Source organism: Panthera onca, chromosome A3, assembly GCF_046562875.1.
Source record: "Panthera onca isolate mPanOnc1 chromosome A3, mPanOnc1 haplotype 2, whole genome shotgun sequence".
NCBI lineage: Eukaryota > Metazoa > Chordata > Mammalia > Carnivora > Felidae > Panthera > Panthera onca.
Genome location: NC_138341.1, coordinates 112,198,439 through 112,268,936, shown reverse-complemented (window position 1 = coordinate 112,268,936; position 70,498 = coordinate 112,198,439). Strand labels below are relative to the sequence as shown.

At 52.8% G+C, this 70,498-nt stretch overlaps 1 protein-coding gene across 1 annotated transcript; it reads right to left on the bottom strand.

Moving 5' to 3' along the window:
• Positions 1–15,034: 15,034 nt before the first annotated feature.
• RSPO4 (R-spondin 4) lies at positions 15,035–50,242 on the bottom strand. The gene is made up of 5 exons (XM_060614311.3): positions 49,709–50,242; positions 21,500–21,688; positions 20,874–21,014; positions 18,951–19,136; positions 15,035–16,545 (listed from the first exon to the last, which is right to left on the bottom strand). The coding sequence occupies exons 1-5, from the start codon at positions 50,184–50,186 to the stop codon at positions 16,442–16,444; spliced, it is 1,098 nt and encodes a 365-aa protein (XP_060470294.3). The 5' UTR covers positions 50,187–50,242; the 3' UTR covers positions 15,035–16,441.
• Positions 50,243–70,498: the final 20,256 nt, after the last annotated feature.

Below are 70,498 nucleotides of genomic sequence, written 5' to 3'. Positions count from 1 at the left end.
AAAATTATAGACACTTTATATATAAGATACTCCATAAAGTATTTAATACAATATATAGTTGTATTTAACGTTTTATATTTATAGAAAATGTAAAATATAAATGGAACAGTCTATTATTATTATTATTATTATTATTATTTGCTCATTATGAGCTATAGCCAAGAAGATCAGCCTTCAGGCACTGCTGGATCTAGGATCTCAAGCAACATCGTAGAATTGGCTCCATGACCAGAGGACCTCTCAAGTCATGGTGGCAAGAGGTTGCCTTTAATGCCTACCCTCCCCTCCTCTCCCCTCCCTATTAGCCTCAAAAAACCGAGTCTTGTGGGCAAAAAGAATGTCCTAGTGCAGGCCTTGGGGTTGCCTAATCCAGCACCGATTTGCATCAGCCTCCTCCCGCAACTGAGTCTGTATGCCAAATACTGACCGAAATTTCCAGGCTCTTCTACAGCCGGGGAAGGGGGACTCCTGACCCAGCGCTAGCTGAGGAGACAAGCTAAAGTCGTCCGGCAGGAGAGCTTCGTTCCGGCTGTGGCTGGAGCTGCCCCCCCTCCTCACTTCATCTCGTCTCGAACACAGCATGGTGGTGGAGAGTCTTGCAAACCACGAGGGAGCGGGGGGGGGGGGGTGCGGTGGGGTGGGGGTCATCATCCCTGACCCCGGGGAAGCTGCTGAACCCCCATCTTTGGACTCCTTCCTAAGAGAGAAAAATAAGCCTCTGCCGTTTAAGCCCAGGCGTTCACTCTCGCGTTACTTGTAGCCGAAAGCATTCCTGCTTCTACACATCTCTGTCAAGTCCCCACGAAAACCCTGCGGAGGCACCACGTTGTCATTTGCCTTGTTCATCTTTTGGGCCTTTCACGGGGGAGGCGGAGGGGAGGCTCGGGGAACTGGCCAGCCAGGGGACCTTCCTGGGCATCAGGGACAAGCCGCAAAGACTGCTTTAATTGCCTAAGCCCATCCTGTCACCTCTCAGTCCTCGCCGCCCTGAACAGGAAGGCAGACCTCTCCTCCCCCTTCTCCGTCCTCTCCTCTCCTATAAGACTTTGGCTCCGCACAGGTTCGAGTTCGAACCCACCTCCGTCCCGTCAAGCAGGTGGGCGGCTTCAGACTGTTATCTTGGTTCCGTAGGCCTGCGTCTCTAACAGAGGGGACACAAGGACCCTCCACGGGGGAGGACGGTGCAAGAAAGAGCGGGCCAAGCGTCTGGCCCACACCTTCTCTGCAAACCCTTCCCGGACGATCCGAGGATCCCAGGTAGAAAGTCCGCTCCCACCTGAGGCGTGAACCACCCGGTGGTGAGCAAACCCAGACCTGTGGCTGGGCCATAGTCCTCAGCCTCCCTGGCGGGTAGGAGTGGTCATGTGACTGAGTTCCACTCCACGGCGCACCTCCCTCTTCCCTGGGCTTGGCGCACACAGGCGTGGAGGTCTCGGAGCCACAGGGCAAGATGGCGGGGCTGTGGGATGGAAGGAGCTTGGGTCTTGGGATCATTGCTTGAGAAGCGAGCTTCTCGCTTCCTGAGCGCCCCTGTGTCGGACTTTGGGTGAGTGAGGAGCGAACTTCCATGGTGTTGGGTGCGTTCACCTTCTGGGCTTGCTAACGTTGCCCCAACTTAACCACTGCCCGGGGGTGGCTCACGGGATGGGTAAGGGATGTCCGGTCAGGGAAGGCACTCCATATGGGCGTCAGCAAAGGCAGACGGTGGGGGGTGAGGATACCGTCCTTGAACCCTCCTCATTGGACCACCGGACGGCGGCCGTGACATCAATCCTGGAGTCAGGGTAAGAGACTAATAACAACAATAATCCTAACGGGGGCGCCTGGGTGGCTCCGTCGGTTAAGCGTCTGACTCTTGATTCTGGCTCAGGTCGTGATCTCACAGTCGGTCGTGAGATCGAGCCCCACGCGTCGGGCTCCAGGCTGAGCCTGGAGCCTGCTTCAGATTCCCTCTCTCCGTCTCTCTCCGCCCCTCCCCGCACTTGCACGTGCGTTCTCTCTCTCTCTCTCTCTCTCTCTGTCAAAATAAATAAACATTAAAAAAGGTTTAACAAGCGATCATAATAATGCAAGTTGCTGCTAATATTCAAGAGCACTTACCACTTGGCAGGCACTGGGCTGATCCCTGCAGAGGCCTGGTCTCTCTCACCGAATCCTCATGATGACCCAGCAAGGAAGGCACTGCTGGTTTCGGCCCCATTTTACGGATGAAAAAACTGAGGGTGCTTCCCAAAGGGTGGAATCTTTTTTTTTTTTTTAATGTTTATTTATGAGAGAGAGAGAGAGAGAGAGAGAGTGCATGAGCAGGGGAGGGGCAGAGAGAGAGGGAGACACAGCATCCGAAGCAGGCTACAGACTCCGAGCTGTCAGCACAGAGCCCGACGCGGGGCTCGAACCCACAGACCGTGAGATCATGACCTGAGCCAAAGTCGCGCGGCCTAACGGACTGGGCCACCCAGGCGCCCCGAGGGCAGAATCTTTGGGGGAACAGCATTTCCCTGAGAACAGCCTCTGCCGTTTCTTGGGCTGTGCCTTCATATGTCACTATGCGGCCGGCATCACGGTGGGGGCTGCAGGGACAGCAGCCAACAGAGAAGGAAATCCCCAGCCTCGTGGAGCTGATGTTCTAGCGGGGAACGTGGGCACCGGACCCTTGGGCACATAAACACGAGGGGTTCAGATGAGGACCAGTAACGTGAAGACAGTAAGTCAGGAAGCTGCGGGTGGGCCAGGGGACCGGGTGGTGCCTTGAATTGGGGTGTCGGAGGAACCCCCCTGACGCTGAGCTGAGAGGGGAAGGAAGTGAGCCACACGAGGGTCTGACAAAGGCTGCTCCTGGCAGAGGGAATAGCACGTGCCAAGTGTGAGAACAAAGGTGCCGAGGCTGGAATGAGCTTGTCATCCGGGAACGGAGCAGGGCAGGGCAGGGGGGAGGGGCGGGGCGGGGCGTGACAGCTGCAGACCGGGATGGGACAAAGGACAGGTTTGGGTGGGCAACGGCAGGAGGGGTGGAGGACTTCCTTACCAGGATTCATCCGGGCGCCAGTTCTGAGGGCACCAGGACAGAGTGTCCAAAGGAGGAAAGAAGACAGGGTCTCAGCCCAAATTTAACTCCCGTGCTTCTCTTCGCTCGTCTCGTCGCTCTCTTTTCTTTGGCACAAGGGGAGGCTGTATCCCTTGGGAGAATGAGGCCCAGGCTTGAGTCCACAGGCCCTTGGAAGGACGGAGGCACACCCCTGCCCTCCTGGAGAGCCTGACGTGGAGCAGAATCAAGGGACAGACAACGCTGAGAGAAAGGGCCCCGTGCAGCCCCTGCCCTGCCTCGAATTTGCTGTGTGACCCGGGGCTGGTCCCGGCCCGTCTCTGGGCCTCCCTTTTCTCTTCTGTTTGAGGAAGGGGCTGGTCTGGCTCCCCTGCTTTCCAGCTCGCTGTCCTTGGACAAGCTACTTAACCTCCTGTGCCTCAGTTTCCTCATCTGCACAGTGAAGATGGCCCAGTCCCGGGGTTATGGTGTGGACCAGAGGTACCGCACGCAGCTGGTGCTCATAACTGCTAGCGGTCACTGCCATTACCATCATTTTACCATTCGATTGCTTTTGTTACTGTTGCTGTTAGCATTGACCCGGTATCTGTCTCGAGGCCCCTTCCGGCTTTCAGCTTGGCCTGGTTGTTGCCTAAACCTCTACCCCTCGGCCAGCGCGAAGGACAGTATTCACCGACCTCACTGATGCCCTGCCTGGAGCGGGGCTGGGGACTGGGCTGGATGTCCCCTCCCGTGGATGGACCCAATCCCCCTCTGCCTTGCGGCTCTCCTGGTCCGACCCCCTTCAGCAGGGACCCGAGCTTTCCTCCCTTGAAAAGGATGGCTTCCCACGGGAGGAGAAGACAGGAGCAGAAATCATCACGGAGGCCTGAATGACTACTTGGGCGGAATTTTTGGAGAGCCTGGGGAGAGCGGGAAGGGGGCGGGGTGGGGGGCATGGAGATGATCTCCAAGGCCAGCTGCTACCCCTGGCCTTCACCAGGGTCCAGGAGGGGACCAGCCTCCCCCACATTCTTTGTGCTTCCCCGCCTCATCCTGGCTCCCATCCCATCCTTATCCCTTCCCACTGCTCTCCCGAGAGGATGCTCCTTCTCCCCCTCCCATCTTGCCCCGGCCACGGGAGAACAGCACCCTGGGCAGGTCTCCTGATGCCCCACTTGACGAAAATGCAGAAGGCGCCCTTGTCTGAAACACGTGGCTGGGCCTTAATCGCTCCCAGCCTTCTTGGCTGAACAGCCACTGGCTGCTGGCTGTCCTCACCCAAGATCGAACCGGACTTACAGACAAGGGAGCTGAGGCCAGAGTGGATCACCAGCCAGGCTTCAGGCTCCTGGTCCGGTGCTCAGGCTGGGTGTGAGGGGCGGTGGGGGGTGGGTGGGCAGCCCATTGGTCCCTCCTCAGGCTCCCATTCCTCCATCTGCAAAATGGGGGTGGTAATGGGAGATGTCACGCTTAGACTAGTGCCTGGCTCACCTTGACAGACCCTCCCTAAGACTTTGGCCTTCAGACTCCCACCACCCCCTCACGTGGCTCTCCTGCTGCTCGTCCTGCCACATCCACAGAAACCACGGAGGGCACTTGAGGCCACGGCCATCGTCACAGGCACCCCCAGGAATCAGAAGTCAGGCTGAAGAGGTTCGGGTCCACAGAGGCAGGGTAGGGAGAGCTTTGGAGTGGGGGTGCTGGAGACAGGTAGCCTGGGTTCGAATCCTGGCTGTGCCCTTCCCTGGCTGTGTGACTGCGGGCAAGTTAGTCGACTTCTCTGAGTCTCAGCCGGGCTATCAGAAAAGCCGAACCAATAGGAACATCTAGCTCAGAAAGTTGTGACGTTTGGATGAGCTAATCTATACTCAGTGCTTCAGACAGTGCTGGGCACATGAGCTGTTGACGGTATTTGGGCACCTATCCGTGCGGCCTGGAGGGACACCAGAAGATCACAGCAGTTCGTGTCTGTCGAGTGCTAACTGTGCCAAGCCATCTGCATGAACTGGCCTGTTAAATCCTTACAACCGGGGAAACCTGAAACTCTGAGAGGTAAAGGGACTTCGAGCCGGAAACTGGAAACCCACCGCCTGCCGTTCTGGGGACCTTGCTCAGGTCCCAGTGGGGAGGGTGGCCGGTGGGGGTGGTGGCCGGCCCGGCTGGGAAATGAGATTTCCAGGGCTGGAGCCGGGTCCGGAGCACCAGTCTTGATGAGGAACAGCTGCACCCAGAGTCAGGGGCCCTGCCCACCCCTCCTCTGCAGCCCAGGACGAGGGGCCGCGATAGCTTCCAGATGGGCTTGGCTGTGAGTAACACCTTGAGTGGTTCCGTCTGCGGATCCCTGCGGGGGCGGCTCTGCGGGGCTCCTCCCTGGTTCTCAGTCCTTCTCGTGTACCGGCAGATACCCGACAGGGTACCTTGGTTTCAGCCAGGTGACCTGGGCAACGTCGACCTCGCTCTGAGCCTCAGTGTCCCCATCTAAGAAACAAGCATTTCTCTACCCGGCTGGCCCCGCAGAGCTGTTGCATACTGGGAAAGCTGAGGAGGAACATGGGAAGATTTCCCAAACCGTGGAGGGCTGTGCGCATGGGGCGCAATCTCCCAGACCAGGCACCCCTGGAAATGGAGGGCTTTTTTAAGCTGGTTTTACTTTTCTATTTGTCTTTATTTTCGGACTCTGTAATACCAATCCACAGTACCAAACCTCAAAGGTACAAAAGGGGACATAATGCAAAGCGAGTCTCTCCCCCCCGCCTTGTCCTCCCGACACGCAGAGCTCCCCCCATCCCTGAGACGATTCCTCGCGAATCTGTGTAGAGCTATTTTATGTACGTGCTGGAAATACGCACAGGAGTTTGTTACTCGATGATGGCAAACTGCATACACCATTCCGCATTTTTTGTTGTTGTTGTTGTTACTTAATAACACACTTTAAAGATCTTTCTACTTCACTCCGGAAAGAGTGCCCGATTCTTTCTGAGGCCCGATCACGTCCCTTGAGGTCAGCCCGACTCCCGTTCCCACCGGCTACCTCCCAGCCGGAGTGGAAATTGGTTCTGGACAACAAAACGCAGGCAGACCTTTGCTGGGGGAGGTGGGGGAGGTGGTGGTGGTGAAAGAGAGAGAGGAGGGAGCAGGAAGTTTCCTGGGAGAGCTTTCCTGGCACAGACACAGCTTCTTTCTGTTCTTGCCCCTTTCTTCCTGCCTTGGGTGTGTGGGCAGAGGCAGCCATCTTGCAACCAGGAGGGCAAGTTCAAGAGAACTGCGGTCCTGACATAACTGGCTCGCTGAACCAACACCAACCTACCACCTACCCCCAGACTTTCATATTATGTGTGAAAAACAAACCATTATTTTGCAAGGGGTTGATTCGAAAACATCAAGCACTTGGCATGACCGTACCTGTGTGGGCCGGGTGCATATCCGTCCTGCTGATTTGCTGACACCTCTGTGAGTTCAGGTTTTCCAATACTTACAGTCAGATCGTTCCCAGAAAACCCATAACCAGGGTCTTGAGCAATTAGGGCCTTATTTTCCCCAGGTAACGGAGGCCTGGAGGTTAGTGGCAACTGTTAAAGTTTCAGGAGTTCAACAAAGTCAGGGCTGGCGGCTTCATACCCTCTTAAGTCTTTCCCTCAAACTTGTCACCTCATGGACACAAGATGGCTGCTGCAGCTCCAGACGTTATATCTACATTTAAGGCAGGAGTAAAGTGAAGCGGGAGAGTGTAGCGGTATCTGTCACACGCTGGCGTCGGGAGCAGGTGGAAGGAGATTGTTGAAGATATTCTAGAATTCACTGATTTTTAAATAGAAGTGTAATTCACATACAGAGAAATACGCGGAACTTCGTTGTACAGTTAGATGAGTCTAGACAAGTGCATCTTCCAAGGGCGCCACCAGCTGAAACAAGTTATAGGACATTTTACCACCTTCTCCCCACCCCCCCCCCCAAATTCCCTTATGTCCTTTGGGAAGGAGAGATGGGGAGGCATTCAAGATGAAGAGGGGCCTTTGCAAGTCTCATGATGAGACGGCTCCTCTATTTGAAGAGAGAAAACCCCGCTGGCAGAGGGAAGGGACACAGGGTGATAGGTGGATAGGGGGCTAGTTGGGACAAGAGGCCTTCCTGCTGCGGAACAGAGAGTACAAGAAAGTGGTAAAACGTGCAGGTTACAACTTGAGCTCCCACCCCTGAGCTGTGTGACCTCAAGCATGGGGTGGGATCTCTCTGTGCCTCAGTTTTCTCTTCTGTAAAATGAGCACACTAATGACACTTTCTCTACAAGGCGGAGTGAACTGTGCCTGGCACAGGGGAAGCACTCAGAAAGTGAGTGATCTGCTACCCCTTCAACGCCTGCCTTCCTTCCCTCTTCCATTCGTTCCACAAACACTGATTGGGTGCCTAGCCTGTACCGGCTGCTCTTCTGAATGTTTGGGATTTGTGGTGCTCGGGGCAGATGTGGCCCCTGGGCCTAGTCTGGTGGGGAAGACAAACACAAGTGACGGGGGCAGACATAAAGAGGTCGAGAATTAGATCAACGCTGGCTCCATCCGTTGAGCGTCTCACTTCCGCTCAGGTCACGATCTCCCGGTTCATGAGTTCAAGCCCTGCCCCGGGCTCTGTGCTGTCAGCACGGAGCCAGCTTCAGATCCCCTGTCTCCCCCCCATCCCCCCCACTCCGTCCCTCCCCCGCTCCCACTCTCTCTCTCTCAAAAATAAATAAAACATAAAAAAAAAAAGAATTAGATAAACCAGATCGTTTTATTTTATTCTATTTTTTCGCTTTAGAAATGAGGCAGCACGGGGGCGCCTAGGGGGGCTCAGTCGGTTAAGTGTCCGACTTCGGCTCAGGTCACGATCTCTCAGTCCGTGGGTTCGAGTCCCATGTCGGGCTCTGTGCTGACAGCTCGAAGCCTGGAGCCTGCTTCGGATTCTGTGTCTCTGTTCCTCTCTCTCTGCCCCTTCCCTGCTCTCATTCTGTCTCTCTCTCTCTCTCTCTCTCCCTTAAAAAAGTAAAATAAACATTTAAAAAATTAAGAAAAAAAAAGAAATGAGGCACCACCTCCTTTGGATGCGTCTGGAGTCTTGGGAACCTGACCACCCTACGTCCTCCTGCAAATGGCACCTTGAGGGCTTGTTTGGAGGTTCTACGGGGGGAGCACAGCTCCTCGCCTACCCTTGACGGAAGAACGGTCCTCCTCCATCAGGGAAGGTCGTCCTCTTGGACCCAGCTTGCAGCTTCAAGAGGGACACACACGGAACAGTGAGGGAGGAAGGGGACCCTGGCCTAGCCAGTCCCATCTGCCCAATCCACCCTGGAGACTGATGGGGTGACAGACGTCACAGCTGGATCACCCTCATCTCCAAACAAGATCATCTCAAATCACCATAAGGGCTATGAAGAAACGTTTGAACGGGTACTAAGCAGCGAGTGCCTTGGGGCGGCCTGTACTGTTTAGATAAGATTGTCAGGGAAGGCCTCTGTGAAAAGGTGACTTTGGAACTAAGAGAAAGAGAAGGAAGCAGCTAGTGGCGATCTAGATCAACAGGGAGAGCACTCTGAGCAGAGGGTTAGGGATAGCAAGTGCCAAGGCCCTGGGGCCAGAATGAGATTTCAGGAGCAGATGAGGCCAGCGTGGCTGGAGGGGGCAAGGAGGACAGGACAGAAGACAGAGCAGGGGCCGACTTGGTAGGGTCTTGTGGCCACGAGGGGTAGAGATTTCACCTTGTTCCTGATGTCTCCTGGCCTCCTGCTTCCTCTTCTCTGGTCACCAATGTCACTGGGCCGGTTGGACGTCCTGAGGCTCCTCCATTGCCTCCAGCAATGAGGCTCACCCTTCCTGAATCCCCTTTACGAAGGCTCCCAGGTCCTCACACCTCCCCCCCCCCCCCCCCCCTGCATGTTGTTGGGTTAACAAAGCCACTGCCCTGAGAACACGAAAGAGCCAGCCGGCAAAGTCATTAACTCCGAGGAAAACGAACCCATCATTGTCATCAGAGGGGCAGGTCAAGGGGAGGGCTGTACCTCCTACCACCTGGACCTCGGCCTCAGCCTCGGTTGTGTCACAGTAAAATGGGGGAGAACATCGCAGACAAAAGGGTGAGTCGAGGCTCCTACGCTCTCAGTGGTCATCGGAGAAAATGAGAGTTCAATAGTGAAAGCACTCCTCCTTTACCTGCCCCCACGGAGCTGGCAAAAAAACGAGAAAGCCAGGGGCTTCCCGGGGTTAGCAAAAGGGTGTGGGAGGTGGGAATTCTGTGTTCTGCTGGACCTAAAGCAGGGGCATGCCAGTGACCCCGCCACCCACCCTCTCCCTGCGTAAGTAGCCCAGAGAAATTCTACCGCAGGCCCAGGAAGGCGGCCCTAAGAGGCAGTGATTACTGTGACACAGTCAGAGGAAGGGAGCAGTGGACAGTCGCGTCTAAGGTCAGGGTAAGTGAGCCTCGGCGGGGGCAGGGGAGCTAGATCTAAGAAACACCGCGTGGGTGAAGGGGAAGGGGACGGAGGAAATCGGTAGCACACACACACAGTTTTTTTTAATTAAAAACAATTTTTTTTTTAAATGTTTAAACAGTATAAGTTTATTTATTTTGAGAGAGGCAGAGACAGTGCAAGTGGGGGACGGGGCAGAGAGAGAGGAGAGAGAGAGAGAATCCCAAGTCTGCCCCCCCACTGCTAGCGAAGAGCCTGATGTGGGGCTCGAACCCACAAAGCAGTGACGTCATGACCTGAGCCGAAACCAAGAGTTGGACGCTTAACTGACTGAGCCACCCCTGCCCCCCGAATCATTTCTGGACATAAAAACATGCAAACCTTAAAGAACATTAAAGAGCACAGAGTTCGTGAGGGTGGGTGTGCGGGGGTGGGGTGGGGGTGGGGGGCAGAGACGAGTAGGGGCATCAAGAGAGAAATTAAATAGGGGCGCCTGGGTGGCTCAGTTGGCTAAGCATCTGACTTCCGCTCAGGTCACGATCTCACCACTCGTGAGTTTGAGTTTGAGCCCCGCATCGGGGCCCTCCGCGGCCAGCATGGAGCCTGCTTCGGTTCCTGTCTCCCTCTCTCTCTCTGTGCCCGTCCCCCCAGCTTGTCTCAAAAATAAACAAAAACATTCAACAAAAAAAGAGCGAAATTCAATAAAGCAAAAGAGGGGCTTGCCCGGATGGAGAATGACGAACTCAACTCTCTTGACACCCACAGTCTAAAAAAAAGGGGGGGAAAGAAGACAAAATGGGGATGATAGAAGGCAGCCACGGTAGTGCCTTCCTCCAACGAGCTAAAGTAAGCAGAGTGCGCAGAGTGGGATCTGGCACCCAGTAGGGCTTTGCGGTGAGCCCTGGGCCAGCGTGGTGGTCTCCAGCCTGGTGCTGCGGGCTCCCTGGGCAATGCTGCCCTCTCATGGCCACAAGAGTTATAGCACCCAGGCCCCGCCCCAAGGTATGGAACAAAGGGCGTGGAAGGAGGGAGGAGGACTGAGTCACACGAGGAAGGGAGCTCGACTGGGAAAACACAGTGGATCAGGTAAGGCTTCCTGGAGGAGGAGCATCTATGCTGCAGAACAGACACGATTTGGAGTCAAGGAGACTACTGGACAGCGTCTCAGCAAAACTTCGCACTAGGTTTGCGTAGGGAGTAGACGTAGCGCCTGCGTGAACAAGAGGAAGTAAGCTGTGGGACCCCGCGCAGTGGCTCACCCTGGAAGCCGCACCCCTGCTCTTTGGCAGGCAGCGAGGACACCCCACTGGGCCTCCCTCCTTGAGCTCAAGGCCATGTCTCCAAGACCCTGTTGGAAAAAAAGAAAAAAAAAAAAGCTTCATTTTGGAGTTGATGCAAAGCCATGTGAATGTGTATTCAGGGGATTTAAATTTTTTTTTTTTAACGTTTATTTATTTTTGAGACAGAGAGAAACAGAGCATGAACAGGGGAGGGGCAGAGAGAGAGGGAGACACAGAATCCGAAACAGGCTCCAGGCTCTGAGCTGTCAGCACAGAGCCCGACGCGGGGCTTGAACCCACGGACCGTGAGATCATGACCTGAGCTGAAGTCGGACGCTCAACCGACCAAGCCACCCAGGCGCCCCAGTATTCAGGGGATTTAAAGACCCATTTGCCTAGTGTGACTGTCTCCAAAGCATTTTAGTTTCATTTTTACTTTGGGGACTCGGTAGTATATTCCCGTGTCTTGCAAGTCCAAAGGAGCAAAAGAGACAAGCCAGTCTCCTTCCACCTGCTCCAATCCCGGCCCCCACTCAAGTTCTGCAACTTGCTTTTCTCCGTTAATAATGCATGTGGGCAATTGCCCTGTGTCAGTACATCAGACACTTCCTCGGCATCCTTAGCGGCCTGGTGTTCCACTGAGTGCTGGCCAATTATACCTTAAGAGGGTCTCCTACAGAGGTTTGGGATGTGCCCGGTTTTTTGTGATCACACGCAGGCTGCAGGGAACAGCTGTGAGGCACGTATGTTTGTGTTTTTACACATCCTTGGAAGTGGGTCACGGGGTCAGGGGATGAGTGCATTGTCATTCTGATAGATGTCATCAACTCATCTTCAATAGTGGCTGGGCCATGTCCCTCCCCCTAGGAAGGCAGGAGAGAGCGAGGGCTCACCCACAGCCTGGCCAAGCCCTGTGGTTTCCCATTCCGGCCCTTTGCCAATCAGATAGGTCCCAAATGAGAGCTCTGGGTGATTTTATTGTCATTTCATTTGAACGAAGCTGGCCATCTCTTCTGGCGCGTGTGTAAGAGCCATTTGGAGTCCCTTTTCCAGATGAGGCTTTTTTGCTGTTACAGGAGCAATACTGCCCAGAAGAGCAGTGGAGATCTGGACGCATCTCTTTCGTGACACTCGTCTTCCTGGGCTGAGTGGGGCGCACCCCGTTGGCGCCCCGCAGGAAGTGGCCACCTGGTGGAAGGCGAGGTTTTGAGTTCCCACTCCATTACTTCCTTTCTGAGCCTTGGATTTCTCGTGTATAAAAAGTAGGAATAATAGTAAGATCTACTTGGGGCGCCTGGGTGGCTCAGTAGGTTAAGCGCCAACTTCGGCTCAGGTCACCATCTCACGGTTCGTGAGTTCGAGCCCCGTGTCGGGGCTCTGTGCCGACAGCTCGGAGCCTGGAGCCTGCTTCCGATTCTGTGCCTCCCTCTCTCTCTGCCCCTCCCCGACTCCTGCTCCGTCCCTCTCTCTCAAAATTAAATAAACATGAAAAAAAAATTAAAAATAAATAATAAAAGCTACTTCCGAGGGTGAGCTGGAGGATGAATTTAAGTTTTTAATGGTAAATGCCTGACACAGCTCCTGGCCCTGACTTAGTGCTTGGGAGATGGTTGTTGAATGAATAAATGAAATAGGCATTGGAATAAAAACCTTTATTGAGGACTTACTGCGTGTGTAAACTCCCATGTATTATGGGAGCTTATTTAAACCTTGTAGTGACACCATGAGAGATACTCTTCTTGTCCCCTTTTACAGAGGAGGAAACTGAGGCACGGAGAGATGGACAGGATCTTGCCTAAGGGCTCAGAGCTGGTCAGTGGCCCGCAGGTGAAATTTCTGGCCTTCCTGCGAGGCTCTTCCCTGCCTCACCCCTCTTCACCCACATTCCAGTTGTCTGTTGCTGCAAAACAAAGCTTCCAAACCTCAGGCACAGAAAGCAGCAACCATTTTATTATGCTTGTGAGTCCTGAGGATCAGGAGTTCAGAGAGGGCAGATTCTCTCCGCTGGGGCCTTAGCTAGGCAGACTGTGCAGCTAAGGGCTGCAGGAGTCACTTCCGAGCTGGCTTCTTCAGTCCCGGGTCTGGCTGGCTGATCTATTTAGCCTTGTGGGTGGTGAGTGTCCAGTTGAATGGAAGACTATGGGGAAGGCTGGCCGTTGGAGGGCAAGGTGGAGAAGCAAGAGACCCCAGGGCTGAGTCCTTGGATCCCAGGGTCGGGGGCCTAGGAAGCTTGCACATTCTGGGGTGGGCACCTCCACGAACAGCTTCTACTCCGGGCATTTGCACAGCCTGTTTCCCGGAGCTGGGCCCCCTCCAGAACCGTGTCCGGCTTCCGTTCCCAGCCTGTCCATCTGGCCCTGGAGGAGGTGCTCCCTGAGCCCCCTTGGGCCGTGTAGACGCATTTGCTGTCCCTCCTCCCAGATCCTGTCGCGGGGGGGGGGGGGGGGGCGGCGCGGTGCGCAGCCCTGTCACGCCATTGTAACTGACTTGAGTACAGACTGGAAAGCTCCAGGGACAAGGTCTTGGGTCTTTATCACCAGCACCCAGCACAGTCCCAGGCACACAGCAGCGCCTTGGTGCATATTTACTGAACCGATGGCGAGGTGAGACTGGTAAATTTTGAGCGACTTTAACTCGAGCCTCAGTTTCCTCTTCTGTAAGTTAGCTTGCAGCGCTGCTGTGAAGCGGCAGGAGATGACGCGGAAAGGCACGCACACAGGGGGAATTTGGAAAGGTGATCTACATCGAAGAGAGAAAAGCAAAGGAAAGAAGATACTGCCCCCAAAGCCCTGGGTCGTGTTAATTACGTTTAAGACATTCCGATCATTAATCGTCAGTATCACTACTGCTGCTTTTGTTCTCAGAAGCATGCACGTTTCCTGAGTCTGATGGGCCGCACAGGATGGTCTGAAATCCTCCCATACGTGAACATGGGAGAGATAGAACTCCCCGAGTCACTGGGGACTGGAGGCCGGGAGGTCAGGAACTGCTACAGTCTCCATTACCACTGTAGGATGAATCCCTGTCCCCTCTGTGCGAGGGAGGGTCTGAGCCCTGGGCCTTCACTGTTGTGAATGGTTTCACCATTGCAACTGTTGTCTGTTGTCGTCCAGCCTGCGGTGGGAGGCGGCCTCCCCCCGTCATCCACCCCCCACTCCTGCCCACCGGCCCCATAGAAGAGAAAAGCCTTGCGTCCCCCTGTTTCTAAAAAGTGCCTGGCTGCAAGCGCGCCTGCAGCGCTGTTCCTGGTTGGGCGGCGCCCTCTAAGGACAGGAGGTGGGAATGACAGGCAGGGCCGTGGTGCGGGTCCGGGGGAACCGGGACACCGTGAGCTCCCAGGTAAGGAATCCGCCTGCGGAGCGAGCTCTGGGGGTGGCCGGTGCAGCGTGGTGGAGCTGGGCGGGAGGGCTGAACAGCAACTCCTCCGCTCGGGCCAAGCCTTGTTTTCTCTGTGGAATAGCATCTGGCATCCTAGAATTCAAATCTCACCAGAAAACTGTATAGAGGAGAGATACACACGTGAGACTCCGAAGAACCACGTTGCTGAGCCCCGCTTTCAGAATCAAAATGGCAGCTGGGATTCTAAGTCCCCCGAGAGCCACCCTTTCCGCTGAGCTTGTCCTGGAATGGGTCGTTGGCTCCCACTGTCTGCCCCCGAACTTGTTGGAGACTGGTAGGCCTGGGGTACGGCCCTGGAATCTGAATGTTTACAAAAAGCGCTCCAGAAGATGCTGTTGGGCCACTCCTATTCGGGCAACGGCTTCTATCTGGTCAGGCCCCCTCTGCATCCATCAGATTGGGTGGGGGTGGGGGGGAGCTGAGGCCCAGAAAGAAAAAATGACTTGGCCTAAAGCCCACAGACGGCTGGTGGCAGGCTGGGACTTGAACCTGGGCCCCCAGTGCTAAAGCCACTCTCACCAGCAGCCCAGGGGATTGAGATGGCTCCTTAGGATGGTCGTGCCTCCTGGGCCTCCCCAGCCCCTCCTGTGATTCATGGGGCCGAGAGGTGCTGGGGGTGGGGGCCGACAGTGCTACTGTCTTCTGTCTGTGGCTAAGCCTCCTTCTTGAGAGGAGCCTGGGGGACTGTGGGCCCCTTCTCTTCTTTCAGCACCCCCTTCGTCCCCCACACACCCAGGCCCTCTGCGCATTCCAGGGAAGACCGCCCCACATGGTTTAGATTCGGCTACTCCAAACTCATCAGCATCATGGTTTTGTAACACCCGCCTGATGCCCAAGAAGCACTTGCAAATTTCTTTTTTCTTTTCTCTTTATTAAAAAAAAAAAAAAGTCGGGATCTTGAAACAACGACAATAGAGCATTTCAGAGGCACAAACTTTGCAGAAGAGAAGCTGGTAGTCTGGCCAGGCAAGGAAGGGCTGTGGCTGTCCTCAGGGAGGAGGAGGGGAGCTAGGAGTGAGGGCGGGCCTTTGGGGGGGGTTCAGAGGGTGTGCCAGGCAGAGGGAAGCCTGCGGGTGGACACTCTTGTGGGGTGGGGGAGTGCTACTTTGTCCCTGTCAGCCTCTCTTCCAGCCTGTACACACCCCGTCCCCAGGCCACCCCAGACCCTCAAAGCTCCTAGCTGCTGGACCTTCTCAGTTCAGGCCACCAGGTAATGCCAGGGCAAGCTGGGAGCCCCCCTTCTGGAGAATCCGGGAGGCCAAGGAGGAGGAGGTTGGTACCATGATGGTGGAATGACAGGCAGTGAGAACAAACCCACTTCTCAGCTAGGTCTAACTGGAGACCCCCCCCCCCCCCCAATGTTCTTCCTGCCGGGTGTGTGAGGTTGTCACAGTGAAATACGAGTGCACAGGGTTCAGTGGTGGCATGGGGGAGTGGGAGAATCTTCCCTCGCTCCTGCCCCTTCCCTTGCTCCTTCCTTCATCTCCTCTCCAAAGGCCCCCAGAGTTGTGCCCTGCAGGGCAGCCAATAAGTAAAAAGTCTAGCACCTGGGTTCCCTGGGTGACCTTGGGCAAGTCCCTTCTTGGGCCTCAGTTTCCCCATGAGTACAACAGGGGGCTCCAGGGTGGGGAACAGAGCAGCCTGGATAATCTCAAAATTCCTTCCAGCTTTGATGGCCTCTTCTGGGGCTTCCTATGCGAGCTGGTGACCAAGGGCCGTGGAAATGGCCTCCAGGGATTGGCCTGAGCAGGGGGCACTCACAGCCCTGGGTTCTGGGGTCTCCTCTGGAGCAGAAGCGGGGCTGTCCGGACGCAAGCAGCCTGCCTGTACTGCGACCTGGGCCCTGCCCTTGGAAACCCCTTCTCTGCGAAGCTGGGGTCAGGACAAGGTCAGGGTAAGGCCTAGAAAAAGTGGTTTGCTTTCTTTAAGAAGTAGATAGAGCATCTGGGGAGCAAGGCACAGACGGTCGGTCTCTCAAAGTGTGTGCGTGTGCGTGTGTGTGAGAGAGAGAGAGGGAGAGAGAGAAGAGACACAGAGGACACGGTGAAGAACAGGAAGGAAAGCAGGGGAAAAGGAAAAGAAAGGCAGGTAGATAAAAGGGAAATGAGTAAGAAGGGAGAGGATTAGAGGGAGGGAGGAGAGGAAGAGAGATGAAGGAGTATCAGAAAGAGAAACAGGAAAGGTGGAAGGGCACAGGGACAGAGGGTGGAGAGAGGCAAGGACAAAGCAGCAGCAGCAACCGCGGTGGAAAGGGCTGGAGCGGGAGGCGCGGGGCCCTGGGGGCTGCAGCTCTGGGGCTCCTCAGGCGGCCGGCTGGCGGGGCCTCACGTCCAGCGTGCGGTCCAGCCTCCTGTCCTTGCGCGGGCGCCCGTCTCTCCGGCCCTTCTTCTGGCTGGGGCTCTTCTCTGCACCGAGAGCACAGGGTGTTGTTTCTGAGGCCATTCGGGGCCCCGGGAGGCCCCTCCATCCTTCCAGATGAGGGTGGGCCCCCACTCTCCCTGAGCGGGGCTCAGAACCACCTTTGGGTGCTGACCTTACAATCACTCCACTTTGGAGCGTGGACTGCAGGGGAACTTACCTGACATGGACCACTGCTCCCACTTCCCTAGCGGGTGAGGAGGGGCACTGACTGGCTGAGGGCACCCCCGCCCCCACCATGCTGGGCATATGGCCTGGCCAGGCCCAGAGGTTTGCATGGGGCGAGGGGGCCAGTCAGGACTTAGGGCGGCCTCGCGGGGGGGTGCCCATGACCCTCCTGGGGGCACTCACTTTGCAGTTTACAAGGCTTCAAGCTGGAGACTCCATACCTTTTGCCCGGGTCCCGGCACCAGCTCCCCCACTCACCTTTGGGCCCCAGCTCTGGCCTCAGACGACGAGGACAGTAGCATTCAGCCAGCACCCCTGCATGCAGCCACGTCCCGCAGGTGTGGGAGCAGGCACGGCCCCACCGCCCCCATATGACAGTCTGTGCTGTGGGGAGGGGTGGCCTGGCCTGCAAACCCCAGACCTACCTGGGAACCTTGACCCTACTGTACCCCCAGTCCCCCAACCCTGCGGCGGGGATGAGTTTCTAGCACAAACATCTGATTCGTCCCATTTCTCAGATAAAGTGACTGAGGCCCAACAGGGACCTTGCTTGGCTGGTGACATAGTCTGGGTTGGACTTCCTGGTGTCACTTTCAAGTGGCTCCCGGCTCACGTGGAGGAAAAGACCACACCTTCTCCCCCCAGCCTTCCTGCCTCCACTTACCCCTCAGGGCAGATTCTGGGTCATCCTCTTAGATGAGGCTGCCCACCTCTGGGCCTCCCTTCACCCACTCCTGAACCCTTAGGGGTTGCTTAGGCCAGGCTCCCACTCTAAACTCCGGGGCTGGCTGTGTCAGCTGAAATGACATAAGCATCTGGGGGATGAAGGGTGGCCACTGCCTGAGTGGCTGTGCCAGCTTTGAAGTTAGGAGGGTGGGGTGAGTGGTGTGGGGTCCCCAGCCCTTCCCTCTGCCTGCCTGATATTGGCCCACCTTTCTCCCATCCACCCACCCATCCACTCCTCAACAAATGTTAACTGAGCACCTGCTGTGTGCCAGGCCCTGTTCTAGGCCCTGGAGAGGCAACCGTGAACAAGGCAGACAAAGACTCGGCTTTCACCGGGGATCGCATTCTAGTAAGGAAGACAGACACTAAACAAGGCAGCACAAGAGTGTGTGCCATCATTTTGGGAGGAAGTAAGCGCTGTGACACCACGGGATGGCGGTCCCAGACACGGGTGGTGTCTCTCGGCAGGGGCAGTCGTGGAGGGCCTCTCTGCAGAGGGGACTTTGAGCTGAGCCCCGGAGGATACAAGTAGCTCACAGTAGGGTTGTCGTGAGGACGAAAGGCATCGGTTTACAGAGCACTGACCACAGGGCCCAGCGCATGAATGTTTGCTGCTGTCATTCATTCTTCATTCATCATCATCATCATCATCACCTATGGGAAGACATTTCCTCTCTCTCTGTCTCTTCATTGTCAATCACCACCAGCAATCATGTGCCGTGACAGGTGTGGCCAAAGTATCAAGTGTTGTGGAGAACTTTCCGTCTGTCCGTCTGTCCGTGTGGGTGTTTTCGCGGGCCTGGGGTCTTAGTTTCCCCAGTCCCCTCTCAACCTCACTCTCCGTCCCCGGCCGCCCAGCTCTGCTGTCTGCACTCCCAACCCAGACTACAAGTGTACCTGAAACCAGGCGTGTCCCTGGGCTCGAGTCCTGGCCCCACCACATGCCAGCTGTGTGGCCCCCCGTGACCTGGCTCTGGGTTCCTAACACTGAAGTGTGACTCTAGATTCCTCTTTGCCCACAGACCTACGTTTGGATCCCAGGTCCACACTTTCCTAGCTGCATGACCCTGAGGCAAGTGACAACCTCTCTGGGCCCCGATCTGCTCATCTGTTGAAGGGGGATGGTAACGATTCCACACCATCGAGTCATGGTGCAGATTAAATGACCCGAAGGTGGAGAATTAGCACACTGCCCACGGCAATAGCAGATGCACAGTTAATGCTGGCCCCCTGCACATTATTGCTACTCACTGTTCACGACGTACCTACCACCCTCCGCGGCCTCTCTTCTCTTTAAGTCAGTGGCTTTAATAGCTGGGACTGACCCCAGCCAGGAAGGACACCGGGGCGGGCGATGCTTAGCCCATGGGAAAGAATGGCTACTCTTGGACTTTCGGGCAGCTTTACAGGCACTATTTGGGCAGGTGATGTCCCCAGCTGCTCAAAGTCCCCCGTGGGCCCTGCCCACTGCAGCCCCGAATGCCTGCCTGGTACTCACCTGCTGGGCAGGGCCTCTGGATGGGACATTTCCGTGACTCGGACAGCACCTGGCAGGTATCTGCCTCGTCCTTCCCGGCCCGGCCGGCCTCCCGCACCCGGGTCTCCAGGCCCCAGGCCGAGCCACAGGTCTTCCCGTTGTGCATGCAAGGGCTCCAGCTGCCCCAGGGGCCCAGCTCACATTCTTCTGTTGGGTGGAGACAGACAGACAGACAGATAGACAGTTCTGGTCAGCTGGCAGTGAGTGTCCTTCAGATCCAAGGGCAGGGTCTGAGGGGTCCTGTTCCCCGAACGCCGTCTCCACATGCAAGGGGTTTGTAAGCTCTCACAAGGAGCAGAGGGGAGACACTTAAATATCTATTTATGAAAGCCCGGGATGGGTGTTAGACTAAAGCATGCCCAGGCCAGATGCGGGGGGGAAGGGGGTGGGGGGTGACCACTGGCTTTAGAGGGGAAGACTTCCCCTAGGAGATGACAGAGGGGCTAAAGGGAGAGGAGGTGATCCAGTGGAACCGGAAGGAAGCACCATGAGGGTAGGTGTGCACAGCCCTGGGGGCCTGGCAGACCATGTCTGAGGGATGGCAGCTAGAGCAGGGGCAGGGTGAAGGCTGGGAGGAGGAGGGCCAGGTGAAGAGGCCAGAAGGTCTGCTGGGAGGCCCTCAGGGCCGAGACACTGCTTCAACCTTGATCATGTGCCTTTGATGGGCTGTGGAAGGTGGAAGCCGTGCAGTGCTGTTGTGAGGAAAAATGAGGTCATGGGACATGAACGTTCTCAGTAGGAAACAACTTAAAAAAAAAACCATATATATATATATATATATATATATATATGTACATATATATCAAATCATATCATATATATATGAATCAAATGTGAACAAATATATATATTTTATATTTATATATTTATAATATATATTTATATGTTTATATAATAAATATAAATATATAAAATATAAAAACATATAATAGAAATATATTATAAATGTACATAAATATATATATTAATTAATATATTTATAAGTATATATTTATATATTTATATTTACTTATAAATATAAATATATACATTATAAATATGTATAAATATATATACATCATAAATATATATAAATATATATTATATATATTTGTTCACATTTGATTCTTTTAAGAGCCCCTGAGAAGTAGGCAAAGAACAGGGCAGCTATGGGATACCCCCATTTTGCAGATGAGGCCACTGAGGCCTTGAGTAGGTAAGGGGCCCGCTAAGGGAACAGAGAAGGGGGTTCAACATCACAACACTGTAAGCATTTCAGACCCGATCGGGCCCAGAAGCCAGGTCTCCAGACCTGAGAACAACGGTCCTTTTGCTAGATGTGTTGATTTGACCAGCAGGGACTGAGCACCTACTGTGTGCCTCATGCTGTGCTAGGTGCTGAGTGGCAGCGGTGACCAGACCGACTGGCTCTGCCTCCCAGAGTTCACCGCCTAGAAAAGTCAGGCGGGAAGGGCAGGGTGCTCCCGCGGTAACGGGAGGAAGCACAGGCAGGTGCCGGAGCCCAGAGGAGGCATGGGCCCCAGGGGCCTGGGGGGAGCTGGAAGACTTCCTGGAGGAGGTGACTCCTGACCTGAAGCTTGAAGTAGGGGTGGGGAGGTTAGCCAGGCTCAGGGAGAGGCGAAGGGGAGAAGTGAAAAGGATGTGAACCCGGGTCTGTCTTATTCCTCGGCAGTACTCTTCTTGTGAACTCTGCTGCCTCCCGCTGGCAAGGACAGCGAAGCCGCAAATCACAGTGACGGTACTGGAGGCTCCCTCTGTGTGCCTGACGTCACCTGTTGGGCCTCCACTCACCACGCGACATTCTCTTAAGGTTCTTCCGGCTCTCCTGACCCCCCGCACCGGGGCCTGCAGGGAAGCAGGCGGGGCGAGGAGGCCCCCACTCACCCTGGCACTCCCGCGTGCTGGGCTGGGCTGCGGTGCCCAGCGGGCAGGTGGGCAGACACTTCCCCTTGTACAGGTAAAACCGCCTCTTGCACCGGATGCAGAAGTCCTGGCTGAAGCAGCTCTCACACGTGGCCCCACATTCTGGAACAGAGCCAAGGTCGCCCGCGGTGAGGGCGGCTGCCCTCGGAGAGGGCAAGCGGCTCGTCTGATGTCGTCCCATAGCAAATCTAGGCTGGGAGTGCGGACTTTCTGCCCCATTTCCATCAAAGCTCAACGATGGCCATGGTTTGTCCCGGGTCGCCATGCAAAGCAGAGTCAGGACTTAGGACCCCTTTTCTCGTTTGAGCTAGGTCCAGAGGGCGCGAGTTAACACGCCCAAGGCCACACAGCGCATAGGGTGGAGGCGAAGGTTCCTTGCCCCCTTAGCGCTGAGGCCAGACAGGACACTGACTTGCTTGCGGCTTCAGAGTCAGCCCGAAACCCCGCCTGAAATCCCAGAGTCTAGGCTCAGGCACAAACCACTTGCCCTGTGGCCGTGTCGGGGTGGTGGGGGGGGGCGGGAGGGGATATGGGCCGGAGGCCTCAGGGGCCCAGCACGAGCACAGGACAAGGGAGGAACCACGTACTTTTGCACCTGTTGAACTCCTGGCCGCGGACGCCGAAGTAGCCAGAGGGACAGTCATGCACACACTTGCCGTACTGGCGGATACCTTCCCGGCGGATGAACAGGAACAACCTCTGCTGGCACGTGGAACAGCCGTTCTCCTCGGAGCAGATGACGCAGCCCGTGCAGTTGCCCCCCAGACCAGTGCCCGCTGCCAGCCAGGCCGGGGTGGGAGGTGAGGGGGAGGGGGAGGGAGAGAGAGTCAAACCACGTAGGTGAGCAGCTCAGACTGCTTCGCGGAGCGTATTAACTGAACACACGGCCACCCAGATGAACGACATTTCCCCCACGGCCAGGTATGATCACGTGACCCCAATCTGGCCACTGGGGTATAAGGGAGAGCAACGTGTGCAACCTCTCAAAAGCTGCCTTAACAAGCACGAGCGGGCCCCATGTCACCCCCTCATCCTTCCTGTTGTTGGAACGTGAACATGATGGCCGGAACTCAAGCAGCCATTCTGGACCATGAAGTAGGAACCACGTGTTGAGGATGGCAGAGAAAGAAAAGCAAAAGAGCCTGGGTCCCCGAGGAAGGTAGAACTACTGTGCCAGCCCTAGACTGCCTGTGCCGACTTACAAGAGAGAGAAATCAATGTCTCTTTTGGTTAAACCATTGTCATCTGGAGTTGTCTATAACTCACAGACAAACTTAACCTTCAGGGAGATGGTGTGTATTTTTGAGCGTGTGGGGGGTGGGGTGCACGTGCATGTGGGGGTGGGGGAGACCCTCGGCCCCCTGCGGCGGGTCCGAACAATACTCCGTTCCTGCCTGTCACCACCATCAAGGGCTCCCAACATCATCAAGCGTAGCAAGTTGAGGAAAGAAAATTTTTGTTGCCCCAGAATCAGCAACCAGACCCAAAGCTGGGAAGAAGGAGATGGAGAATCCTCTAGAAAGAGATTTTCTCCCAGGCTCATGGTGGGGGGGGTGGTCCTTGCTATCCTGGCCATCACCTGATTAAGCTGACCACTTAGAGAGAGGGGCTCATGGGAGACTGGAATTGTCAGCCTGGGGGGGGGGGGTGGTAGGGCGGATTGCTGTGGCTTTCCTTCTGTTCCCAACCCCCAAAACCAATTGAGGAGAGAGGCAGGGTGCTCCTCACAGAGACAGAGTGTCTGCAAAAAGAGGTGACCAGCTTCTCATGCCCCGGGGGGACACTCACTTGTGTTGCAGCCCTGCAGATCTGCCCCTTTCCAGGCCTCTCTGAGCAGAGAAAAGAGGCCAAGGGAGAGAAGGGCAGGGCTGAGTGGGTGGGCAGCAGTGAAAGAGACTGCACATCCCTCATGGCAAGCACGAGGGGCTTCTCGGTGGCAAGGGCCCCTTAGAAGTACCCAGGCTTCGGTGCTCTTGCCATTGCCTTGCCCAGGCAGGCTGGTTGATGGCAAGTGTCCCGGTGAGAGGCAGCAAGGGAAACCATGGAAGGCAGGAGCCGAGGAGAGTCAGAAAGTGACCTGGTGTCACGAAGGATCAAGCAGCTTCTTCGAGGTGATTGGGGACACATTAAAAATATATTTTTTTTAATGTTTATTCATTTTGGAGAGAGAGACAGAGTGTGAGCTGGGGAGGGGCAGCGAGAGAGGGAGACACAGAATCTGAAGCAGGCTCCAGGCTCCGAGCTGTCAGCACAGAGCCCGACGTGGGGCTCGAACTCACAAACTGCGAGATCGTGACCTGAGCCGAAATTGGATGTTTTTCTGCCTGAGCCACCCAGGTGCCCTGGGGACACATTCAACTGTTCCACGTTTATACCCCATTTAAGGTCAGACTGCTTAATACACCAGTTACACATCTCGGCTCACTGAGCCCATGGCCACTCAGCACAGGATGTTCTTGACTTTCCAGCTCTGCCCTCCCTTTCTGTTGGGGCCCGACCTGTCTTTTAGAGGAATTCCCTATTGTGTGAAAGAACCTGGAGAAGGGCAAATCCCGGTGTCCCCCTGGAACAAAAACCAAGGAGGCCAAGCCCTTCTTCAAGTTGGCAGTGACTGGGCATTGACCAATCAGATAATTATTCCCATGACCCCGAGTCCTGGGAGTTGAACAAAGAGAGTAAGGAGGATATGTGGGGATAAGGGTCCAGGTAGAAGCCAGCTGACTGCCCAGACCAGCCTGGGGCCTTTCTGCCTCCCCTCCTTCCCGCTGTGGTGTGGATCCTGCATTTCTCCCAGCCTGATCTCCAGCTGCCTGGATTCTGGGAGCCCCCCACATCCTGCTGCTAACTCCCCTTGCTGTTGCTTACAACTGAGAACCCTCACTAATGTCCTTGGGAAGAGCAGAGTCAAGGTTTGCGTGTTTCCAAAGCTGTAGACCCGCAGGAACCTGAGGGCGGAGAGAAGGTGTGATGTCGTAAGAGGGAACCCCCGGGGCCAGAGAGAGAACTTCGGCTGAAAAAACAAACAGAGCCCACACCTCCCGCCCAACGGGAGACAAGTTAAATTCTGATAATACAAAGGGCTGGCAAGGATGAAAGGAAACTTTCCATTCTGATAAGAGTGTAAATGCTGGAGAAAAATCCAGCAGCATCTAGAACATTTGAGGATGTGCCTTTGCCGAACACAGCCACTTGACTTGTGGTCTAAACCCTAGAGCAGAGCTTCTCAAATTCTTGTACCAGCCTCTTGGAGGGGGCTTGTTACAACACACGGCGCTGGGTTCCACCCCGAGTGTCTGATTCAGTAGATCTGGGGGGGGGGGGGGGGCGAGGGGATGCTGAGAATTTGTATTTCTAACTGGTTCCAGGTGATGCTACTCTGTTGCTGCTGGTCCCTGACTATGCTCTCAGAACCACTGACACAGAAAGACTCTGGTGTCTGTGCCCAGAGAGACATGAACAGAGATGTTCACTGCAGCATCACTGAATAGCAAACAGTTGCAAAAACCCGTGTATCAAAAGAAGAGAGAAACACAGCTGGCACGCAGCCATATACGCTCGCCACATTCTACGTCCAGGACCCATGATAAATGCCTGAGGCTGAGTTGTAGCTGTCATTATGGATACATTTCAGAGACGATGCTGAGAGCAAAGAAAGCAAACGGCATAATGAACATAATGAATCGCGCAGGAAGAGACCATTCGTAGCAAGTTCCAAACTCTGCAAAGCAATACTCTGGGTCATTTACGATACTTAAATTAGTATTAAGAGTAAAAGACACAGGGGACCGATGAAACACTGAATTCAGATTGTGGCTCCTCCTCCGAGGTGAGGTGAGAAGTGGGAAAGGGGATTCGGGAAGAAGGCTGGAGACTTCTCTTGAATCTGTAATATGTAATTTCTGAAAATCTGAAACAAATACGAAAATGGCAACATTTGCTACCAGTGGCTGGCAGGTGTACAAATGTCCACTATGTTTTTTACTCTTGCCTGTAGGGTTGAGCTACTTTACAATAAAAATATACTTTAAAAAATGTTTAGCCTCTGTTGTGTGTGTGGGTTGGGGGAGGGAAAAGGGGGCAGAGGACATCTAATCCCACCCCTCCCAGCTTCCTTCCCCAAGCCCTGACCCATCCTCAAGCTGAGGCCTTGGGCAGGGGACGGTGACAGAAGTTCTGAGAGCCGTGGAGACCTGCAGCCATGAGAGCTATGCAAGTTGTCCTCCCTCCCCCCATGTTCATTCTCCCTCCTCCTCAATAACGGAACCCTCCTGTTTAGCGAATTAATGTCTTCCAAGAATAAAGACTACATTTCCCAGGCTCCTTTGCAGTGGTAGGGGATGATACATCTAAGTTCTGACCAATGGGCTTCCAGTGGGAGTGTCCTGTGCCACCCGCCAAATGACCAGCAAAGAAGAGCTGCTCTATTTTCCTCCCCTTCTTTGTGGGCCTGCGGGGACTGCAGACTTGGAGGCAGGAGCCAGGGCAGGTGCAGGCGGCAGAGGGACCTGGCAGAGAGACCACTGCGAGGCCATACTAGCCCAAGGCAGTCTACCTCACATTCTCGCTTGGGAGAAGGAGGAAAGTGTCAATCCTCTTGGTTAAGCCATGAGGACCGCATGATAACGACTGATGATGTGGGGTCTTCAACCATGCAGGTGGTCACAGAGTGACGTCAGTGGAGACCAGGGTACCTCTCCCCAGTGCTTTGATGCTATGAAATGCCGCTGGACCTGAGATGCAGCCCCACCAACAAAGGGCAAAGGGACCCTCAATCGGCTTGAGGCGATCTCTGCCGCTTGGCAGAACAGGAGTTCAAATTAGAAGTTATGTTCAGTTACAGAAAAACAAAATCATATTTCCTGCACATTGAGCGTGTGGACATACTCACACCCCAACTTGGGGGTCCTTGTCCACAATGCAGGGGAGGAAACAGGCTCAAAGAGGGGAAAGACACTCTCAGGGTCCTGCAGAATCAGTGGAGGCAGGGACCCACGGCAGTCAGCCCCCGCTGCCCTCTTGGAGCATTTTGTTCAGGGATCCACTCTGTCAGGCAGAGCCCGGGGCCACGGGGACGAGCCACACATGCCCCCTGCCGTTATGGGACCTCACAGCCTGGTGGGAGGGCTGAAGCCCACAGAAGTGGCAGACGGGCAAAGTAAAACTTCTTCCAGTCTCTGGGAAGAGCTTCGGGATCATTCGCCTGACCCCTGCAGTTTCACTGGGGATCCTGAGGCCAGAAGGGGTGGAGCCTTCCCCAAGGTCAGGCAGCCAAGCAGCAAATAAGCCCCCATTAGAGCTACAGCACTATTTGTAGAGTGATATCTTGACATGCCGAAGACAAAAGAACCTGATAAGGACCCTCCCCTGACTTCGGAGGGTGTGTGTGTGTGTGTGTGTGTGTGTGTGCGTGCGCACATGGGTGCACACATAGGGGACAGATGTCACTAGCATCTTTCAACCCCAGGTGGTTCTGCCTCCTCCTGCATCCTTGGTCCTGGTGGTTGGCTAGGATGCCCTCTAGTGCCTCTATGTTGTAATGACTTTAAATGCTGATGGTCTGTGGCTTTTCATCACATCTCTAGAACGTGTCTGAAAGAGCAATGCTATTTCTCCCCTCCCCAAGGTCATGGCTGTAGAGACAAGATAATGCTATGAATCATAAGTGATGACAACTAGAATTTGTACCATGCTGCTTTAGAAAGACCCGAACTTGATAGTTCTTAAACTTGACTGTGTGTAAGAATCCCCAGGGAGGCTTGGTCTGAGCCCAGGAATGTGCATTACAGTAAGTCCAAAATAAATGTGATAGGCGTTCTGGATGTGTCTTTCCTGCTCACAGTTGCCTTTCCCTGAAAAGCAGACCTGGCAACCAAGCTTGGATTGCATGACCCTGTCCTCTGGCCAGTGGTGGACGGACTGAACTAGGGACTGACGGCTCTTCCTAGCTGGGCCCATTAGACCACCTCTCTTGAGAATTTTGACGTTGGGCCACCAGAAAATGGTCTGGGTTGGCCTCTTGACCTGAGGACATTTGTAGGAGGGCAAGGCAGTGCCCAAGTGTGAGAAGTTTTGGCGGGCACTAGCATCAGTGGCCCCTCTCTTTGCTAATAGAGACCCCATCCCTCCACACTCTCTGACTTTGAGGTTCACATAGAGTCTCTCCACCCAGACACACTTAATCCAGACTTGGGCAATCACCACACTGGGTGCCCTTGACTACAGTGGTTGGTTCGGACATAGGCACGTGTCTCGACAAGAGCTAGGCTTGAGATTTTTTGGGGGGGGTGGTGGTGGTGGTGGTTAACAGGTGTGTGTATGTGTGCATGTGCATGCGTTTTCTTTTCCGCTCTGTTGGGATTTGGGAAGATGGAGACCCCTCAAGGCTCCCTCAAGGCTGGGCTCAGCCCATAGCTCCAAGCTCCAAGCTCCAAAGCTTTTCACTTGAGCTAGCTCTCCTCCTGTCAACTCACAATCAGAACGATGCAGCTCACCAGGTATGTGGGGCTCAACAGACCACGGCAGAGCTGCTCTGCTTCAGCAAGGCCAAGGGGCTTGGACCGCCGGCCACCCAGCCTGACTGCCATGGCTCCCCACGGGCCCTCGGGTTCTAGGGAGCACACTTTGAAAGCCCCTGGATTCTTCCACACCTCAGCTGGATCCTGGACTTCATCACTGGCCTCTCCCAGCTCAGACGCACATTTCTAAATGAAAGCATTTGAGCTCAACTTGCAACACCCCCTGGGTTTTTTTTGGGGGGGGGGGGCCTCAGAGAGGATGACACCCCAGTGAGTTCCTGTATCAACTGTCTCCCATGATCACAGCCATCCTCCCCCAGTCAAAATACCAGGCCTAAAATGCATGGCCCGGTTTTCCTCCAGCAGTTGGAGGGGTTTCAAATGACATGTGAGTCCCTTCGTCTTTCCCCGAGAAAATGACAGCAGAATGGATGACATCGGGCTTGGCAGTTTACCGAGAGACGCGGGCTAGTAACTACTCTGAGCGCATGCGTGAGCCCAGGCTTGGGTGATCCATTCATTCATTCGTCCGTGCATCCAACCAATGTGACTCTGTCAGGTCCAGTGCTAGGGGCTCAATGGTTATGAGCTTTGGGGGACAGCTGTGTGACTGGGGGCAAAGTGCTTTAACTCTGAGCTCAGTTATTCTCATGTAAATGGAGGTGATGATGCTTATCTTGCAGGGTTCTTATGATTGAGGGAGGTGGTCCATGAAAACCACTTGGCTTTGAGCTCAGCACATAGCAGCCCCCGCCCCCCATAAACGGCAGCTATTGTTGTTATATTGAAGCCATGACCAGTTTTGTGCCCTCAAAAAGCTAAGGACGTGTGTTACGGTGCAGGTGCCCAGGTTCCAATCCTGGCTTCACCACTCATGGAGTGACCTTGGGCACAGAAGCCCCATCATCTGTGGGCCTAGGTGCTTCTTTATAAGTGTAAGTTCCTTTCCTGTTCCCTCACTGTCACGGGCCCAGGGTGGGATATCAGTCCACATTTGGACCCGCCTCCCTCTCACAGGTGGGTAGACGGAGACCAGAGGGGTTGGTGAACAGCAGGGTCCAGGGAGATGGTCTGGAAGGTGAGGAGCTCAGGGCAGACATGAGGAGGCAGCTTTGGTCTTGGGTGAAGGGCAATATTATCCTTTCTGTGGGGATCAGGCAGTGACCTGTGTCTTCCAACAAGCGTTCCCAATCTCGGGGTGACCGCATCCTGAGAACACCCCCAGGCACCTTGTTGGAAGAGGAGTCAATGGCTCAACATTTGCAAGTGCTCTCCATATTTTTTTCCACTTGGGAATTTCAAGTGGAGTCAAGGTCACCTCTGCGATATCATGCCTCCCACCCACCTTCAGCCTGCAGAGCTTTCCTGGAAGGGGCCAAAAGGCACAGGGTGACATCTACGACCGTGAAAGTTACGTGCCCTCCCAGGCAGGCTTATGTCCTCAGCAGCCCACAGCGAGTCTGAAACACCCTCAATACCCAAGTTAAGAACTCCAGCCCCACACTTAAAAAACAAAACAAAACCAAAAAAAAACCCCACCCTAATTTGAATAGATTGCTAACATTTAAAAAATCAGATTTCACATAAAAAGCGGGCATTTGGACTTCTCTGGAAAAAGCCAGCCTATCTGCCAACACTGTGCCTGCATTCCCTCAAGGCAATACTCGGTTGAAGTCACCTAGATGGGACACAGGCTCGCCACTCTGCCCCACCATTTCCTTTACTTATCCCTGCCGCTGAGGGCAAAGGTCAGCTGCTCTGGGTTATCATCCTTGAGCTTCTGTTTATGTTATACCCACTTCACTCACTGATGCTAGAAAGCAATGTAGAGCAGGGGTTCCCAAAACTGGACATGCATCAGATTCACCTTGGACTTATTAAAGGACAGGTGGCTGGGGTGCCTGGGTGGCTCAGTCAGTTAAGCATCTAACTTCAGCTCAGGTCATGATCTCGCGGTTCGTGGGTTCGTGGGTTCGAGCCCTGCATTGGGCTCTGTGCTGACAGCTCAGAGCCTGGAGCCTGCTTCGGATTCTGTATCTCTCTCTCTCTCTCTCTCAAAAATAAATAAAACATTTTAAAAGATTTTAAAAATTAAAGCACAGATGGCTGAGCCTCCCCCAGAGTTGTGGATGCAGCAGATCTGGGCAGGGCTTGAGAACGTGCATCGCTAACAGGTTCCCAGGGGATGCGGGCGCTGCTTGAAGACTGGAGTAGGGTTAAGAGCCAGACTCTGTGGGTTCAAATCCCAGTTCTGCCCCTTATCCTTGCCCAGGTGTCCTTGAGCCTCTCTGTGCTTCAGTTTCCCCACCTGCAAAACAGGCATCAGACTGGCTGAGCTTACAGTGAATGTCGTGAGGACCTGAGAAACCCTGACACTGATGAGCGACTCAGGAATATTACTATCACCGCCTACAATGCGTTCGTGGCTGTTTGTGATTCGGGACTTGCTTGGGCAATCAGTGCAGAACGTTTTATTTTGATGTCAACATTTTTGGGGGTAGAGTTTCTTCCTAACTGGGGTGTGCCCGGGGAACTGTCTTGCGTGAGAACATCATGTGTCATGGTCGACAGAGGATTTAACACAGCTGTCCTGAAGCTCTCCCTCGGGGTGAGAAGGATGGGGGTGGAAAGAGAATGCCACCCCCTGCCCCGAGGCAGTGCAACCTGAGGAGGGCCAGTCCCCACCCTGGGTCAGTCCTGCTCTGTCCCAGGGGAGGATCCAGACCATTGTAGGGGGGCCCCATGCAGACAGCGTTGGGCAGTGAGTCCTCTGATCCCTGCCTGGCAAGTGGGGGACACATGTCACTGATGACCAAAGGAAATAAACAACATGTGGGCTCCCGCCTGTCCACTCCGGCCACCACATATGGGAGGCAGTCGCCGCTGCTGGAAGCTGGCTCAGAGGAGCCCCGCGGCACATCCCTGCCTGGAGGGCAGATTGCACCATCCCGGCAAGGGATGGACCCTGGAGATGACTCCCAGCTTGTAGTCTCCCACGGGGTGCAGGGCTAAAGGTCTCCAGCCCACTGGCCTCTTCTCAGTACCCAGGGGGGACCTAGAGGGCCACACACTCAGCAGAATGTTGAGGTGCGCTTGGCTTTGGAGCCTGACAACCACCGCTTCCTGGCTGGGTGATCTTGGGCAAGTGGCTTCACTACTCTGAACCTCAGTCTCCTGCAAAATGGGGACAACGGTGGCAACCAGCTCCCAGGCACTTGTCGGCATGACGTGAGCTCATCCACGCAAAGTGCTCAGCACAACTCAGGGCAGACGGATGAGCGCTATTTTGTTACTTGATTTATGCGAGATGCCTGGGAGGCACCCAAGGTGCTCCCTTGAGGGCTGGCGCCTAGTTTGGAGTGTTCTTCAAACCGCCCTTGCCTTGCACCTGTTCTCAGGGAGCCTGCAGTCTGGGTGGGAGGACCAGGCTCATGTATCGTAAAGGAAGCTGATGGTGTCTCTTTTCCTCCACTGAAGGGCGAGCCCCAGGAGGGTGGGGATAAACCCCAGAGCCGCCCACAGACGAGTCAGCACCTTGCTTCTGCTCATCCGAACTATCCTGGCCAACGTTGCACCTCTCTGCCTTATTCTTTTTCGTAGCTGCTCACCGTTCCATGTGGGGATGCTGCAAAAGGCATTTAAGTGCGATCATCATACCCACTTCAGAGACGAGGAAACTGAGGTTCAGGGCACCGCTGCTGCTTGTCCGAGGTCACTTAGTAAGAGGTGGAGCGGACAGCCAGACCCAAGCAGGGCGACTGCAGAACCCGAAGGCTTCATCTTAAGGCCACACCTCCTCCCGGGTGCCAGGGTATCCCACCCCCCCTTTAATCCTCCACAATGAATAACACGTCCCCCTACTATGGTCTTTGCTAAGTTTCCAGTGTTGTGCTAAGGCCACTGCCGCCTTCCACGTCCATTTGACCTTGACTGAGGCAGGAAGTTGGCCCTGGCCACACAAGTGCAGGCTGTCCAGGGACTGAGCCCGCCCCTTCTGCATGTCTCATTCATTTCCCCCCTTTGCCATGCTCACCCCCGTGACACAGAACAGGTTAGCACGTGTGCGGTCAACCAGGGAGCAAATGCCTGTCTCCCCGTCCCTTCCAAATTCTCTCTGGGGGTTTCTCTTGCTGTCCCCACCAGGGCTTTGGGAGGTAGGGAAGTGCTCTGCTCCCCTCCCCCCAGGTCAGAATCCAGAAGGAATCCTTTACTGACGTTGGCTTACGTGGGTGGGGGAAGACAGGACGGAGGATGGTAAGGGAGCCAGGATTCACACCCACATCTGTTCTTTCCCAGCCCCTGGTGATCCTCAGATTTAAATCCACATAGAATCATCCGGGGCTGCTTGTCAAAAGCAGAGGGCATCACCACCTCTCAATATAGGGGGGTTGGTTTAAAGACTGTGGTGGTGTGCTAGGTGCTGTATTTGTATGAACTCAGATGCTCTTCAAAATCCACACTGCGAGGTCAGCCAGGGCTTCCCAAACACTGATGCTGCAACAAAAGTGTCCAGGGATCTTGGGTTCAAGTGTAGATTTTGATGCCAAAGGTCTGGGTGGGGTCTGAGATCCTGCTTTCCTACAAAGCTCCCCAGGGACGTGGATGGTGCTGGTCCTTGACCTCATCTTAAGAACCAAGGGGGTTGGTGCTGTTCTCACCCCTCATTACACAGGTGAGGACACTGAGGCTCTTAGGCCAACCAGTGTAAGCAGCAGAGCTCAACAGAGTCCCCAGACAGTGCTACCTTGCTCCAGTGGCCTTGATGGTGGCTGAGGGGTGGGGGTAATATTTGGAAGGGGCAACCCAGCTCCTCTTACCACTCATCGGAGGGCTTTCCCAAGTGGCGTGAGTTGGGGACAGTCCCTACCAAGCTCAGCAAGGCAGGAAGGGGAGGGACTGGGGTTGTGTGTGTGTGTGTGTGTGTGTGTGTGTGTGTGCACGCGCGCGCGCGCGCTGCTAGGACAATGAGGGGTGTGTGCCGGCAGGTGAAACGCACATCAAAAGGATTCCAGTGCTCAGGGGTGAAGCATGAAATGCTCACCCTGTGCCAGCCCTGCCTGGCCCTCCTGCCAGGTAGGGGGGAGGGGGGTGGACACAGTCCGGAGCGGTCTGCTCGTGCCCGGCCTCCCAACTCTCATCGAACCAAATCTCCGCTTCCCTATCCCTTAACGACCCTCCCTGGACCCAGCAGATGTATTCTGCCCTCCATTACCCACTCGCTAAGGGCGGCCACACTTGTGTTCCTGGGGGAGCCCTGTGGGAGCCGAGCAGCCCAAAGCAGCGCTAGTGACTTTCAGAAAAATCGTCATTTTACAATCACTTGCAAAAAAAAAAAAAAAGGATTGTTATTGGATCCTGCATCACTCAGCAAGCAGCACTGGAGGTGGGAGCAGCCGGCTGAGACCGGGACCAGGCAGAGACAGTCCTATGTTCCAGGTGGCTTCTCTGGGACCCACATCTCCCCAGAGGTCAGCACCCCACCATCCATGCATAGAATCATCATGGAGCTGCTCTGACTGTAAAACTGTCAGCAAGTCAATCTGCCTACGGAACTGTCACAAAACCGTCTTGGGTGTGAAGGTGTCGTAATGTTGTCAAGCATGTGAAACTGTGTAAGAACTTGTCTCGCGATTGTCCTACGTGTGAGACTGTCACAAAATTGTCAAGTAGATGCGGTTGCCATTCTTTTGGGAAAAAGTATCGAGAAAACGGTTCCTTTTCTTTTCCAGCTACAGGGACTGGCGGTTTGTTGTGGTGGGTGGCCTGGAACAAGCTGCTGGAATACTCCGTGCCTCAGTTTCTTCTTCTGTAGTTACCTCATTGGGATATTTTGAGGGTCAAATGCATTCTGCTCAAAAGGGCGCAGAGTAGGTCCTCAAGAAATCTCATGACCCTTCCCATGAACAGAGTCTCCCTGAAGTGGGTGCGTTTCTGGCTTGCTCACGGCCATCACCCTAGTACCTGGCAGAGTAGATGCCTGGTACACAGTAGGTGCTCAGTACTTGTAGGGTGGGGAGTGGACTCAGACAGCTCCTGGCTCCCTCCAGTTCTGGTTCTGTATGGTTTGCTGTGTGGCCTTGGGCAGGTCTCTTGCCTCTCTGATCCTCTCTAAACCTACTTGGCTGCTCTAAAGTACCCTGAGACCTGTGTATAAAGTAGCTGGCAGAACTGGGGTTCAATCAACCCTAACCCTTTCCCTCCCCTGGGGAGCTTATGATTCCCCATTGCTCTTTATTTGCAGAGGCCCCTCCTGGCTCTTTGAGAGGCTATAAAACTTCAGCTCTGGCTGAGTAGGAGGACGTCTGCAGCAGTTAGGACTCTGGTGGGACATATCCAGCCAATATTGGCACCCCGATGCCATATGCCGTGGGTAGGGGGCAATGCCCACTGGGCTAAACCAGGAGCCTCCCGCAAGCCCCGGGGAGGATGTGAGTGCCAGGATTCCAGGGAAGGTGGGGGAAACTTTCTAAGAGGAACTAGAAAGCCTGGATTCCTAAGATTCATTGGAGAAAGGTACCAGGTTTGACATAAGCAACCTCCTTTACTTTGTCCTGTTGAAGTCCTGTGAGGCACAGAGCACAGGGCTAGGAACCAGGACCGTGGTACCCGTCTCAGCGTGGACTCAGACTCTGTGTATGATCTTGGCAGAGTTCCTCCTCGCCCCACGCCTCAGTTTCCCCAGCAGAAAACGAAAGGATTGGTCTTGATAAGGGGCTTTCAAAATATTTTCCGCTATGAAAGCCTTTTTTTCCCCAGAAGGAGATGAGATATGGGCATTCAGTTAACAGGGCAGGAAAGAATAGAGCTGCTTGGGTTGAAATCTGGATGGGTTTGAGAGTGAGGATCTTGAACCCAGTCCTTTTGGGTCCCTTCACCCCCTCCTGGAGGCAGCCCCTGAGGGCTTGGACCATCTCTAAGGACCTTCGAGCCCCAAAGTCCCACAGTTCCAGTGGTGGCAGGAGAGGTGGCACAGCAGCCAGCAGACAGCCTGGGTTCAAACCTCAAACCAACCTCTCTGGGCCTCAGTTTCCCCATCTGTAAACCCGTGTCCGGCAGACGGTAGACGTGTGGCAGCGGGACGTCTGTGAGCAGCGTGGAGCCCCTACATGGCCAGACTCTGTCGCCATAACCCGGTGAGGTGTTAGTATCTTCCCTTACAGACAAAGAAGTTAAGGCACAGAGAAGGTAAGTGAGGTGCCCAGAATCACACAGCTGATGAGCGGCAAGCTGCGATTTAAGGCCAGGCAGTCTTAGTAACTGGTGGCTGTTATTGAGTATTAGGGAGAATCTAGCCCTCAGAACAGGCCCAACATAAACACCCTCCTCACCTCATAAAATTAAGCCCAAGGAAGCCTTGGGTAGATGATCAGCGCTCAGCACTGAGAAATCCTGGGGCCCCACTGCCAGTAAGCACCAGGGAAGGGGACCAGCCCTAAAAGTCAGGGCTGTCAGGGTTCCAGCGACAGCTCCAGCCCCTCTCAACCAGCACCCCCCTGGGGATCAGGAGGTTCCGAGGGGTGACAGAGTCGAGAATCCAGTCTGGGCCTCCAGGCAAGCGCTAAGCATCTTCGTGGACCCAATTCTGGGTCTGGTCTCTTCCCACAGGCTCCCTTCCCCTCTCGAATCCTAGCAGAAGGGAGAGAGCCCCAGACATAGCCTCCTGCCTCAGATCTTTGGGTCCTAGGGCAAGTCCCTCCCTGTTTCTGAGCCTCGGTTTCTCCATCTGTCAAAACCCATTGTGTGGAAGGGTCCAGTATGCATTTACACATCCATCCGACAGGCATTTCTTAAATACCTATGAGGTACCACACCCTTTCCTAGACTCCAGGAACATCAGGGTAAAACAGGAAACAAAGAACCCCATCTCATTTGCTTTTGTTCGACTTATTAAAGTTAAAAGACAGATCACAGAGGGGCGCCTGGGTGGCTCATTCCGTTAAGCCTCTGACTTCGGCTCAGCCCATGATCTCACGGTTCTTGAGTTCGAGCCCCGCGTCAGCTCGGTGCTGACAGCTCAGAGCCTGGAGCCTGGAGCCTGTTTCGGATTCTGTGGCTCCCTCTTTCTCTGCTCCTCCCCCACTCATGCTCTGTCTCTCTCTCTCCTTCAAAAATAAATAAAAACATTACATTAAAAAAAAAAAAGGAGGGGCACCTGGGTGGCTCAGTCAGTTAAGCATCTGACTTCGGCTCAGGTCATGATCTCACAGTTTGTGGGTTCAAGCCCCACATTGGGCTCTGTGCTGACAGCTCAGAGCCTGGAGCCTGTTTCAGATTCTGTGTCTCCCTCTCTCTCTGCCCCTCCCCTGTTCATGCTCTGTCTCTGTCTCAAAAATAAATAAACATTAAAAAAAAAAAAAGGAGACAAATCACAGACCTGTGGAAACATTTTAGAAAGATGCACAGAATGATTCTAGATTGGAAGATAGATTTCCCAGGCTCTCTGTCTTACTCATCCCCGCTCCCAGTGTTACACACAGTGCTGGGTACGCCGGGTGCTCTGTAAACGTTTGTTGAATGAATGAAGGAACGGGACTTGCTGCTCCCAAGCTTGTGACAAAGGGTGGAAACCGGCTGAGTCCTCCCCTCCCCTGCCGCTGTGTTCTAAAGAGAGCTGCCTCGTGGGTATGCAACTGGGAGCTGACACCCCCTCCAGGGCTTAGTGAGAGGGGGGACAGGTATCTTGGCATTCCCCCCCCCCATCCTCTCTGCTGCCACTGCCTCCCCAGCCTGTATAAACGGATTTCTGAAGAGAATCCAAGAAGGGTTGTCCCGCACTTCCCCACCTCCCTCGACCCAGCTGGGGTGGCAAGGGAACCACTCACAGTTTGGAGGGTGCCTGAGGATCGTGGAAATGGCGTTTCGTCCCCTGATGGAACACACACTTACGGACCATTCTCATTTCTACCGGGAAGGAGGGGAGTGCCGAAGGGGCCAGCGCAGGCCCGGGGAAGACCGCACTGCCACCGTTGGGCCAGTTGTCTGCGTAAGCGACTGACGGAGGCAGGTGAGCTTGATCCAAGCTCTGGATTCCCAACCCAAAGAGCCAAGAGGCTGTGGGGACGCCACGGGGTGGTGAGGGAGGTAGGAAAATCAGGAGAAGAAGAGCCCATGCTCCGCCCCCCTGATAAATCACACCCCACCACAGTTATGACATCCGTCCCATGGCGGGGGCATGAAGCAGGGCATAGGAACATTCAGACCTGACCCCCCTGCCCCTCTGCTCGCTGGTGACGAGGCCCCAAGTTTACTCAGTGCTGAGCGTTATGAGGCTACAGCAGCACCAGAGACCGAAGAGACCGAAGAGACCACTGTCCCTGTCCCTACCCCCTGTATTCTGCCCCCCAACGTGCAGAGGGGGAGGGAGGGAGAGGGCACGACACATCTCCCCACAGGGCAGGTCAATGGACTCAGGAGCCAAGTCAGGGAGGGGGAAGAAGAGAGTTGGAAATTAGACCTATGTTTTTAAAATGTAGCACCGGGCTGGGTTTTTTAATACCAGAAAGCTTTGAGATCTGCCCAAATAATTCGGGACTGGGTTTTAGAGATACAACAGAGAACTAGAGAGAGAGAAAGCACATGCCATATTTGCAACCCTCTGTCACATGTTCAGTCTGATCATTAAGCCACTTACACACACAGAAGGCCAAGGATCATCATTCTTAATATACAAAGAACTCCTAGAAATCAATAAGAAAAACAGGAACAACTAAAGTGGGAAAACGGGCAAAGATATTACCAGTAACTCAAAGGAGAAAGACAAATGAGCCAGAAACCACAAGAAGAGCTACCTTACCTCACTAATACTTTAAAAAAAATTTTTTTTTAATGTTTTTATTTATTTTTGAAGGAGAGGGAGAGACAGAGCATGAGTGGGGGAGGAGCAGAGAGAGAGAAGGAGACGCAGAATCCGAAGCAGGCTCCAGGCTCTGAGCTGTCGGCACAGAGCCCGACGCGGGGCTCGAACCCACAAACCGTGAGATCATGACCTGAGCTGAAGCCGAACCCTCAACCGACTGAGCCACCCGGGGGCCCCAACTACTTTTCAAAATGAAGATTAAAACAAGAAGGAAATATTATTTGTGACCTACAGGATACAGAAACTGTATAAGATTGAAGTCACCCACACCTCTTTTTTGAGGAGGGGGTTTGGGCAGAGTCTATTCAAGTTTCAAGGGCAGTAACCTCATTGTACAGATGGCACCCTGAGGCCCGGAGAGAGGCAGGCACCTTCAGAGTCACCCGGTTGGTCACCAGAGGGCAGGGCTGGAATCCTGATTATGGGACAGGTGTCTTTGGCTAGTCGGCCACAGAGCCTCTGGCCAGCTGGTCCACTCCGTCTGGCCTCGTGTATGGTCTGGTCCCCGGCACCTGACCTGGGAGGCTAGGTCCAGGCTACTCACTGCTGCCCCGGGGGCTGAGGATGGCTGGGGCCTTGCTGGTGTAGGTGACGCTCCTTCCCCAGGGTATACGAGGCTCCCGGCTGAATCCTAGCTTTGCCACCTTGGCCGGGGAAGGGGTCCTTTGGCCCTCGGGGCCTCAGTGTCTCATCTGCAATACAGAATGATGCTCTCCAAGGGTTGCCTGGAGGGTAAAGGCAGGTGATAGCCTGCAGAGGACCTGGCTGTGTGCCCGCCTACATGCCAAGCACTCATTAAATGGGAGCCAAACATATCCTTATGCTCTGTCCTGGGTTTAGCTGACAATCCCGGGCACAGTGAAAAAGAGCTCTTTGGAGCCCCAGCCTGGGTTCCAATCCAGGCTCTATGAGGGCTGTGCGAATCTGGGTAACTGACTTCCCCCATCTGGGTCCTATTTTCCTCTTCTGTAAAATGGGTACCCGTCTCCTAAGGATGTGAGTAGTGCACACAAAGCACCCAGCATGCAGTAGGTGCTCAATAAACTGTATGATGCCAGTGGGGAGGAACTGAACGGAAGAGGGCAAACAGGCCCAGCACGTGGTGGGGGGTGGCAGAATGTCCCCAGAAATGGGGCCATCGACGGCCTCGGCTCTCTCTTGTGGCCCCGAGGCACTGTCTCCACTAAACTGCAACCCAGGCGGTCTGAGGAACCTGGGCTTGCACAGGCCTGAAAATCTGACATCCCCAGTCAGTGGGCCTCAGTCTGCTCATCTGCAAAATGGGAACCATACTCCTTCTTGCCCAGTTAAAACCAGAACTAAGGTCTGAAACCAGGAAGGGCAGCGGAGCCAGGGGACGGCGGTCACTGTGAGCTCTGGCAGGCCCTCGAAGGGACCGGGACTACCAAGTGGGCAGAGGCCGGCTCATGGTGGCTGAGTCTCTGCAGCAGGCAGGGACCCGTGCCACTCTGGTCCTTGTGGCAGATCACTTCAAGGCCACTATGGCTCTACAAGCTGGGGCTACACGTTCCCCAAATTCATGGAGGAGAATGCTGAGGCTCAGAGAGATGAAGTGTTGCCCCACGAACTCACGGCAAGGATGCAACCCAGAGTCTCAGCCCCTAACTGCTGGGGGCATGCTTCCCTGGTGACTCCTGCCCCGTGGCTCTCCAAAAGCAGAGGACAGCCCTTGAAAACCATATGCCTGTCAGGGCCCAAGGTCAGCCCAAGAGGGGCCCTGAGCTGTTTGTGAGGACAGACAGGAGGAGATTTATTCCAGGCAGAAGAGAGGACCTGCCTTAAAGTCAGCTTTGCATACAAATGTCTTGAGTGTTTGTATTCTTTTTCCTCCTGTTGTTGGTGGTGGTTTTGGGTGTGATGCTAGAGAATAAGATGATCCATAAACTGTAGCCCTTTAGCCAAAACAGCCCTGAGAAAATGCCTGCCTCGGGCTGGGGCTGCTCAGCCCCGTGGGGAGGATTCTGACACCCCTCGGGATGCCCTTCAAGCCAACTTCACTGTCACCTCTCCTACTCGCACACTAAGACCCGCTCTGGTGGGCCTGACACCTCCATCAGTCTGGGGCCCCCAAGGACAGGGTCTGGCTACCAGCAAGTGCCAGCTGGAATGCAGTGACCGAGGGGACATTCAGGGATGAGGGTGAACCGAGAAGCATCCCCTGCATTTGAGAATTCCAATAGTGTGCTGGGGAGGGGCCGAGGCCCACATGCTGTCATGGAAGGCATGGGTCACGGAAGGGTGGCCCGCTTGAGGGATGGAGAGCCGAGGGCTCACACCCTTCTAATGAGACTTTCTTATAAGGACATTTTCTTTTCTTTTCTCTTCTTTTCTCTTCTTTTCTTTTCTTTTCTCTCTTTATCTTTCTCTCTCTCTCTCTTTCTTTTTTTTATTTAAAAAAATTTTTTTTAACATTTATTTATTTTTGAGACAGAGAGAGACAGAGCATGAACAGGGGAGGGGCAGAGAGAGAGGGAGACACAGAATCTGAGACAGGCTCCAGGCTCTGAGCTGTCAGCACAGAGCCCGACGCGGGGCTCGAACTCACAGACCGTGAGATCATGACCTGAGCCGAAGTCGGACGCTTAACCGACCAAGCCACCCAGGCGCCCCTCTTTCTTTTTTTTAGATTTTCTTTTTAAATAACCTATGCCCAACGTGGGGCTCGAACTCACAACCCCGAGATCAAGAATCACACATTGAGCCAGCCAGGTGCCCCTAATAAGGACATTTTCTAAGATTAAAAAGCCCAGACCAGAAGGCAGAAGACAACCCCCTTCCCCAAAAAGCTCGTGGGCTTTGACCACATGAACAGCATCATGGGTAATGATTTCTAAACTCCAAAGGACATACAAAGTTAGCAGATGGGTGTCGGGCTGAAGAAAGACATTTTCAATGTCAGAACCAACATGGGGTCAATATACAGGTAACACCGTGAGTCCTACAAATTGATGAAAAATATTCAGGAAACATGGTGAAAACTTTATTTTTTTTTTCTTTTCCCTGGAGTAATTGGTGAAAAATTTAAAAATAAAATTAAACTGTTTACGTGGGATAAAAGAGAACAAAGTTTAAAGAAGTGAAACAAACGTAAGAGTGAAATAAAAAACCAGCAATTTGTAACAGTTTAAAAAAGAAAGCAAGAAAAATAAAATAGAAACCAAGGGCAGGATTTTGCACGGCTGGTGCGGATAATGTGCTATGAATTAGGGAGTCTGATGGACTCAGATGCCTGCCAGAAGGGAGGGACGGGGGCAGGAGGAAGGAAAAGCGTGTCCAAAAGACGGCATCTGACTGGGTTTTTCCAGCTTGCGTTGGGTACAGGGTAGGACGTCAGGCCCCGCGACGGCCTCATCCACAAATAGCCATCACATCATTTATACATTTATAATGTGCCAGCACCACGCACACACACGCACACATTCTTCCAGCCTCGCTGCCGTCCTCTGGAGTCGGATTTCACAGAGTAAACAGAGGCTCAGAGACAGTAGTCACTGTGCGACAGTCACACAGCACTTAGGACCACCATCTCCTTTGAATCTGGGCTCCTCAAGGTGGCCTTCTTTTGACAAGTCTCCTGAGGTCTCCTGAGGACTTTCAAACGCAGGCCGGGGCGTGTCTGACGCCAGGCTGGACAGCTCTGGACTCTGGAAAGTCCAGAGTCACTTGATCTGGAAAGAGCCAACCCCTCACGGTGCGTGACGGGTGTCACGATTTATTGAGCACCTACTCTCTCCCAGGTGGGTTGCATGCATAATGTTAATCCTTAAGACAACCATATGATGTAGATGCTATCAGTGTCCCCATTGTACTGATACACGACACTGAGACCCGGGAGTGGAATATTTTCACCCAAGCAAGGCAGTAGCAGAGGTGGGAGCTGAGCCCATGAACGTCCAGCCCCAATCCCATCCTCCCTGCCTGGTGCTAGAACTCTTAAGAGCACCCCCTATTTGCTAGGAATGCCCTACTTTGCAAGTTAGCCAACAGACGCGCAGAAGGGAGAGGTGAACTGCCCAAGGTCACTTAGCCAGTGAGTGGCAGAGCCCATGGCCTTCGTGACAGCCTGTTGGCCACCCGCTGCTCATCTGGGACTTGCTAGGGACAGCTGTGCCTGCCTGCCAACACCAGAGCACGCTCCTGAAGGGCAGTCGTGACCTTCCTTCTCTGTGTGTCTCAGCCCTGGCGGATGTGGGCACTGCTGTTGGGCTTCAGGGAAAGTGGAGGCTTCTGGCGAAAGGGAGTGGTTTTCCCCATGCGGTCTGGGTCCCCCCGGCTTGGGAATGCTTTTCTTTTGAGCTGGTGAGACAGAACCCCCACCACGGTGGCGCACTGGAGCCTCCACCATGGATGGCAGAGCGGGGGCTCTATGAATCACACGGCATGACTCCAAGAAATCATCCCGGGGCAGGAGGGGGTGGCCCGGCCTGAAGCCGCTGTGCCCAAGACGAGTTTGTCAGCGGTGGGAACCGGACCATTCCCTGTGGGACCCGGCGGGGGGGGGATCCCCGAGGTTGGGGCCGAGGGCGTGTGTCTGAATAGCACCGCCTGCTGCACGGGGCCAAGATAAGAGGTTCCGGCCCCTGGGGACCTGGAGACACATCCCAGCTTCTCCCCGTCCTGGCTCTGCGCCCTTGGCAAGTCAACTGCCCTCTCTGAGCTTGGAGGGCCTCCTCTGTAGAATAATAGGATCAAACCGCCTCACGGGCTATTGTGTGGCTGAACTGGGAGAAGGCCTGGCGGGCTGGTTATGCACCCAAGCTTTGGAATTAATTGTCTGGGTTTCAATCCTGGTTTTGCCAAACTTACTTTGCCAAGCTATTGGACTGAAGCATATGAAATTGCTAATGTGGGGCCGGTTTTGACCTATAAAAATGGCGATTGCATATACTTTATGTAATGCCCCTCTCTCTTCAGTTTCCTCCTTTGCCAAATATGGATAAGAGTCCTCACAGCAAACCTGGGAGGCCGAGAAATGACTGAGCTCGGGCTCTGGGACCGGGCAGGATTTGAGCCTCGGCTGTGTGGCCTTGGGTAAGTTACTTGACCTCTCTGTGCCTCAGTTTTCTCATCTGTAGAACAGGGATCATAACAGGGCCCACCTCATATAGGTTTATTAAGAAAACTTAATCAGTTCATATATATAAAGCACTTAGAACAGTGCCTGGTCTTGTTAAATCAAATAAAATAACACGGGTAACGGCACCTGGCATCGAGTTAACGCTTGAACGTAAAACCAGATCAAAAACAGACTTTTTGAAACCTTTGATGTCAGCAGAAGTTAAGTATTTTTCTTTTTAGTTTATTTATTTTTAAATTTTATATTTATTTATTTATTTAAAAAAATTTTTTTTTTTTTTAACGTTTATTCAGTTTTGAGAGACAGAGAGAAACAGAGCATGAGCAGGCAAGGGGCAGAAGGAGGGGGACACAGAATCCAAAGCAGGTTCCAGGCTCTGAGCTGTCAGCACAGAGCCCGACGCGGGGCTTGAACTCACGAACTGCGAGATCGTGACCTGAGCCGAAGTCAGACGCTCAACCGACTGAGCCACCCAGGCGCCCCTTATTTATTTATTTTGAGAGGTGGGGGGGGGGGTGGGGCAGAGACAGAGAAAGAGAGAGAGAGAGAGAGAGAGAGAGAGAGAGAGAGAGAGAATCCCAAGCAGGCTCCGTGCGGTCCATCAACACAGAGCCCGACGCGGGGCTCGAACTCATGCACCTGAGCAGAAACCAAGCGTCAGACACTTAACCGACTTAGCCACCCAGGCGCCCTGAGAGTTAAGTATTTTTAAAGAAAAAAATACATATATATGTTTTTAGGAACCTGTATGTGTGTGGAAATACAGGTAAGAAGCGTGATCCTGGGTGTTTATCGAGCCTGGGGCCACTTTGTGTACTGACGGCGTCCATGGCCTGAGGTTCTAAGGGAAGGTCTGGCCTTGAAGCAGGGATGGCTCTCAGTCCCGCCCAGGTCTCGGCCGGCTCCCTCGGATGGAACCACACAGCCAAGCCATGACCTATGTGGCACACAGGTAACTCCAGGGGCCCATATGAGGCTCCCGGTCCTGGGCTGGCCCCTCGTTATTAAGAAGCCTCCGCCATGGGGCGCCTGGGTGGCTCGGTCGGTTAAGCGTCCGACTTCCGCTCAGGTCATGATCTCGCGGTCCGTGAGTTCGAGCCCCGCGTCAGGCTCTGTGCTGACAGCTCAGAGCCTGGAGCCTGTTTCGGATTCTGTGTCTCCCTCTCTCTCTGACCCTCCCCCGTACATGCTCTGTCTCTCTCTGTCTCAAAAATAAATAAACGTTAAAGAAAAAAAAATTTTTTAATAAAAAAATTTAAAAAAGAAGCCTCCGCCAACAGCCTTGGTGCGCTTGACTCCACTCCTCATCTGACGTTTACCCGAGACCTGGGAGAAAGGCACAGAAGACCCAGCCCGGCCAAGCCACCCAGGGAAACTTAGGCTCTCAGAGGCCCTACACCAGGACCTTCAGGCTCTGGAACAGACTGCCTTCCTCTGCCTCTCCACAGTCGCCCTCCCCTCCTCCCCAGTCTCGACTGTACCCTCACTTCCACCCCCCGCTGGGTGACCCTGGGTGACGTGCTGCCCTGATTGAGCCTCCGTATTTGCCCAGGTATCAGTCTCAGAGGTCTCAGTCGGCCTTTTTGGCCCCAGCATGCCATCATTCTATCACCCTTCTCCAGAACTCCAGAGAGAGAAGGCAAGCAGAATTCTCTGCAAACTGTAAAGTGCCGTGTGGACAAGAGGATGGTTACTGGCATTGGATGGGTTTTCCAGAGAAGTCTGTCGTAGCCCGGATTTGCTCCGGTGGGTCTGGAGTCTGAAAGACCCAGGCCACACATCCATATCCTCTGTGACCTTGGACAAACCCTCCCTGAAGCAGCTTCCTCTTCTGTAAGGGCAGAGGGTGCAACCACATCCACCCGGCAGGGTCAGCGAGAAAGGCCCACGCGGTATCTGGCACCCACTGGCTGCTCAGGGGTGTCTGACGCAGGAGGAAATTCAGGGCCCTGACCGATCATTCCACCTTCTGAGACTAAAAGCCACAGGACTTGGGAAGGACGCAGCCACCAGATTCAGGGCCATACGACCTGCAAAATGTGTCAGGGGCGGTTGCTGCTCATTGAGGCGACTTGGTGTCGCATTTGTAGCTCCGCGGCCAGACTCCCTGGGTGCACCTGCTATGTGACCCCCCGCCCCCGGGCCTTAGTGTCCCCATCTGTGCCGTAGGGATCCTCCTAGAACCCATCTCGGAGAGACTGATGGGGACCACACTGGGCTCAGCTGACCCAGCAGCCTCCACACTTCCTCGACAATGGTAAACATTACAGTTGCATATCCGTTTATGCACAGCACGCAGAATACACACGCTAGTACAAACACACAAACTCTCGCACATAACCCACATCTATGGGCACATGAGCAAGTGCACTCACCTACTCAGACACACATTCACATGTGCATGTAGCCTGAAACGCACTTCCCCAAATAATATTTCATTTTAACCCTCGCAACACATTCTGGTATTTTCTAAGGTTAGTGAACTATAGCCTGTGGGCCAAAGCTGGCCCTCAGCCTGTTTTTGCACGGCCTGTGAGCTAAGAATGGTTTACTACAACAACAACAACGACAACAACAACAACAAAGGACAGTAGGTGACAGGTCAAATGTGGCCAGCAAAGCCTAAAATATTTACTCTCCGGCCCTCTACATTCTATACTGTTCTGTTCTGGTCCCTCGCTGTACCGTTCAAAAATGCTGGCTGTACTTAATAAATGGATCTCCCTGATCCACTGCTGGCTTGTAAATCTCAGTTTGAAAACTTTGAATTAAAGCAAGCGTCCGTTTTCCCACTAGATGGAAAAATGGATGGATAAACGGTTAAGTCCCACCCGTGACAAGGCTCCTCTCGGAGACCTCCACCTTGCAAGCCATCAACAGACCCCATTTGTACTTCTGGGCACAAGCTTTGGAGCCCCCAAACCCTGGGTCCACATCCCACATGTTGGGAGTTCCTGGGCAGGTCACTGCCCCTTTGTGAGCCTCAGTTCCTTTGTCTGGGAAATGGGTAGGACACCAGGCAGTGCCACGGTGAGGGTTCCCCGTGTGTGGAGCTCCTGGAGCATGGCCAGCCCTTGCTAAGTGGCCTCAGGGCTCTCCTTTGGTGACTGGGTGGTAGCTAGGCGGTTTCCATCCCTGGAGAGGGAGGTGGATCCTCCCCAAGGGTGGGGGAGCCCGCGAGGTGAAAGCAGCATCTCCTATGAGCCCAGTTTGGGCTCCAGAACTGGCTGCGGAGGGAGAGGGCATGTGAGTGGAGCCAAACTTATTGAGTACTTACTATGTGCCAAGCATCCTGATTTCCTGGCCTCAACCAACCAGCCATATTTTTATGAAGACACCCAGACCCAAAGGGGCCAAAATGACTTGTCTTAAGTAGGACTCTGCCAATATGCAGCGCCTTCCCGACCCCTCCAGGTGCGGTTAGCAGCCCTCTCCCCGTCCTTTAGCAACTCGTTCCCCTTCCAGAGTCGCCCCTGACATGCATCTTTACCTGGCATCACCCGGATGCCAGCATTTAGGGGGGGGATGCACCTTGTTCTGGGTCCAGCCCTGGCCCAGCCCTGGAGACAAGAAACCTGGGTCCTTCCCCGTCTCTGCCACTGCCCCGGGCACCTGCTTGCCGGGTCTCAGCATCTCTGCTATGCACAGGGGACAGTGCTGTCTACCTGGCTGTCCACGCAGGGCTCTGCAATTTACAGAGAATGAGTACGATCACCCCCCCACCCCCGATGTCAGCGCTGTCACAGTCTTTTGACAGATGAAGAAAAAGGCTCACAGCAGGGACAAGGGCAGAGGTGAGGTTCAACCCACGTGAGATGCCCTTACCCCAAGTCCAGAGAACATCCCACCCTGCTGTAGAATGGGAGGGGGGAAGGAGGAGAATCTTTATGAGGCGCCTGCTGTATGCTTCCGGACACCTTCCCTCTGGGACTGCGGTGAATCTTTCCAACTGCCAAAGAGGTAGGTATAACTGTTCCCATTTCACAGATGTGGAATCAGAGATTGGAGAAGGCATGGTAGGGTAGGAGAGGGCTCAGGATTTGAACCCAGGGCTATCTGAATTCCAGAGCTGAATTCCCCGAATTCCCTCTGCCCCTGGCTGCCTCGGGTCTAGAAGGATCTTAAAATCACCCTGCAAACGTGGGGGAAACTCTCACCTCCACCAGGCCCCCTCCCCAGCAAGCCTTGGACATCAGGGAAGTCAGTCACAGCCTGTCTTCTCCTCATTGCCTAAATGAAGCTCCATATCGCGGTTGGGGGGTTCAGACCAGAGCCCCCTCACACTCCCTGACTGTCCCATTGCCAGGACACCCCAGCATGTTTCCAGAGAAATGTTTCCATCTGGTTCTGATTCATTTACGCTTAATTAATCAACATGTTGTTTTGTAAGAGACACTCGAGATCCAAGAACCTTTCTCAAGCCTTGCCTTTCATTCTTGCTTGTCTTAGAAACAGAAAAATTGGGTTTCATCAAAAAAAAAAAAAACAAAAAACAAACCAGTGACGCCAGAGCTGGAGGAAGCAGGGGTGTGCGGGCGTCAGGCCCCGAGGGGGGCTGCTGCTGGGCCTTGCAGAGCAGGCCGGAGGCAGAGGCTAAGGACTCTGGCACGGAGGGGAGGCTGGGGAAGTCAGGGGAGGGACATCCCTCCACCCCGGCAGCTGCTCAAGGGCAGCCCAGGGTCTCTACACCTTGGCCTCTCCAAGTTTCCCAACACAGAGCTTGTGGCACTTGTTGAATGAACAAGTGAAGGAACCGATGAATGAAGCACGACCAACACCCAGGTGCCTTCGGGACGCACTCTCCTGCTAAAATTAGAGGAAAATGTCAAAGCGGGTAGGGGTGTCCTGTGGAATCTTCCAAGCAGCTATCTGACGAAAAATGGCCTCTGCTGCATAATTAGTTTGGGATCCTGAGGCCTCGTCCCACTGCTTGACCATGAATGCTCTGGTAAGTCCTGCAGTCAAGAAATCTGCTAAACTAAGCGTTTCCCAAACCTATTTGGCCAGGATTCCTATGACCCCCTTGCGTAATACGCTACGGGAAAGGTTTTCCTACCCCCCAACCCCCACCCCAGTGCCAGTGGGGAAACTGAGGCTGTAGGCAGGAGTGGGGGAGTCCACTCGCCCAAGGTCACACAGTACAAAGGGGTCCAGAGTGGGACTGAAATCCATGGCACCCAACTGACAAGTGGAGCCACAAGCCTCTCTCTGGAGATGCTGGATGGGGCATGTTTGTGACCCCTACGCAAGACATCAACCGCTTCCGGGAGGGGCGCCAAGAGCCCCCTTGACAAACTGGGGCAGCGTCAGGGGCTGCCATGCCCAACGTCCTCACCAAGCTACTGGTGGCGGGGAAAGGGATTGGAAGTTTTCTTTTTCTTTATTCTGTGTGTGTGTGTGTGTGTGTGTGTGTGTGTGTGTGTGTTGTGTCTGTCTGTCTGTCTCTCTGTCTTTTTCGGACTGTGAAACATCTCAAAGATCTCCTAAACCAGCTCCTCTTCAGATGGGGAAACTGAGGCTCTGAGAGGGAAGACCAACACAGCTCAGGCGACACCCTGTCAGATGGATCGGGATTCGAGCCTGCTTTGCCGCTTACCTGCTGTGCAACCTTGGACGAGTCAGTTTCCCTCTCTGAATCCTCATCCAGATAAAAAGCACCTCCCATAGCCAGGGACATCATGGGCAGGAAATGAAGATGTGTTGCAAATGCCCACTAGGAGCCTGTGTACTTGGCTACTCCCTTCACATACTCACCAATTCACTCAGTCTTACCCACAGCTGCCTGGTGAGTTAGATACTTCAGATTACTATGCCTATTTTCAAGAGGAGTCAATGAGGAGAAAGTTTTTCTTTTTCATGTCTTTGGTCTGCTTTAACACTGAGAAAAATCTTAGAGATTTTCTAAAAGAACCTCAGGTGGGTAAACCCAGGCTCAGAGAGGCAAAGTGACTTCCCCGAGGTCACTCAGCTGGTCACTGGGGAAGCTGGGATTTGGACCCGGGCAGGCTGACTCCAGAACCCATGGGATCAACCACTATACAAGGGCCATCCACACAGGACCACGAGGTCCCAAACTTCCCCCGGCTTACCCTGAAGCCCACCCACGTCTCCTCCCCCTGGGTCCCTCCATTCAGTCACACCCGAGATTGGAGCCCTTTGGGCCAGTCTCCCTGCTCCCCCCCCAATCCCAACTCCCAGTTCTCCCGTAGCCCGTCTGCTTCCTGCTCCGCTCCAGCAGTCACTGGGTCCAGGCAGGGCTTTTCCCTCAAGTGGATGAGAAGCCCCTAGAGGGCAGACTCTCTTTCTTACTCCCATGTAGCCTTCCTGAGACCTAACACCACAGCTGGGAAGAAAGACACTGGATCTTCCACTCACCTGCTGGACAACTTAGCAAGGTTACCTAACCTGTCTGAGCCTTGGCCTCGGCTTTATAAAATGGCATGGGTGTTCTCATGAGGAGGCAGTGGGGATTCCCTTAATGAAGGACAGCCTTAGCGCCATGGCGGGCACTCCAAGGTTGGTTCCGACCGGCACCAGCTCAGGAGGAGGCTCGCCTGCTTGCCTTCCTCAGCCCCACCGGCTCTGCCGACCCCCACTCTGCAGGGACGGCCTCAAACCCACCTCCTGAGGACGTTCTGACTCTCCCAGTGAGGATGCAAGGGTCCCCTCTGTGCCCCAGGTACACTTAGAGTCTGAACCTTGGGTTCTCTTCCTAGTGTTCCTAGGAGGTCAAGATGGAAAAACCTGGGGTGGGGGGGGGAGGCTCTGGGACTTCTTCCAGGTCATCCCAGAACCAATGGACTTGAACTCAGGTCTCAGATCTTGAATTCACAAAGCTCATGTCCTTACCAGAGGGGGAGCCCACTGAGAATCACGCCTTCCCCGAGGGGATGCGAGAGTCAGGGTCAATGCTGAGGCTGAGTCCAGGGCATCTGGACTCCTGGCCCAGGGCTGTATGTCTTCTCCTGGCTCAGCACGGATACCAGGCATGGCTTCTAAGCCCAAAATTCTGTCCCGCAGTCCCGGTATCCTGGGCTTCCTATCTCTGCACAGAGCCACCCTCCTTCTTTTCAGCAATGTTGCAACTATGGGGAGCGGGTCAGTGAGAGAGTCCTACCAGCCCCTTCCTTCCTTGGAGAGCCTCCTTGGGCCAGCTGGCTCAACAGGTAACCTGGAGCCTCAGTCTTCCCATCTGTAAAGCGGGCCTGAAGGCTACGCGGAGGAGTTAGTGGCCCAGGGCGCCGGGCACCATGCAGCTGTCCCAAGGGCCATCTCCCTGTCGGCCCCGCTGTGGGCGACCTGCCACCCTGCCCGCTGCCCCTGGTACCTTGCTTCTTCCTTCGGTTCGGGGGGATCATGTTCGCGGCGTGGGCGACGAGCAGCAACAGGCAGAGTGGCGCCCGCATCTGGGCAGCCTGGTCGGGGCGGGCGCGCGGGGGGCTCCCCGGGAGGCCCGACGGCTGCTCCGGGCGCGCGGGCGCATCCACGGGGCGCGGGTTCGGTGCCGCCGCCAGGGACGCGCCGTCCGCCCAGGGGCCGGCCGCCAGGTCGAGTGAGGGCGTCGGCGGAGCGCGGACACTGCCCCGGCGGGGAGGAGCCGGCGCGCGGGGCGGCGCGTTAACCCGCTCGGGAGGCGCGCGCGGCGGGGGGCGGGGGTCGCCCGGCGGGGGTCCGGAGGTCGGCGGGTCCCGCAGCCCGCGGTCTGGCGTCGTTCCGCCCCTTGCACTGCCCCTCTCCCCAGCCCCGCCGCCGCCGCCGGCCGGGCAGACACAGGTACAGACGCGCGGCCGCCAAGTGACCCCCATCCTTGTGCTCTCGGCACGTCGCGATCCCCCCACTCCCCGCCTGCCGCCGATTTTCTCTCTTCTCCTTCTCGGTGGCTCGTGTCTCCTGCGCCTGGCCCTTCAGGGCCACTCCTGCACTTCCTCTCTTCTTCTGTCTTTGTCTCACGTCCCCCCCCCCCCCCCCCCAAACTCTGTGGCCTCGTCCCTCGGCCATCTGGTCTGCGCCCTTTCTGCTCTTTCAAGAGTCCTGCGTCCCTTCTGGCCACTGACCCTGAATGTTTCCTGCGCGGCCTGCGGGGAGCCCCTAATCTTTGCCTGGAAGTGACCAGCACCTCATAAATTCACTTGTGAAGGGTCTGGGGGACCTGGACTGTGTTTCCTCCAACCTTATCTGCGGGACTGGGAGCAGCGGGTTCTGTTTTAACCCTTGCAGAGCCAGACCCCTCCGCCTACCCAACAGACAGCGCACTCACTCCTGCCTCCCATGGCCCCGCCCACTGAAAACAACCCCCGTGCTATTAATGGTAGCTATCAGTTTCGGGGCCTGTGTGCTTGGGGTTGTGCTTAGCCCTTGACACGTAATATAATCTTCAGAGCAACTCAGTGAGGTTCTGTTCTGATTAGCCCCACTTTACAGGGGAGGAAAGAAGTCAGAGAGGCTGACCGATTTGCTTAAGGCCACACGAGGCAGGTCAGTGCCCTGTCTGGGTCCCTCTCCTGCCCTCTTAGCCACTGATCAGGACACAGAGGAACTTACCCTTGGACAGCCTCTTGCTGAACAGCTGTCCTTCCTTTTTCCTATGTGTGTGGCTTGTCGCCTCCAGCCCCTTCTCTCCATCCTAGTGAGTCCCCAGTGCAATGAGGACGTTTGAAGGCATGTCAAGGGGAAGGAAATACACAGAGGGAGGTAGCACTGGCCTCGCCATGCTTCTGTGGGGCTCCACAGACACGGGCAGATGGCATCCTGGGATCTTGGCAGAATGTTGGAGTGGTTCCACCAAAATGGCTCTATTTCGCAGATGGGGTCACTGAGGCCTCGGGATTGGGGGTGCTCAGCTCTGGCAGCCCGGCAAGTCTAGGACAGAGGTGGGATGGGCGTCCAGGCGTTCCAGCATGGATCCCCTCTGCCTCACCCTACAAATCCCTCTTGTTCTGATCTCTCTGATCTCAGTGTCCCCCATCCCCCCACCCCTCACGTCTTTGATCCCAGAGATCTCAACTCCTTGCAGTATTTGACCGACACCTCTAGGCCTCCCACACCTCTGAGCCTTTCATAGGTGGCCTCTCCATGGAATGTTGGCCAGCTTCCCATCCCCCTTCCTCACTGACTCATTCAGGACCCCGCCCTGGATATGCCCCTCATCCCTGCCTCTCAGGCCACGTTCAGTGCCTCCTCCAGGCTCCCACCATCTCTTTATCACAGCCTGGATCACACCAGGTGGTGACTATTGATGTCTCTGTCTCTCTCTCTGAATCATCAAGTCTTTGAGGCCAGAGACGAGGTCATACCCAGAGCCCTGGAATGCTAGCACGCAGTAGACACAGAGCAGGAGTCAGCATGTTCGTGAAGAATGAATGAATGAATGAATGAGTTCTCCCAATGCAGGAGTCTCCTGGTTTATACGTGGAATTAGGTATTTGGAGAAATGAGGTGACCCTAGAAGATCAAACGTCAGGAAGTTGGAAAGTCAGCCCCTACCCAACCACCCCTGGTCCTAAAGTCTCCAAAGTCCAGAGCAGGACAGCCCCCACGTGAGCCGCACTGGGGAAGAGCAGTGCGCATTGGTCGTGCGGAGGCCCCAGCTACAAGACAGCCGCACGGCTCTGCAGGCTGTAGCCTCCCCCCCTTCTCCTCCCATCCCCTCTGCTCCAGCTACTCAGCCTCCCCGTGTTTCTCAGACTCTGCCATGTGTCCTCAGCAGGACTTTTTGCTGTTCCTTCAGTCTGGAAAATCCTTCCTGAGATATCTTCCAGGCCTGTCTCGGCTTAAGGCTACCTCCTCAGAGAGGCCCTCTCCGACCACTCCAGATAAAGCAGAACACCCATTTCCTTTATCCCCTTATCTCGCCTTATCTTCCACGGTACCGAGTACATAGTCCTGTTCATGTTTGCCGTTGGCTTGTTTGTAAGTTCCATGAGGGCAGGAATCTTCTATTTTACCTGTGTGCCTAACGCATAAAGTGCTTACTAAGTATTTGTGCAGTGGATAAAAGAATGGACGAACGAGTGCTCACTCGTGCCCTGATTCATTCATTCCTGCTCTCACGGGCTCAGTTTCCCCATTTGTTCAGTGGTATGGACAGGATTTTGTGTTCCCTGAGAGTTTTACAATCCTTTGACAATCCGATATATCTTGGATTCTGTGAGCCAGAATTCAGGTCTCTACCCTGCTCTGAGACGCTCAGAGGGTCTTGGGGTCTCTGTGGCTGTAGGGGGCTGTCTGGGAATCCTGGCCTGTCATCTGGTCGCTCTCCCCCAACACAAGCACCCAGGGAGGACATCGAGGCCAGTGGTGCTGATGACATTCCAGGAGGTGTATATCAGTTAAGGAACAGCAGGGGCATCGGTTAAGGAATGACAGGACACTGTCACAAATAAATGACGACGAGTATAATGGCTGCAACTCATTGCAGGCATAATCGGGTGTCCCAGATGAGCAAATCCTTCTCCTCCTTGGACAGCCAGGGCTCAGGCTAATTCCAGCTTCTGCTCTGCACTTTCGGTGTGCAGCTTAAAGTTCCCTGTAGAAGGGGCAAGGCATGGAAGGTCACCTAGAAGAGGTACAGAGTATGTCCCCCCACCTCCCACTGGCCAGAATTCGGTCATGTAGCCACACCTGCTTGCAAGGGTGGCTGGGAAATGTAGTCTAGCTGTGTGCTCAGGAGGAAAACCATAAGAGTTTGGTGAACGTCTGGCCCTTCTGCCACACGGGACTACTTCCTCCCCTCTACCTTAACCCCTAACCACCACCAATCTGTTCCTCATTCCTATAATTACATTGTAACATGGATATTATATAATGGAGTCATGTAGTTTGTGTCCTTTTGAGATTGGCTTTCTTTATTCAGCATAATTTCTTGAGATTTGCCCAACTTGTTACATGATTAACAGTTGCTTTTTACTGCCCAGTAATACTCCGTGGGATGAATGTACTATAGTTTCTTTAGCCGTTCACTCTTTGAAAAACATTTGGATAACTTCTAGATTTTGGTTATTAAGTCCAAAGCTACTATGGATGTTTGTGTACAAGTTTCTGTATATCCTCTTTGGCAAAATGTCTGTGCATATCTTTTGCACATTTTTGATGGGGATTTTTTTGTTTGTTTGTTTTACTGTTGCATTTTAAGGGTTTTTTAATTCCATGAGGAAGTCCTTTGGTGGATATGTGGTTTGCTAGTATTTTCTCCCAGCTTATGATTTGTCCCTTCATCTTCTTTCCATCTTAGACTTTCCAAGTCTAAGGACATTTGCCTAGTCTTGTGCCCTCTTGTTCTGCCTAGTCCCAAATCTCAAAGATTTTCTCCTATTTTTCTCTAGAAGTTATATCATTTTACATTTAAGTTCATGATCCATTTTAAATTAATTTTTGCATAAAGAATAAGATTCACGTCAACGTTCATTTTTTTGCCTATGGATGTTCAAATGCTCCAGTGTGATTTATTGAAAAGTCTGTCCTACCTGTACTGAATTGCTTTTGCTTGTTCGTCAAAAATTAATTGGGCATATTTGTGTGAATCTATTTCTGACTTATCTGTTCTGCAGACTATGTGTTGTTCTGTCTGCCAATACCTTACTGTTCTGATTACTGAAATTTTGAGGTTGGGAAGACTGATCTCATCCATCTTATTCTTTCTCAAAATTGTTTTAGCTATTCTAGTTCCTTTGCCTTTCAATATGAATTTTATAATAATTTTGTCTATACCTACCAAGAAATCTTGCTGGGAATTTGATCAGAATTGCATTAAACATGTATATCAATTTGGGGAGAATTAGCATCTTGACCTTGTTGAGTCTTCCAATCCATGAACATGGTATATGTCTCCATTTATTCAGATATTCTTTGATTTTTTATGGAATTAGTGTTTTGCCATTTTCAAGTCCTACATATGTTCTATTTGATTTACACCTAAGAATTTTTCTTTCCTTTTTAAAAAGAATTGTACATTGTATTGTGTTTTCAATTTTGTTACCCCATGTGTTCATTCCTAGTACATAAAAATACAACTGATTTTTATGTATTGATCTTGTATCCTCCTAGCTTGATCATTAGTTTTAGGAGTATTTTTGTAGATTTCTAGGGTTTTCCAACAAAGATAACATATCTCCGGTAAGTACGGACAGTATTCTTTCTTTCTTTCTGATTTACGTTCTTTTTATTTCTTTTTCCTGCTTTATTGCATTGGCTAGAACTTCTAGCACTATGCTGAATAAGAGTGATGGGAGCAGACATGCTTGCCTTGTTCCCAGTCTTAATGCGAAAGCATTCATTCAGTGTTCCATCATTAGGTGTGACGTTGGCTGTAGGTTTTTTGTAGATACTCTTTATCAAGTTGAGGAAGTTCCTCTCTATTGCTATTTTCCTGTGAGTTTTCAATCAGGAATGGGTGTTGGATTTTGTCAAATGCTTTTTTCTTTTCTTTTTTTTTTGGGGGGGGGCAATCTATTGATACAATCATGTGATTTTTCTTCTTTAGCTTGTTGATGTAGTACATTGATTTTTGAATATTGAACTAACCTTCTGTCCCTGGAATAAACCCCATTTGGCCATGGCGCATAATTCTTCTTATATGTTGCTGAATTCTACTTGATAATATTTTCTTAAGGATTTTTACATCCATCAATGAAAGACGTTGACTTATATATAATTCTTGTGCTGTCTTTTGTCTGATTTTGGTATCAGGCTAATACTAGCCCCAATAGCACCAGAAGAACAAAGCAGACCAGAATAGAAATGCAAGAGCTCTGGAAACAAACTGGTCATTGCCACTACAGCCTCCAAAAGTAGGTGAGAATCTACGTGCTACCCCTAAAAAGTGAAACTGCCTGCTAAAATAAAAGACTTAAATAGGACCCGAAGTTTCCTAATATAATAGCCCAAAGGTCCAGGATATATACAAAATTGCCTGTCATACTGAGAACCAGAAAACCACAGTTTGAATGAGAAAAGACAATCAACTAATACCAAAACCGGGATGAATCAGATATTGGGCTCATCAGTCAAGGACTTTAAAGCCACCATCCAAGAAGCGCCTTGCCAAGAAATTATAAATTCTTTGGAAATGAAGGAAAACAGAAAATCTCAACAAAGAAATAGAAGTTATTTTAAAAAGAACCAAAGAGAAAGTATAAAACTGAACAGTACAATGACTGGAAAAAAAAATCAAAGTCTTGCTGGTAGACTCATTGGTAGAGTGGAGACATCCGATGATGGACAGTTACTCCAAAGCCCTCTTTTAACAGGTGGGATAGCCCGAGGCATGTTCTATGCTGTCTCCCAGAACTGCCCAGCAGGGGTGAGCTCCAGTGGTCCCCATTGGTACCTGTCTTGATGACCCGCCCTTCCTGGGCCATCCTCCCATCCTGTTTCACAGCTTATTCTCCGCCCCACACTTCCTAGGATCAATTCCCAAATAAACTTCTTGAGCTCCGATCTTTGTCTCAGTGTCTGCATCACAGCAATCCCAAACCAAGGCAGTATCTTAACTGTCATGACCACCCATGAGGCAGTGGCGGTGAAAGCAATGTCTCCTCCAGAATAAGTTCTTACTAACAATTTTCATTATCTGGGTCTCAAGCTCATCATCTATAAAAGACAGGCATTGAACACCCCCCCCCCCACCTTCCTCCGCTGAACTTCACCTTGTTCTCCTGTTAAACCACACCCTCTGCATCATGCCCTGTCTTCATTCTTCACGTCCGTCTGGTTTTTCCCAAGGGAAGGCAGGCAGCCTTGTCCCTGGGTTGTTCAGGCAAACAAAGGAGCTGCTTTAAGCCAGCTGCCCCTCCCTCGCCAACCCCAGGGGAATCACAGCCTCCGTGGTGGGTTGGGTTGTTGTTTTTAATACCAGTGTGAAATAAATTGAAAAATTACCCATAAAATACAGGTTTTCAGCAGCTGGCCTGAAATTTCTTTCCATAAACAAACAAGTTTAAAGAAATGCCTTTAATGCCACCCGCCAACTCCTCCCCCCCACCCCAGCCTGTTATGTCCTCTTGTGGGAGTGGGGTCTGCTGAGAGACAACCTCCTGGGGAAAGGCCATGGGTCATCCCTCAGCCTGGTGCTGACTTGCATCTCTCACCCCTGTCTGCTCCATGAGGAATCTTCCAGACCCGTCCCCCGTTCCCCCCTGCCCACCCCCAGTGCCTACACTCAGCATAGACTTGGGAGCCAAAGTGCCTAGGTTCGAATCAGAGACTTTCTACATATTAACGGTGACAAAGCAAAGTACTTAACCTATCTCTGCCTCAGTTTCCCCCTCTGAAAATAGGGATAATACAGTACCTACCTCATAGGGTTGTTTGAAGATTAAATTAAATATATGTGACGTTCTTAGAACAGTGCCTAGCACAAGGCCCTGCTGTGTAACTGTTAGCTATTATTAGTTTTACAGGCAGAAGAGAAACTTGGGTAGAAGGTGGAGGGGGAGGCTTAGTGACATTTGGACTTTTCCACGATCAGCCTTCTTTGGGGTTTCCCCTGCGGTGTTTATATAAACATCTGCCCAACACCCTACCGCTTGCAAAGCTTGCTAATATCCTCTATTTCACTTGGCCTGACATTTAACTATGGAAGTTTTCAGGATGGGGGTTATAATTATCCCCAGCTCACAGAAGAGGAAACTGAGGCCTAGAGGGTGCAGTGACTCACCCATGGTCTCAGGAGGTGGTAGACTTTCTTTTTTTGGTGGTTTCAAGACCCGAGATGAATCCTGGTCCCAGTCGCACATTGAACCCTGACTCTCATTGTAGACTGAGTCCTGGTCCTTCATCACACACTGAAACTTGACCCTGATCCTAGACCAGATATAATCCTGGACCTGAGTAGGGTTCTGATCCCCGTCTTGTTCGTGGACTGAGCCCCACACTAACCACACCTGGGTTTCAGTCAGGCCATGAGTGTTGTTTCATACTCGGCCTAGACTCTAGCTTTAGACTAAGCCCAGATCCCGATCTTAGATTGAACCCTGGACCTTGTGATAGACTGAGCTCTGATCCTTGTTGTAGACTGAGTCATACTCCTGCCTCCATACTGACTCATGATCCTGGCGTCATACTGAGCGCTAGCTCTGGCCCCACGTGGAGCCCACAGTGGGGCTTCGAACCTGGAATTCTACTTGCAGCCCATCCTGGATCTGCTGTGTGAACCCAACTGCCCGTCGTACCCAGACTTCAGTCCGTTGCCCAGGAAATGATGGAGAAGAGAACTCTCTCGGCACCCTTAGAGCAGGGTTTATATCCTATCACAGGAGGAAGATACCCATTTTCTATGTTTGCAAAGCCCCCAACCCCACCCTGGGGCAGCCTCAAAGACCCATGTCCTCCTGAGGCCAGAATTCTGAGGAGTTCTATTATTTGGGAGGTTTTCAGTTCTGATTCTTTAATACAGTCGATTCTGGTTTCTACATTTGCATCCCTGGTCCTCTGGGGTAGGGTTTTTTCTTCCCCCTGCATGGTTGGAGTTGGAGCCCTCTTTCAAAGGAAAAAACTTTTAAAACAGTGAAAATATTTCCAAAATACACCCACACCCAAGTTGATCGCACAGTAATTGGCTGGGGGAGAGTAGGGAAGGACAAAGAGAAGTTTTTCATAAGGAAGGGCCGGCAGGCAGGTCGCTGGTGGGCCCCGGGGCAGGGGCGTGGGGCCTGGGGCCAGCCTTGGTTCTGGGTCAACACAAAGGGAGCAATGGGGGCGGGGCGAAAGGGAACTGAGTGCAGAAAGGTGGGGGAGAAGAGCCAAGGTTCAGGCCTCCACTCATTCCCACTTTGGAAGTCGCCAAGACCCGGAGCCTCTTCCTTGCTGTGCGTCCTTAACCCCGAGCCTCTTTTTTCTCACCTATGAAATGGAGGCAATACCACTTGCCCAAGGAGGACGGCGGAGATCAAAAGACCAGGCGATCGCAGAGCCTCCGGCACAAATCTGACACTGAGCAGGTGCGCGGAATAGATGTTGTTATTATTTATATGCAATTGTTTGTCCCCTGAAAGGTGGTAGAGTTTGGTGGCCCGCTGCCCCGTGTCCCCCATCTTGGTTCTGACCATTAGCAGTCGATAATTGATGAATTGAGTTGAGCATTAAAGGCACAAGGCCCTCGTGGCCTGGTGGGGAGACAGAGAAAAAGCAGAAACCATAACAAAGTCGGAGAAATTCTCAAATCCAGGCAAGTAGGAGGGGTTGTGCAGCTCAGGCGAGGGGCCGGAAAGATGCCTGTAAGAGCTGACATCTGAGCTGAGTCCTGTTGAACTGCTCGTGGCGGTTAAACCTTCACTCGTTCAACACATATTTACTGAGCGCTGGTCCCCATGTCCTGGACTCAACCAACGGTACGCCAGGTCCAGATCCGACCCCCCTGGAGCTTACGGTCCAGGGGAGAGACAAGGAGTGAGTGGAACGTGATGTCGGTGACGGTGAGTGCAGTGAAGAAAGCTGGGGTTGGACCAGGGTGGGTGGGGACGGGCTGCTCTGAGAGGGGACACTGAACAAAGACCTGAAGGAAGTGAGGGAGTGGGTTGTATGGAGATCTGGGTAAAGCATTCCAGGCGGCTGCGGGAACAGCAGATGCAAAGGCCCAGAGGCAGGAATGAACTGAATGTGGGGCCAAGGCAGTGAAGGGAGGCAGAGTGGCTGGAGCAGAGGGGGTGAGGGATGTGTCTTCCCGTGGGGATGGGAGGCGGTGGGTAGGAAAAGGCAGATGCCAGAGAGCTGGGCCGGGACACATGGGGAGGAGTCCTGTTCTTTCAGGGAAAGGTGGGGGAGTTTCCACCCTCTCTGAAAGCCATCAGCAGCCACTGAGGAGCATTGGACAGGGCAGAGACAAGATGGGACCCTGGCATTAGAAAGTCTAGAGTTCTGGGTCCTTCCACACTCTCTCCCTTAATCCTAACAACAGCCCCATTTCACAGATGGGGTAAAGGAGGTCCCAGGAAGGCACTCCGAGGGGACACAGATCTGACTGCCTCCAGTTCACCTGTCTTCTCTGGCCTCTGCCTCCCAGCCCAAGGACCCTCAGGACCCATGACCTCCCCCCGCCCACCAAGTCCTCACCCACCTTATTCCCAGCTGCTCAGCCAAAACTGGACCAAGGAGGAAGTGAGAAGCACTAACTCTCTGGTCTCCCTCAGTCCCTTAATCCTAGGACCAGGCCCCCATTACCGTATGGCCCCCATTGTCCACTCCAGTGGCCCCCATTGCCCACTCCAATGGCCCCCATTGCCCACTCCAATCCCTCTCGATTTGTCAGGTCAGCTCCCGAGAGGTCTTGGCCAAGGTATTTGCTTCCAAGTCTCCTCCTTCCCACTTCTCTAGCTCCTTCAGTGGGTGCCCTGCCCACACCGGCTTGGCATTCACCCTTCAGGCACTTTCTGGCCCAGACCCAGGGGCCAGCTGCCCTCAGGGTACTTAATGCTCCCCGGAACAACTCTCAACCAGGGATGTTGGGAGTTGGTGGATAAGCCCCCAGCTCGGGCCCCTCGGGTGGGACTCTCGAGGTTCCCAGTGGCATGGAAACCCTGTTGTCCAACCTGATTCTCAGCACCCCTTATATTTGCTTCTTTTTCTTCCCTGTCTTCCTTCACTTCCTTGCTGCTGCTTTCTGGGATCAGCTCCCAAGTAACCAATTTGCCGTTGACTTCGTATTTCTAGGTCTGCTAAGGCGATCACCACACCCAGTCCGTTTCACCCGCAAAATAGCTCTCAAAGCCAGCCCCTTGTCTCTAACACCCCCGTGACGGCCTGTTCATCCAAGCCCCGGATCTCGTGCCTGCGTGCATATAAAGGCCTCCTCCCAAATTGTCCTCCGGTTTTGTCCTGCAGTCTGCCCGCATCCCCAAGAAGCCAAAGGGATCTTGACATAAAGAGCATCAGGCCGTCTCCTTCCCCAGCTTGAAACCTGCCATGTCTGCCCACCCCCCTGCCCCCGTTTTCCCCTTATCACGGCCTTCAAGGCCCATAGGATTTGGCCCCGCTCCTTATCTCTATCTCTTCTCCACACTCCACACCGGTCACCTTCCTGTTCCCCCTGTTCTTCAAACACAACTCCCCACTCATTACTACCTCAGGGCCTTTGCATTTGCTGTTCCCTCGGCCTGGAGCGCTCCCCAGATCTCCCGCGGTGAGCTCATCCTTGTCTTCTCCAAGGTCACCTCCTCAGAGAGGCCTCCCCTGACCCCTCCGTCAACCCCCCTCCCCCCCCCCCCCACCCCTGCCTTCATCCATCCCCTTCCCTCGCTTCATTCCCTTTATGCCATTTCCCAGGATCTGGACTGGCCTCAGTGATTTGTGGTCTTGCTGACTGTGCCCCTGAAAGCAGGGACCTGGTATGCACCAGCTGGGCCTCCTGCCCCGGGGCCCTGTGCTGGCCTCAGCGTTTAGCTGTGGGTTTGGTAATGAGGGCCAGTTAGGGGACATGCTAGCGGCGGGTGGGGGGCGGGGTGGAAAGAACTGGAAGAGAGTGACCCCCACCCCCAGCAAGGGGTGGGAAGCCATGCTCACTTGGGTGGCTGGATTCTGTAGAACTTCTCTGCCACATCATCCCAGGCATTTACATAAATCCATATAAAGGCATCTGAGAGGCAATAAGTCCACCCCCAAGAGCTTGAGGGTCCGGTGCTAAACCCTCGACAGGCATCAGTTCCGGATGCTGCCCTCCCAAATCCGTTTGCCCTCTCCCCCCCCCCGCCCCCCCCCCCGCCCCCTTCCTTTGCAAACTCCTCTCGCCCTTCCCACTCCTTGTTGCACTCCTTGCTGCATTTCTGCGTCCCTTTGGGCTCTGTTCTCCTCCCTCCATCTCCGCTGTCTGGCAAGTCCTTTACCAGCTCTGATGGCCCCACTGGAGGTCCTGTGGGCCTCTCAAGCCCCGGGTGTCTGCAGCCCGACTCAGCCCCTTCCTCTCCTGGCTTCCCGCTCTGGGAGGGGCCCATCCACCCCCTCCCTGGGTCTGTGGAGCCAGGCTGGCCCTCGGTCCCCCTTCTCCAGCCCGGCCTCAACACTAGGGCCTCAGGGTCTGCTGCAGCCACTTCCTTGGGTCTCAGGTCAGAGTCTGTGCCCGCCCCGCCCTGGGTGCTCAATTACTCTTTCTGACCCGTTACTTTGTAGGTGACACCCCACCTATGTCACTCGCTGTCATTGTTCCCTCAGTACTCACCTTTCCATGCCCAAGGAGCCTCCCGCAGACACCTGAGCTCTCCACCGAGGCTAGAGGTGCCGGGGAATCAAAGGGGCCAAGCACCCCTCAGCCAGTGACCCGTGGGAGTTGGTGGATAAGTGCCAGCTTCCTGCTCTCAGGTGTTTTTCACTGTCTCCCAGAGGTGGCCAGTTGAGATCCCGTTGGGACTGGATCCCATAGCCCCCATCAGCAGCCTGCTTGATTACGCATCATTTTGGCCTCCTCTCCTTCCAGGCCTCACTTCCCCATCTTTCCCTGTGTTGTACTGTGTTTCCCTGAATTACCTCCCAAATCAAGCACTTGCTTGATTCCTCATCTCAGTGTCTACTTTTGGGGGAACGCAAACCAAGATGTCCCCTTCTGTTTAAAATAAAACATAAATCTTCAGCTTACTCCAGTGTCTTCATTGTCTCTGGGTCACAGAATTTTATGAAAGTCACAGCTTCTCTCCCCAGAGCCCACCGTTAAAGCCCATCTGGCTCCGTTTGAGAGGCCCTGGTCTCCCAGATGACAGCCGAGCCCCTCACTCGGCATTCAAGGCCCGCACCGACCCCTTCACCATGTGCCTGCCCTTCCATTCTTTGCTCACACTGTTCCCTCTGCTCTGAAATGATTGTCCTTTTGCTTAATGTTCATCTGAGGTATACCTCCCTTTCAAGGTTCAGCTCAAGTCCACCTCCTTCAGGAAGCCTTCCAGATTACATTAATCCTTGGAATGTTTCCACAGCCTCAAGAGTCTGCTCCCTGCTTGTGGCATAAATACTGTCTTGAGCTTTACTTGGTTTGTTCCTCCAGAAAACAGGTTTGCATTTTCTTTGTGCATGGCTCTAAGAGCTGGGAGAGGTGGAGATGTGGAAGTCAGTCTATATACACCTTGCCCCGAGGTCTGAACAATCCAATGGAGAAAACGTACAGGAGACGGGGTCGGCATTCCAGGCAAGACCATCAACCCCACAAAGAAAGCAACTATTTTTATGCACCATGAGAAATACATGACTCATTTATTTTAGTGGTTTAAAACAGGGATTGGCAAACTATGGACCAAATGAGGGCCATTATTTGTTCTTATAAATAAAGTTTTATTGGAACATGGTCACATTTATTTATGTATTGCCTGTGGCTGACTTTGCACTATAATGACAAGACAGTTTCAACAGAGACCACATGGCCCTCAAAGATGAAAGTACTCACCATCTGAACTTTTACAGAAAACGTTCACTGACCCTTGGTTTATGACACCAATAATCCTTAGTGGCTCAGGATCTCTCAGGACGTTGCAGTGCAAATGTTGGCTGGGACTGCACACACCCTAGGGTCTGTCTGGAACCGGAGGACCTGCCTCCAAGGTGGCTCACCGACATGGCCAAGAGTTGGAGCTGGCTGTTGGTTGGGATCTCGGTTCCTCTCCACAGGGTTGCCTGAGTCCCCTCACAACATGGCAGCTGGTTCCCTGTGCTATCTATCTTCTTTACACAGAGCCCCATTGGATTCTCACAACATCCTCAAGGGACAGAAATGACTACTATCTACATTTCTCAGCTGAGGAAATCAGAGTTTAGGGAAAGGACGCAACTTGCCCGAGTCAGAGACGGAGCTAGGACTGGACCACGGGTCCCTCTGGTTCCAAAGCCCTGTTCCCACCTGTTGGGGTGCCTCTCCGAATCGTCACACAGTTCCAGGGAATGATCTGTGGTTGGAGATCCAGGATCATTTTGGCTTGATTTAGACCTTCCCTTGCTGGGGATGTGGCCCCATCCTCCCTCCAGTTACCAGATCCACGTGTAGATTCCACCGTCTCCGAGATTCTCTGTCAAGTGAGTCACTGGTCCGATCCAGCCTCCCTTCCCAATGTTTCCGCCATCCACCTCTCCTCTTTTCTAGGTCCACTGTTTCAGTCTTATCTTGACTATCTGGTCTCCCTCTTGAAGACAAAGTCAGAGGAAGCAATGCTTTCTGCTGACGTCCCTTGATTTTACCCGGTCGGTGCACCCTCAGCGATCCTCTTGGAAGATCAAGGTGTAAAGGATGACCCCAGAGCCATAGGAAGGCCCCAAGTGTATTCCAAAGTACCACAGTGATACTTCCTGGTGAAGGCCTGGCCCTAACAATCAATAAGATTAACAACAACAATAATAATAATCTCCTTTGTTCAGCCCTCCATATTCACAAATACCTAGATCTTGGTATCAGGTGAACTGCTTGAGTTCCTGCTTGGGTTTTGCTAGCATGTGTCCACGGTCAGGTCATGTCTTTTCCTTTGGCCTCAGCCTCCTCATTGCAGGATTGCTGAGAGGGTTAAAGGACATTGTGTTGCAAGGCATTCGGCATGGCACTTGGTACATAGTCATTGCTAGACGCTTGACGCAAAGAAATAGTTTGTGTATTTTGCAGATGCAGGAATAGAGGATGAGAGAGCATGAGTAAGTCAACTGAGGTCACATGGGGAGTGGGGAGAGGATTGGAACAAAAACCCAGGTCTGTCTGATTCCAAATCCAGTGCTCTCTTCACTCTATCCATTGACCCTGCAACCCATTGACCCATCAAATCATGGACCTATTCTTCCATCCGTCCACTGACTCATCAACCCATCCTTCCATCCTCTCATCTACCCATCTTCCCATCCTCCAGCCCATCATTTTCCCATCTATCCTTCCTCTCACCTACCATCTACCCATCGACCCATCAACCCATCAACCCATCAACCCATTGGCCATTGACCCTTTGACCCATAGACAGATTCTCCTATCCATCCATTAACCCATCGGTTTATTATCCCATCCACCCATTTTCCCATCTACCCACCCACCATCTTCCCATCCATATATCCTCCTGTCCACCATCCACCTATCTGCCACCTACCCATTTATTCAATTGTTACTAAGACCCTGCCATCCATCAATCACTATTCCAGGGACTGAGATACAACTTTGAGCCAGATCAAGCCCTACCCTCATGGAGCTCACGTTCTGGCTGTGGGAGGCAGATAACAAACAAATAAACACATACTGTACATGAGATGTAAGTGTTACAAAGAAAAATAAGGCAAAGGAGCAATGTTGGGAGTAACCCAGGCAAGATGGTCATCAAGGAAGTCCTCTTTGACAAGGTGGCATTGAAGCAGAACCCTGACGGGAAGTGAAGGAGGAGACCCTGGGACAACTTGGGAGAAGAGCATTCCAGGCAGAGGGAACAGCTGTGCAAAAGCCCTGAGGAGCAGCAAGGAGGCTGGTGGAGCTGAATTAGGGTGAGGGAAGTTGAAGAGGCCAGTTAGAGCGAGATGGCATCAGGCCCTGTGGTCACCTTACCCCTTAACTGGTTTTATTTCAAGCGAGTGGACCAACAGAATCTCCCCGATAATAGGGTGATTGCTCCTCTTCCGGGGGAAGGGGACACAGGGTGGCCAGGGATGGATGGGGGTGCCAGGGATGGGGGCCACAGAGGCTCCAGGAAGGCTCATCCTTTAGAGCCCACAGCTTAAAGGAGACGAAGCTGGAATATTCAGACTCGGCTTAGTTTATCACAACTCTACATGGCAGGAAAGGGAAAGAGCCCATATTTTTCTCCACACTTTTTAGTGGCCTGACTTGGAGGCTGACAACAGATGTGTTCTCAGACTGTTGGCTGTAAAACAAAGCAACCTACCCCACTGGTTGTCATTGTGTTTTGTGGGATGGAGTCCAGGACTTTGCTGTGTCCACTCTGGGGCAATAACTGCCCCCAAACAAGCATATCTGTTAAAAAAAAAAAAGGGGGGGGGGAATTTATGAAATTCGCCAACAGGCTTCTTAATTGATTGATCAATCATTTCTACGTCCCTATTATACAAAGGATTTGAGGCATCTGCGGAAGGAAGGGAAGGGTAGAAACTGGTCATCTTCTGTCATCTTACATTTTCCACCCATGGAGAGCATCAAGAAATGAAAGGAAAAAAAATCCAGCTGCTACATAGCTGGAGAGCAAATTTTTGGTATGGAAGTAATTCTGCTAAGGCTAGCCTCCTCAGAGTAGATTCCAAATGCTTTTCCTATTTTCAGATTTAATTAGGAGACGTTTCCGTAGTGTGAGTCGTCACTTAATAATGGGAGGTGCCTATTAAGGAACGGGCAGAAAGAAGACAGGACAGTGGGACAATTCAACTCTGGGTTCCGCAGACCTCTCACTGGCTGTGTGATCTTGGGAAGCCACCTTACCTCTCTGAGCACCAGTTTCCTTGTCTGTAAATTAATATGCACCTGGCAGAGATCTGGGGAGATCGGAACACACAAAAAGAGCCTCACATATTCACTGCTTTCCCTTCCTATGTCTCTTCTCACTTCATCTCCCAAATGACCTTGGGGGACACAGTAAGAGTGCTGTTTGCTTTCTCCAGCATGAACTATAGCCTTCGAGAAAAACCATCCAGCCACCTGTCTGAAATGGCATTTTGGGGCAAATCTGGTGCACCTTTGTCCCCGGGTGGATCTTTGTCTCTCCCCGTGGAGCTAAGCACACAATCATTACTGTAAAAATGTCTTAAGTTGGTGTGGAAAGTTCGGAAGAGGGAGGCACCTCCTGGGCTTGGGGGTTCCAAGGAAGAGGTGCTAGGATTTGGTTAGGAGCTAAGAAGCGGGCATTCAGGAGGTGGAAATGGCAAAAGCCAGTGGATGCAGTCAGGACTGGCATGAAAGAGGTTGTGGTTGGCAATGACCATGGTAGGTTAGCCCCCAAAGCCACTGAGCGCTCAAGAGCAGGAGGGGACAAAAGATGAGTTTCTGTTAAAGGAAGACCAGTCACCCGTGGGCTAATTTGTTTTCGGGGCGAGCATCGCTTTCCTCCCCCATCGGGAGATCGGTTTCCCCGGGACAATAGGCATTGGTCGGTGCAGACTCTGTTTGCCCACCACATTTTCTTTCCCCCTTTCCTCTGTCTCTGGGGCACTCCTCTCCACTTCCAGGAGCCTCGTAGAGCTGTCAGTCAAGATGCCTGTCACCCTGGCTACCGGAGAAGGGCTTTCCAGGCGGGGCCAGTTGGAATCTTTTCCCTCTCTTGAGGCTCCAGGGAGGGTCTCCCTCTTTGGGCTCTGAATGTGATCTTGGAGCTGCTGGTGTTGCATTTATGCCACATGGAGTGGAGCAGGAAAGGATGATGCTACCGAGTAGAGAGACAGAGAGAAGTGAAGCTGAGTGTGGAGGGAGGCTTGCCTCTACTGTCTACGTGCCTGAATCCAGCCGTACCTACAGCCCACTGGATTCGTCCTCCACGTGAATCAACGCATCCCCTTTGCTCGTTTCACAGGATTTCTGTCACAGGCAACTGAGAGACTTCTGATTAATACAGGTGGCAAATCAGACAAGGCTCTTCTTTAGAAACAAACAGAGCAGGGAAGGAGCGCAGACATGGAGAAGCTGAGTGGCCTTCTCCGACGTCTCAATGCAGCTTTGGCTCAAGTTGCTGCCCTTCTCTGGGCCTCAGTTTTGTCATCTGTGAAAGGGGCTGCTATGAGCAGGCAATGAAGTCATTTATTTAAGCCCCACCCGGAAGCAAAAAATGGTTTTAGGCAGCTTACAGGTGTTACAAACTAGAAGATAGAAAAAGAAATAGATAACAAACCTGTGCGAAAGGAAAGAACAGGAACCCAGGGTCGAGATCAGGTTACAGGATCCTGCTGTGAGGTTCTGAGCAGTTGCTAGAAGCCAATAGAAAAGTTTGTTCTGAGCTTCCTTGTAGTCAAAGCAAGAAAAAAAAAGATACAAAGATACATAGATTCATGGGGCGGGGTGGGGGGAGGACCCAAACCACTTTTCCTAGAACAGAACCCTGAAATAAAATTTCTGTGGCTCTCCATCATTAATTAGGACTTTTTGAAACATCAGGAGCAAAGATAAAAGACTAGCGACCGGCTGGAGAAAATAGATGCACATATATAGGTCAGAAGATTAAAATACATAATATTGAGAGCTCCTATAAACCAACAAGAAAAAGGCAAAGCACTCCATCATAAAATGGGCAAAGGGGAATCTCATCACCTGACGTATTATATATTTATGTGTTTATTTGTTTGGGGCTGTTGCCTGACCAGACTGCTGGTTCCATGAGGGTAAGAACTATCTCCTGTTCCCTGCTGAAGCCCCAGAACCTAGAACCGCATGCCCAGCACAGAGAAGGTGTCTCATAAATATTTATCAGGCATAAGAGTGAGTGAAACAAATGAATGGACAGCATGTAAATTGGTGTAGCATTTTTTGGTAGGTGATTTGGCAACATTCATTAGAATTTTAAGTGCGCATTCGCTGACTCAGAAATTCCTCCTTTAGCATCCGCGCAATAGAAATATACAAATTCCCAAAGGACTGGGTAGAAGAGTGTTCCTTACAGCATTGTTTAAACCACAAACGTTGAAAAAAAAAAAAAAAACCTAAATGCCCAACGGCACTGATTAAGTAAGCTGTGGTCTGTCCTCGCTATGGAATACTCTGTACTTCTTAAAAAGAACAAGATCAGATCTCTGATAATGATATGGTCCAATCTCTAAGACATAGGACAGAAAGGAAACAGCCAGTCACAGAAAAACAGTGTATAGTGTCCATGGGAAAAACATAAACTCTAACTTGCTATCATCTATGTATCTATCCTTCCTTCCATCCATCCATCCATCCATCCATCCATCTAACCCCCCCATCCATTTATCATCTATCAATCTATCAACATAAACAAATAGAAAAATATTTCAGAAGGAAGCACCAAACTTAACAGTGGTGGATCTGAAGGAGAGAATAAAATGGCATGGCGTGCAAAGAGCTATTACTTAGAGATTTTATTTGTGCCTGGGGTGTCTATGTGCCTGGATCTGGTATGAGATACATTTAAAATGCACATGGATAAGCATGGCAGTCGATAAAAGTTTCCACAAACCGTACCCATCCCTGTCATCAACACTCAGATGAAGGACGAGAATATGGCCAGTGTCCCAGGAGTCCTGATGGCTATCCCCTCAAAGGTAGTTATCACTGTTCTATCCCCTTTATCATCTTAAGTGAGTTTTGCCTGGTTTCGAACTTTATGTAAACGGGATCATAAGGTGGATACAATTTTGTGTTTGGCTGTTTTCACGCAACGTTCTGTTTAAGTGTTTCATTGATAGATTTCCGTACATTTCAACTATTTTCAAAGAGAATGTATCACTTACATTCTACATAGGTGAGTTGGATAATTACAATTTATTAATTAAAATGAATAAACAGAGAGTGTGTGCTCACCAAGTACAAGAGGCAGTTTCGCAGGTAAGACTGGAGCACAGGATCGATGACCACATTGCAGGCTGCTCTTTCAGACCCTTCACCCCAGAGCAGGCGGCTGGAGGCCTGGGACCTGTTTTGTGGGGTTTCTTTGGGCTTTGGCCGAGGCTTTCACGGGAGCTGGAGGTTTGGCAGATGGTGCTCATTTTCCACGATACCAGCAGCTTCCATGTGGTGTGCCCCACCTTGCCAAGTGTTTGCAGGCACTGGTTTAGGAGACGTGACTTGGGCAGTGGGGGCTGAACTCAGGTCTGTGTTAGTTTCAGATTCTGAGCCAGTACGTTACGATTTGGCGGTGAAAGGGGCAGCCAAAAAAAAGATGAAAGCGTGCAAACCAAGACGCATGTGGCTGCACAGAAATCCACACCAAGGAGGCGTGAGTGGGGAGAGAATGGGGCAGTGGGAGGTCAGGGAGGCTGGGGCAAAATACAAAAGGTCTGCGTGAAGGAGGCGGGGCACCTGGGGGTTAGGAGGCCTGGGGGTTCATCCTAGACGTCCTGGGCTCCTGAGTCCTCCCCTGGGGTGAGGGGGTCAAAGTCTCCACTTGGGTCAGTGGGAGACAGATTATACAGCTCCCTTTCAGGTTGTTTCCTGCCGTTTGCTATTATCAGAAGGCTGCGATGCCTGTCCTTATGCTGATGTCATTTGCAAATACATGTATGTGCAGAATAAATTCCTAGGAGAGGAATTGGGCAGAGGGGATGTGTGTTTGTAACTGGGTAGATATTGCCAAATGGCCTGACATTCCAGCCGGTGTAGCGGAATGCCTGCTCCCCACTGGCCCGCCAGCTCATACTTTTCATCTGAGCCGCAGTCTATATTCCAATTTTGTCAACTGTCCCAATAATATCCTTTATAGATTTTTTTTTCCCCCACTGCAGGATGGAGCCCAGGATCACATATTGCATTAGTTGTTGTGTCTCTTTATTCTCCTTTAATCCCGAACAGTTCCCGACCTTTCTTTGTCATTCGTGACATTGACATTTTTGAAGAACATAGATACATTGTTTTACAGAATGTCATATCCCTTGATTTGGGTTTGTGAAATGTTTCTTCCTAATTAGACTCTGGTTATGCCTTTTTGTCGGGAATACCCCAGAAGTGGTGCCGTGTCCTTCTTAGTGCATGGCAGCAGAGGCACAGGATGGCAACTTGTCCCTTTGTGTTCACTTTGACCACTTGGTTAAGGTGGTGTCCACTGTGAAGTTATTACTTTTCCTTTTGTAATTAATTTTTGACTTTTAGGGATATACTTTACCATCCTCATTAAACACCTGTCCTTGTCAAACCCGTCGTACATTTAAAATCTGAGTTTCTGAATTGGGAGTGACAGGAAGCATTTGCTCCTGAGTTTGAGAGCCACTGGCTTTTCTTACTATTGAATTTTAACGATTTTCTTTTCTTACATTTGGGAATTAATTTTTTTAACTGAATGGTTGAAGCTTAGCCCTATAGCTCTTGATCCATGATGATAATAATGACCTTTTTTTTTTTTTGTTTTTTTTTTTGTTAATAAATCTCCCGAGGGGCGCCTGGGTGGCTCAGTCGGTTAAGCGGCCGACTTCAGCTCAGGTCACGATCTCACGGTCCGTGAGTTCGAGCCCCGCGTCGGGCTCTGGGCTGATGGCTCAGAGCCTGGAGCCTGCTTCCGATTCTGTGTCTCCCTCTCTCTCTGCC

What these genes read in the sequence shown, in the direction of transcription:
- RSPO4 (XM_060614311.3), bottom strand. Translation starts at nt 50,186, where the DNA reads ATGGGGGTCACTTGGCGGCCGCGCGTCTGTACCTGTGTCTGCCCGGCC. An exon ending in GGAGTTCAACAGGTGCAAAA is followed by an intron (nt 21,015 to 21,499) that starts GTACGTGGTTCC and finishes GCTCTGTTCCAG; the next exon opens with AATGTGGGGCCACGTGTGAG. An exon ending in CAGCACGCGGGAGTGCCAGG is followed by an intron (nt 19,137 to 20,873) that starts GTGAGTGGGGGC and finishes TCCACCCAACAG; the next exon opens with AAGAATGTGAGCTGGGCCCC.